General features: G+C 38.5%; 15 protein-coding genes across 19 annotated transcripts; 9 read left to right on the plus strand and 6 right to left on the minus strand.

Moving 5' to 3' along the window:
* Positions 1–1,332: 1,332 nt before the first annotated feature.
* Positions 1,333–3,650, plus strand: LOC9327939 (transcription factor MYB58). The gene is made up of 3 exons (XM_002891831.2): positions 1,333–2,530; positions 2,608–2,737; positions 2,820–3,650. Exons 1-3 carry the CDS (start codon positions 2,392–2,394, stop codon positions 3,457–3,459), a joined length of 909 nt encoding a protein of 302 aa, XP_002891877.1. The 5' UTR covers positions 1,333–2,391; the 3' UTR covers positions 3,460–3,650.
* Positions 3,651–3,662: 12 nt separating this feature from the next.
* On the plus strand, positions 3,663–5,078 carry LOC9327940 (nuclear transcription factor Y subunit C-2). The gene is made up of 2 exons (XM_021014827.1): positions 3,663–3,975; positions 4,287–5,078. Exon 2 carries the CDS (start codon positions 4,300–4,302, stop codon positions 4,894–4,896), a length of 597 nt encoding a protein of 198 aa, XP_020870486.1. The 5' UTR covers positions 3,663–3,975; positions 4,287–4,299; the 3' UTR covers positions 4,897–5,078.
* Positions 5,079–5,085: 7 nt separating this feature from the next.
* Positions 5,086–7,268, minus strand: LOC9327941. Of its 2 annotated transcripts, XM_021014825.1 has the most exons (7): positions 6,804–7,267; positions 6,630–6,689; positions 6,300–6,548; positions 6,132–6,208; positions 5,936–6,012; positions 5,718–5,850; positions 5,086–5,604 (listed from the first exon to the last, which is right to left on the minus strand). In XM_021014825.1, the coding sequence occupies exons 1-7, from the start codon at positions 7,231–7,233 to the stop codon at positions 5,449–5,451; spliced, it is 1,182 nt and encodes a 393-aa protein (XP_020870484.1). In that variant the 5' UTR covers positions 7,234–7,267; the 3' UTR covers positions 5,086–5,448. The 2 variants fall into 2 exon arrangements, with proteins under 2 accessions (XP_020870484.1, XP_020870485.1); XM_021014826.1 differs by lacking the exon at positions 5,086–5,604 and having other exon boundaries at positions 5,769–5,860; positions 6,804–7,268.
* Positions 7,269–7,443: 175 nt separating this feature from the next.
* Positions 7,444–9,896, plus strand: LOC9330626 (phosphoglycerate kinase 2, chloroplastic). The gene is made up of 6 exons (XM_021014824.1): positions 7,444–8,039; positions 8,118–8,195; positions 8,278–8,538; positions 8,849–9,166; positions 9,291–9,449; positions 9,535–9,896. Exons 1-6 carry the CDS (start codon positions 7,629–7,631, stop codon positions 9,742–9,744), a joined length of 1,437 nt encoding a protein of 478 aa, XP_020870483.1. The 5' UTR covers positions 7,444–7,628; the 3' UTR covers positions 9,745–9,896.
* A 152-nt stretch (positions 9,897–10,048) lies between these two features.
* On the plus strand, positions 10,049–11,351 carry LOC9327942. The gene is made up of 4 exons (XM_021014828.1): positions 10,049–10,166; positions 10,355–10,482; positions 10,647–10,722; positions 10,970–11,351. The coding sequence occupies exons 1-4, from the start codon at positions 10,109–10,111 to the stop codon at positions 11,161–11,163; spliced, it is 456 nt and encodes a 151-aa protein (XP_020870487.1). The 5' UTR covers positions 10,049–10,108; the 3' UTR covers positions 11,164–11,351.
* Positions 11,352–15,093: 3,742 nt separating this feature from the next.
* LOC9327944 (ribosomal RNA large subunit methyltransferase I) lies at positions 15,094–17,089 on the plus strand. Of its 2 annotated transcripts, XM_002891836.2 has the most exons (7): positions 15,094–15,223; positions 15,297–15,522; positions 15,594–15,728; positions 15,816–16,038; positions 16,148–16,334; positions 16,411–16,595; positions 16,690–17,089. In XM_002891836.2, exons 1-7 carry the CDS (start codon positions 15,133–15,135, stop codon positions 16,954–16,956), a joined length of 1,314 nt encoding a protein of 437 aa, XP_002891882.1. In that variant the 5' UTR covers positions 15,094–15,132; the 3' UTR covers positions 16,957–17,089. The 2 variants fall into 2 exon arrangements, with proteins under 2 accessions (XP_002891882.1, XP_020868070.1); XM_021012411.1 differs by lacking the exons at positions 16,411–16,595; positions 16,690–17,089 and having other exon boundaries at positions 15,098–15,223; positions 15,816–16,052; positions 16,130–16,283.
* Positions 17,061–19,384, minus strand: LOC9327945 (ALA-interacting subunit 3). The gene is made up of 8 exons (XM_002894519.2): positions 19,147–19,384; positions 18,833–18,891; positions 18,684–18,758; positions 18,488–18,601; positions 18,319–18,389; positions 17,850–18,147; positions 17,454–17,743; positions 17,061–17,274 (listed from the first exon to the last, which is right to left on the minus strand). The coding sequence occupies exons 1-8, from the start codon at positions 19,232–19,234 to the stop codon at positions 17,220–17,222; spliced, it is 1,050 nt and encodes a 349-aa protein (XP_002894565.1). The 5' UTR covers positions 19,235–19,384; the 3' UTR covers positions 17,061–17,219.
* An 838-nt stretch (positions 19,385–20,222) lies between these two features.
* Positions 20,223–21,965, minus strand: LOC9330627 (NAC domain-containing protein 86). The gene is made up of 3 exons (XM_002894520.2): positions 21,588–21,965; positions 21,157–21,425; positions 20,223–21,061 (listed from the first exon to the last, which is right to left on the minus strand). Exons 1-3 carry the CDS (start codon positions 21,742–21,744, stop codon positions 20,582–20,584), a joined length of 906 nt encoding a protein of 301 aa, XP_002894566.1. The 5' UTR covers positions 21,745–21,965; the 3' UTR covers positions 20,223–20,581.
* A 6,458-nt stretch (positions 21,966–28,423) lies between these two features.
* LOC9330628 (peroxisomal isocitrate dehydrogenase [NADP]) lies at positions 28,424–31,935 on the plus strand. Its single transcript, XM_021013772.1, has 15 exons — positions 28,424–28,636; positions 28,833–28,876; positions 28,961–29,070; positions 29,273–29,310; positions 29,396–29,473; positions 29,552–29,605; positions 29,699–29,800; positions 30,031–30,119; positions 30,221–30,324; positions 30,424–30,492; positions 30,570–30,685; positions 30,869–30,903; positions 31,007–31,149; positions 31,420–31,542; positions 31,631–31,935. Exons 1-15 carry the CDS (start codon positions 28,588–28,590, stop codon positions 31,722–31,724), a joined length of 1,248 nt encoding a protein of 415 aa, XP_020869431.1. The 5' UTR covers positions 28,424–28,587; the 3' UTR covers positions 31,725–31,935.
* A 50-nt stretch (positions 31,936–31,985) lies between these two features.
* Positions 31,986–35,779, plus strand: LOC9327946 (ABC transporter D family member 2, chloroplastic). The gene is made up of 9 exons (XM_002891838.2): positions 31,986–32,506; positions 32,628–32,695; positions 32,774–33,100; positions 33,242–33,406; positions 33,486–33,714; positions 34,305–34,546; positions 34,624–34,906; positions 35,043–35,302; positions 35,386–35,779. Exons 1-9 carry the CDS (start codon positions 32,122–32,124, stop codon positions 35,593–35,595), a joined length of 2,169 nt encoding a protein of 722 aa, XP_002891884.1. The 5' UTR covers positions 31,986–32,121; the 3' UTR covers positions 35,596–35,779.
* Positions 35,780–35,885: 106 nt separating this feature from the next.
* Positions 35,886–38,715, plus strand: LOC9327947 (transcription initiation factor TFIID subunit 6b). Of its 2 annotated transcripts, none has more exons than XM_021013771.1 (12): positions 35,886–36,100; positions 36,171–36,257; positions 36,343–36,435; positions 36,511–36,619; positions 36,697–36,752; positions 36,864–37,001; positions 37,101–37,196; positions 37,272–37,396; positions 37,630–37,762; positions 37,937–38,062; positions 38,165–38,276; positions 38,365–38,715. In XM_021013771.1, exons 1-12 carry the CDS (start codon positions 35,981–35,983, stop codon positions 38,634–38,636), a joined length of 1,467 nt encoding a protein of 488 aa, XP_020869430.1. In that variant the 5' UTR covers positions 35,886–35,980; the 3' UTR covers positions 38,637–38,715. The 2 variants fall into 2 exon arrangements, with proteins under 2 accessions (XP_020869430.1, XP_020869429.1); XM_021013770.1 differs by having other exon boundaries at positions 35,964–36,100; positions 36,697–36,773; positions 38,365–38,687.
* Positions 38,615–42,827, minus strand: LOC9327948 (sodium/hydrogen exchanger 5). Of its 2 annotated transcripts, XM_002894521.2 has the most exons (21): positions 42,536–42,826; positions 42,381–42,432; positions 42,231–42,290; positions 42,125–42,149; positions 41,961–42,046; positions 41,750–41,861; positions 41,552–41,614; positions 41,402–41,421; positions 41,222–41,319; positions 40,725–40,753; positions 40,614–40,645; positions 40,460–40,507; positions 40,314–40,374; positions 40,124–40,221; positions 39,955–40,030; positions 39,834–39,853; positions 39,630–39,727; positions 39,425–39,534; positions 39,211–39,294; positions 39,007–39,128; positions 38,615–38,922 (listed from the first exon to the last, which is right to left on the minus strand). In XM_002894521.2, the coding sequence occupies exons 1-21, from the start codon at positions 42,717–42,719 to the stop codon at positions 38,829–38,831; spliced, it is 1,572 nt and encodes a 523-aa protein (XP_002894567.1). In that variant the 5' UTR covers positions 42,720–42,826; the 3' UTR covers positions 38,615–38,828. The 2 variants fall into 2 exon arrangements, with proteins under 2 accessions (XP_002894567.1, XP_020869428.1); XM_021013769.1 differs by lacking the exons at positions 38,615–38,922; positions 39,007–39,128 and having other exon boundaries at positions 39,216–39,305; positions 42,536–42,827.
* Positions 42,828–44,072: 1,245 nt separating this feature from the next.
* LOC9330629 (proline-rich receptor-like protein kinase PERK2) lies at positions 44,073–45,357 on the plus strand. The gene has a single exon (XM_021011851.1). The coding sequence runs from the start codon at positions 44,530–44,532 to the stop codon at positions 45,184–45,186; it is 657 nt and encodes a 218-aa protein (XP_020867510.1). The 5' UTR covers positions 44,073–44,529; the 3' UTR covers positions 45,187–45,357.
* A 394-nt stretch (positions 45,358–45,751) lies between these two features.
* LOC9327949 (shikimate O-hydroxycinnamoyltransferase) lies at positions 45,752–47,793 on the minus strand. The gene is made up of 2 exons (XM_002894522.2): positions 47,157–47,793; positions 45,752–46,937 (listed from the first exon to the last, which is right to left on the minus strand). The coding sequence occupies exons 1-2, from the start codon at positions 47,562–47,564 to the stop codon at positions 46,044–46,046; spliced, it is 1,302 nt and encodes a 433-aa protein (XP_002894568.1). The 5' UTR covers positions 47,565–47,793; the 3' UTR covers positions 45,752–46,043.
* Positions 47,794–48,510: 717 nt separating this feature from the next.
* Positions 48,511–48,834, minus strand: LOC9330630 (G-box-binding factor 4). Its single transcript, XM_002894523.2, has one exon. It carries the CDS (start codon positions 48,832–48,834, stop codon positions 48,511–48,513), a length of 324 nt encoding a protein of 107 aa, XP_002894569.2.
* Between the last annotated feature and the right edge of the window lie 16,358 nt (positions 48,835–65,192).

A 65,192-nucleotide genomic window follows, 5' to 3' on the forward strand; every position in this document is an offset into this window, starting at 1 on the left:
ATTTGCATTGAAACTTGTAAAACATCTTATATAATGAAACATAATAAAAACTCCAAAACATCCTATATAATGAAACAGAGGGAGTACTATTTAGTAGATGAATGAACTTTTTGAATTTAATTTTAGTTATAATTTTAAAACATGCTGGATAAATTTGAAAACCACTTGTTATTTTTTACGTTTTATAATTCAGCACAAGTTTTTGTGAATGATATGTATTTAGGGGAATCGCGTTTTCAAAATTGTATACCATTCAATCCCATAGTGTTAGTTTTAATTAGGGGTTTGTGCAAAAAAAACCTCAAAACCACCCATTTTTGTAATTTTACCATCAACCTCTAAAAAATGCAGAATAATCATATTGTGATTATTTTTGACTTCATATGATTCAACTGCATTTTTTTGAGGTCGATGGTAAAGTTGCAAAAATTGGTAACTGTGAAGATTTTTTGCACAAAATCCTTTTAATTATGTCTCACATATTATACAGATCATTGCCTATAGTGATGATAAAATCCACACTACAATAATAAACACTTAAATCATATTTTCTATATACACTTCGTATATACACATTTATCAACATCAAAGTATATAGCACTATTCAAGAAACTTTTATCAAAAAAAAAACAAAAAACACACACACACATATTTTTTTAACAACTAATCAAAGTACACTTTATTGTCTACATTTAATTGTTCAATTACTATTTTTATTTTATTATTATATGTTTCTTGTTTTCAATAAAATTGTTGTATTGTTATTTTCATAATTAATTGAGGTTTTTCGCTATTTTGTTGTAATCTTAACTCAAGATATGCGTATATAATAGTACAATAGGTTAGTTAATGGTTTGAGTATGTTATTCTCTTTAATCTATATCTGTATAATATATCACCGAGGGTGAGGAGTAAGTAACAAGAGTTCTATCATCAAATTCTTAAGGTTTCTATAATCCTAAGTCATAACATTACCATCTATAAAATTGGTTGGTTTAGTATGCAGATTGTTACCGAATTGTGTGAGTAATACATTGTTGAGAAGATTGGTAGAAAAAAGTATTTTGACACTAAAAGTAATTATTGATACGTTAATTTCAATTGCATGAGTGAGTGATTAGAAAACTATAAATTACATTTATCAAAACATGACATTTAATAAAATAAAATATAAATTAAAAAAAAAAAAAACGCAACGTAGTACGGATATTCACCTAGTAAATTGTATATCAATAATAAAGTCAGTCAATAATATATACTAGTTTTCTCTAAATACTAATAGAAATGTGAACTTCCATTACTCTTTGTATAAAAACATCATAGCAAAAAAAAAAAGAGTAGAAAAGTGTAAACATATATAAACCTAAACTTCGATGATGATGTGAGTTGAGTTTTATAAGAAATTCTAAAAGGAGTAAATAAATTAATAAGCTAAAGAGAAGGGTTATAATATTCTTATTCTTCACTAAATGTCAAATAATAAAAGTGTCATGATTAATAAACAATAAGCCACTGATGTGACAAGTGCATCCACAATGGGATAAGTGGGAGGATGTGCGTTAGTTGTAATTTATTATTAAAATAATGTAAGAGGTTAAGTTTATAAATAAAGAAAAAGACTAACCGAAATCGTTGTCAAGCTTAAAGTTGCTGCTTTATTCATCTTTGTTTCTGAGGAAGACACGTGTAGATAACACCCGAGTGTTATCACACAGCCGGATTCAGTCTCCAAACGCACTATTCCCTTATTTTTGATTTTTTTATTACTCACACCCCTCTAAAAATTATCCCACTGTGTTTGCTCTAAGAGTAAAAGATTTTTACTCTATTTATTTCTCCAATTGGTGTTACTTTGTTTGTGGCATGCCCCTTGTGGCCTCAATTTCTACTCGCTCATATCAAAATCTACTCTAGACTCTAGTCAAAAATCATTTTGTATAAAATATTTTAATTAAAACTGAATAATCCAGAAAGGTATATTTTAAAACTGTTTAAATATTTGTGATGCTCAAACTACTATACATATTTTTCGTAACTCATCAATGAATCATGCATAATTTTTTTTCACAATAATACTTAAAGGACACTATAATCTGTACATGGACATATAATTTTTTTTTTTAAGGGTAATCACAATAATCATTGCCGTTCACTTCCGTACGTTCCATGCTTTTGGGTCTCTCTCTACGAGTGATTGAAGTGCCTCAAATAAAAGAAGAGTTTTATTGAATGGAGTGGAACATCTAATCTCTAATTAATAATTATATAACATCTGACGTAAAGGGCCAGGTTATATCTATGATATATATAGGAGCTCCTGATAATAATCAAAAACATAACAGTTGCATATATAGAGTGAAGGTATAGGGAGAAGAAAGTAGTGTATTAAGAATGGGGAAAGGAAGAGCACCATGCTGCGACAAGAACAAAGTGAAGAGAGGGCCATGGAGCCCTCAAGAAGATCTCACTCTCATCACTTTTATTCAAAAACATGGCCATCAAAACTGGAGATCTCTTCCCAAGCTTGCTGGTTAGTATTTATTCATGCATGTTTCGACAATATTAAATGGTTTTCGATAACTAAGAGAAATAATGATTGATATATAGGGTTGATGAGATGTGGGAAGAGTTGCCGACTGAGATGGATAAACTATCTGAGACCGGACGTGAAGCGAGGTAACTTTAGCAAAAAGGAGGAAGATGCCATCATTCACTACCATCAAACCCTTGGAAACAAGTTTGTACTCTACCTACTCATCTAATTTCTTTATAATAAGACAATATATAGTATGTAGAGACTAATTGATATATGTGATCAGGTGGTCAAAGATCGCGTCCTTCTTGCCCGGAAGAACGGACAACGAGATCAAGAACGTGTGGAACACTCATCTCAAGAAACGATTAATCACTCCATCTTCTTCCTCAATCTCTAGCACTCATGACCAAAGCACAAAAGCAGATCATGACAAGAACTGTGACGGGGCTCAAGAAGAAATGCATTCAGGGTTAAAAGAGAGCCAAGACTCAGCTACTTCGTCACATCCCCAAGGCGAGTGTATGCACACAAAACCAGAGCTTCATGAGGTTAATGAACTCAACGAGATCCAATTCCTGCTCGACCATGATGACTTTGATGATATAACCTCTGAGTTTCTTCAGGATAACGAAATGTTATTTCCGCTAGACTCTCTTCTTCATTACCACGAATCTCACATTTCAACCACATGCGGAGTGACTCAAGAGGTGGTAACCAAATCGCAATCATCTGATCATCCTCAACTAGGACGTATCCCATATGGATTTGAGGACACAAACGGAGAATCCAACTTGTGGAGACAGGTGGTTGAATCAACCACACATACACCTAGTCTTAACAATGAGTACGACGAGTGGTTCAACTTCATCGACAACCAAACTTACTTTGATGATTTTAATTTCGTCGGAGAAGTATGTCCATGAATGCAATGATATATACATGACCAGGGTTGTCTCCACTTTTGAATGTTGAGTATATTAATTACTATAATTTCATGGATTATACAAAGTAAAGTATAATTGAAATTGAGAAGATGCATGTTTTATGAGAGCCTGTTCGTTTTTGGCTAGATTCACCTAAACAACTCTGCTCTTCCCCGTCCTCGATTCTTCTATTTGACCCGACCCAGCCCACAAGATCCAATGGGCTTCTTCGAAAGTCGAAAGTAGGTTTGCGCAAATGTCACGTGACTTGTTCACGCGCACGTCACGTGTTCTTCGCCCAAACTTTTTCCCTCGAAACCGTCCGCTAAAGAAATTTCTGGAATAACACAACATACCCAATGAAAAGCGTACAGATGGCAATAACCTCCAAACTTCTACTTTCTCGACACGTGTCGACTGGGCGGAAGATACCACCATCCTCAGAAACGCTTGATAAAAAGCTAACCATCTCCAAACCCATTTTTCTTAGGGTTTCGCGAGATCTCACTCTCACTGGTATGTCTCTGTTTTTTCTTCTTCCATTTTCTGTTTCTATGTAACCTTCTCTCTCGAATTTCTTTTTCTTCAAATTTTGCTTCTTTGATCCTTTAGCTTTGACAAAACCAAAGTAACAAAAGTTATCCTGTTTGGTCTCTGTTGTGAATCGTGCTCTGCTTTGTTTGTGACTCCAAAATGCGGATTTGAAACCAGAATATCTGAGCTGAATTCGGGCATGCATGCGCTTCTTTTATCTGGAATTTTTAAGACTTTGGTTCTAAATCCCCCAACTTTGGGTTAACTGTCAATCTACAATTTTATATTAACAGAGTTAGCTTAGCAATGGAGCCGTCAGAAGAGGGTCAACAGCAGCAGGGAATGATGGATTATGTACCTCCTCATGCTTATCAGAGTGGGCCAGTAAATGCTGCGTCTCATATGCCATTCCAACAAGCTCACCACTTCCACCACCACCACCATCAGCAACAACAGCAGCAGCAGCTTCAGATGTTCTGGGCTAACCAAATGCAAGAGATCGAGCATACCACTGATTTCAAGAACCACACCCTTCCGCTGGCCCGCATCAAGAAGATCATGAAAGCTGATGAAGATGTGAGGATGATCTCTGCGGAGGCTCCTGTGATTTTTGCCAAGGCCTGTGAGATGTTCATTTTGGAGCTCACTCTACGTGCTTGGATCCACACCGAGGAGAACAAGAGGAGGACCTTGCAAAAGAACGACATAGCCGCTGCCATTTCCAGGACCGACGTGTTTGATTTCCTCGTGGACATAATCCCGAGGGACGAGCTGAAAGAAGAAGGTTTAGGGGTGACGAAAGGGGCCATACCATCCGTGGTGGGTTCTCCGTCATACTATTACATGCAGCAACAGGGGATGATGCAACACTGGCCCCAGGAGCAACACCATGATGAGTCTTGAAACTTTTCTCCTTTCGTTTGTTTGGTTGTATCGTAGTAAGGTAGCTCTGCTCTGCTGGGAAACATTTCTATTGTGTTCTGTAATGACATGTTAGTCACCAGATGATCTACAGTCTATATCTATGTCAATGTAGTTCCTGTTCTCATCAGTATCAAATAATAACAAAGAATGTTAGAAAGCAACTACTAGTCTACTATAATACCCAAAACTTTACTTCGCAGGAATTCAACTATACAGCTTTCATGTGATTGCTACTTTACAACCATTTTCTTTAAGCTATTATAAGCTTGGTTCTTATTCCTTTACACCTTGAAACACAGATGATGAATAAGGCAAGAGAGCTACTATCTCCTCAACATCTCCCTTAGTGGATAAAAACCTTACCTTACTTGAACATGGATCCAAAGATACAAGTCCCTTCTCGCCATTCCAGTTGCAGTCAAGTGGTTTATATATCGAGAGCGTATCTGCTTCCATCTCCATACATTCCAAATGAGGTTTTTATGGGTTGCCCGTATTAGTAATAAATTACAGAAAACGCTGATACTTCAGTCATCTGCTTGAAGACATAGCTTCCTCAATCCTTCTAATCACAATGCTAAGAGGACTTCCCACTTGGAGAGCTTCAACAGCGGCCCTATGTGCCGCCTTGTGCCACTTGAGTAGATTGTAAGATTGTAGAACAGACCACCTGGCTTGATTCGACATCTGTATGATCAAATGCACAGATTCGCAATGCTTAACAATCAGTAAACTTGTGCAAGAAAAGTGGAAGCACATAGACTAGTAACATCAGATATATAATTTTCATTAGTCCTGACCTGAGCCACGGATAACGGTGGTTCCAGAAGGACTGAGATGCTCCTGAACAGATTTTCATCATTCTCCCCACCCTCAGCCTCACCATAAATTAGCGCTTCAGCTGCAATACCAGCAAATAGTACCATGCTATACCTAAGAGAAACTGAACCACCATTAGGGTTGTGAATGAGACAAAATTCACAGCAAAAGAAGAAGACCTTGACTAATTAATAGTCACCTATCAAATGAGCTACCGCTAAGTCGTCCCTCAGCAATCTCACTCTCCATCTTTTGATCCCAGAATTGGGTTCCAGCCTACAGGAAACACATGACAATCCAGTTCAGTACTCGGTTTTATATGTAGCTAAAAGGAGCATAGAATCACAGCACGACAAGATAGAATAGTATAATACTACAATGCATCTGAATAATACCTGGCCTTGAACCCCCATTTGCATGGCAACAATCGGATCCAATATCACACCACGGATTGGGCAGCCCATGAGGTATGCTGCACGACAAAGAAACTGCAATTGTTAGCCACAAAACGACCAAGAAATTTCATAAAAATACCAATTACGTGATGATCACAAATTTCTTACCAACAAGAAGATGACCCGCTTCGTGAACTACGATTCTACGCTTATGTGGAGGCCAGTAGCATGATACTTGGGCTAAACAGGTACCGCCAAGAAAAACAGAATCCATATAAGCTAGACCCAAAATGACAGCAAGGTTTGGCCGCACATCAATCTCCTGAGAAAGAAGATAGGAGACTCCACCCAGAAAAGCAGCCAGAGCAATGCTAGAGCCACCAGAAAGTCCCCACTTCTTTGGTGAAAGTTTAGTCACTAATCAATAAAGAAACTTCAATAAGTTTCCAACGCCACACACTGAGTAATCAATTGAAGAGAGAAATTTGATCTACCGACCTTCCAAGCCAGTTGCAGACTTCAGAACAGTAGGTGTTACCTCTCTTGTTCCCTCCAAAACTGCAGCACAGTGATACAGAAAGAGATAAGCAGAACTCATTGATCAAACTTATGCTTGCACACATAGCTAAACATTACTTATGTACATCTATCTAAACAGAGAAAACAGAGTACCAATACTGCTGAATTTGCCGAAGTTTGCCAATAGACCTCTCTCCTTAAGAAACCTAAATGCACTTCCAACAAGTCTCATATCATCTGCATTCAAACACGCATCTAAAACTTGCCAATCCCTCTCCAATTCAAGACCTCCCAAACCGCTTAACTTAGCCGTTCTCGGAGCCGCGACAATGGATTCAACCGCATCACGCTCTTCATCATTTTCGATAGATTTTAGGAATCTCAGAGCCCCAGCGAGATCTTTTCTCCTCACAGCATCTTCGTACTCCCGCCATTCCCTGAGCGCGCTCGGCCTCCGCAGCTCATGCCTCCGTACGCTACCAAAGGCTAGAGACTGTACGCGTGGAACAAGGAAGCCACCAATTCGGCGAGAAAAAGGCGAAAGAGATCTGAGACATGGAGGAGACGACGGAGATAAAGCCATTAGAGGTGGTTCTCGCCGGAATGTCCAAAATAAAAATATCCAAAACGTATTTATTCGGAAGGCCAGAAATTGATTGGGCCTAAAGCCCATTTAGCTATCTAAATATTGCAAATGAGTCATTTAATTTAATCATATTTATTATTAGAGTCAATACTTACTTCTCTTTACCATATATGGAAGTAAACTTTTGTTTTGATCAAAAGACATGATCTTTGTGAATGTGGCCCAGATTGTATGCAGAGGAAGGTGAAAGAATTATGATAACCTCTCATCAACGATAAGACAAAATCCAGAAACTTGTAATATCATCCAATCCTCTCACTCTTCTTCCTTATTCTCTCACTTTCACTTTCACTTTCACTATCTCTCTCCCTCTCTCTACCCGTCGACTTCACATGGCTTCCACCGCAGCAACTGCAGCTCTTTCGATCATCAAATCCACCGGTGGCGCCGCCGTTACCCGCTCCTCCCGCGCCTCCTTCTTACCCATTCCATCCACCGCTGTCTCCGCACGTCGCCTCGGCTTCTCCGCCTTCGTTGACTCGCGTTTCTCCGTCCACGTGGCCTCCAAGGTCCAGTCCGTGCGCGGAAAGGGCACCAGGGGAGTGATTACGATGGCGAAGAAGAGTGTTGGAGATCTGACTTCTGCTGATTTGAAGGGGAAGAAGGTGTTTGTTAGAGCTGATCTCAATGTACCTCTCGATGACAATCAAAATATCACTGACGACACTAGAATCAGAGCCGCCATTCCCACCATTAAGTTTTTGATTGAGAATGGTGCTAAGGTCATCCTCTCCACTCATTTGGTATGTCCCACACTTTACCCATCTCTCTTAATCAACTCAAATCCATAAAGTCTTTACATTTCGATTTGCATCTTTCAGGGAAGGCCAAAGGGTGTCACTCCAAAGTTCAGCTTGGCTCCTCTTGTTCCCAGATTGTCAGAGCTCCTTGGTATTGAGGTACCACCATGATTTTCAATGGATCTGAATCTATCATCTTGTTGTGGCAATATCTTGAGGCTTTTGATGTGTAAATCTGCAGGTCGTGAAAGCTGATGATTGTATTGGTCCACAAGTGGAAAGCTTGGTGGCTTCCCTTCCTGAAGGAGGAGTTTTGCTTCTTGAGAACGTGAGGTTTTACAAGGAGGAAGAGAAGAACGAACCTGAGTTTGCTAAGAAGCTTGCTTCTCTAGCTGACCTTTATGTCAATGATGCTTTCGGGACTGCTCACAGAGCCCATGCTTCAACAGAGGGAGTCACTAAGTTCTTGAAGCCATCAGTTGCTGGTTTCCTTTTGCAAAAGGTGACATTTTGATACAAGATTCTTTCTTTAAATTGATAATTGAGAATTTAGAAGCACCACTGCTACCAATGCCACCAGACCCTTGATCATGAAATAATTGATTGCTTGTTCATCATTGTCTTTCCATGAGAGAGGTCTGAACTCAATGGTCAATAGTTTTCTCAACTGCTGTTTGGAGGAGTCCGTTGGCTTGAATTGAGTTATGAATTTAATAGTTAGGTTTTCCGAAATCAAATCCACGTTTTCTTCTACCAAAAGTTGGTAATTGAAATTTATCTAAGCCGGTGAGCTTGCCTTATATTTTTCACAGGAGTTGGACTACCTTGTGGGTGCGGTTTCAAACCCAAAGAGACCATTTGCTGCCATTGTGGGAGGTTCAAAGGTCTCATCTAAGATTGGAGTTATCGAATCTCTTCTTGAGAAATGTGACATTCTTCTGCTTGGTGGTGGAATGATCTTTACATTCTACAAGGCGCAAGGTCTTTCTGTTGGCTCTTCCCTTGTTGAAGAAGACAAGCTTGAATTGGCTACATCACTCCTTGCTAAGGCTAAGGCCAGAGGAGTCTCTCTGTTGTTACCAACAGATGTTGTGATTGCTGACAAGTTTGCTCCTGATGCCAACAGCAAGGTCCGTCTTCAATAATTACTGCTAAAAGCTTGGCATTCTTGGTTGACAAAAAGATCGAAAAATGGTTGGTTTCTTAAGACTGGACTTGACGTCGTCTATGTTGTGTGTAATGTGATTGTTGTAGATTGTGCCAGCTTCAGCCATTCCTGATGGGTGGATGGGATTGGACATCGGTCCAGACTCGGTGAAAACTTTCAACGAAGCTCTGGATACCACACAGACAGTCATTTGGAATGGACCAATGGGGGTTTTCGAGTTTGAAAAGTTTGCACAAGGAACTGAGGTAAGAAGAAGCATATAATTTTCTGACTCTTATATACTGTTAGTTGACTGTTAGAAGTAATATGTAGCATGGTTGAATGGCGCAGGCGGTAGCGAATAAACTAGCAGAGCTAAGTAAAAAGGGAGTGACAACGATAATAGGAGGAGGAGATTCGGTGGCAGCAGTGGAGAAAGTGGGAGTAGCAGGAGTCATGAGTCACATCTCCACAGGTGGTGGAGCCAGTTTGGAGCTCTTGGAAGGCAAAGTGCTTCCCGGTGTGGTCGTGCTTGATGAAGCAACGCCAGTCACCGTTTAACAAAATTCTCTTTATTATTATTACACCTGAAGGGACCTAAATGAGTTTCTTCTTTTTCTGTTGTAAATCTGTTATTGTTGTACCACCAATCCATAGAGAGAGGAGAGACTCTTTTTGTCTCAAATAAAATTAAAATCCAATGACTTTCGTTATTTTGGTCCTTTTAACCTTGGAATAGTTTGTTCCTCAAAATAAACTCTAAAGAAAGTACGAGTACTCGAAACGAAAAATGATGGAAATATTCCCACGTGGCGTTTCGTTATTGGCTGCAAGTTGACAAAAAAACTATACGCGTAGTTGAAATGATAATCTCTATCTAGTTCCTCCTCCTTCTCCTTCCTCTCCCGTGAAGCTCGCTTTAGCCATGGCTATGGCGGCGTCTATTATCCAATCTTCTCCGCTCTCCTTCAATAGTAACAACGGTACGCTTTCTTTCTCACTCTAATACCTCGCCTTCATGTCTCTTATCATCTGGCTCTGGGTTACGTTTTTATCCCTAGGGATTTAACCTATGAGGTATCAAAATTCGGTGTTGATTGAGACCGATTATATGTACCGATTTCGTCAATTATGGGTCCAAGAGTGTAAACCTAGCTTTTGTTTGATATAGAAAAGCTGCGGATTCATAGTTCAGGATCGCTCGGCGGAATCAAATTGCAAAATAGAGTCTCTCCATTGGGATTGAGCTCAGGCCTTGGAAGTAGAAGGCAATCTCTTTTGATATGTCACTCAGCCATTGTAAGTCATCTTGAACTCACATGTCTCTCTGGATTGAGCTTTGCTTCATTGATTATATTTAATCTATAATTGCAAAATGGTTTGAAGAGTAAAACATGAGAGGTTGTGAGGAATGTTTATCATGGATTTGATCATTTTGTTCTCCTTTGTTAACTCTCTTGCAGAACGCGAAATGCAGCGAAGGACAAACACAGACCGTCACTCGGGAGTCACCGACAATAACTCAGGCTCCTGTCCACTGTAAGCTCTCATTTTGCTTTCTTTTGATGAATGGCTGCTAGATTTAGATTTAGGGATAGGAAGAGCTTTCCAAATGTGTATCTAAAACTATGAATTGAGATTTCCCACAATTTACGAAAAGGGTTTAGCTACAAGTCAGGATAGGTGTTAGTCAATTGCATACTCCTAGAGAACTTCTTAGGTGTTTTATCTTGACTGAACTAGTTTAGAGGTGGTCTAAGAGGAATCCTGGTGTGTTGGTTTTCAGCTAAGGAGAAATCACCAAGCCTAGACGATGGAGGAGACGGGTTCCCACCACGAGATGATGGAGATGGAGGTGGTGGAGGAGGGGGTGGAGGCAACTGGTCAGGTGGGTTCTTCTTCTTTGGTTTTCTGGCCTTCTTGGGTCTATTGAAGGATAAAGAGGGCGAGGAAGATTACCGAGGGAGCAGAAGGCGATAGAAAATATGAGTCATGGGATTAGTTTTGGTTGAGAATCACATTTGGTTAATCTTATTACAGCTACAAGTCTCATTTTGTATCTGTTTCGTTGAGTGGGGGATGACTACATATGATATGCGTTGTGTTGTATTCAAGAGAAGAGACTGTTGATTTCAACAAAGTTGTTACTTATATGATAACTCTTGAAATCTGGGGGAAATAAAACACAGGAAAACTATTCTTAGTTTTAACCCAAAGTAAAAAAAAAAAAGTAATCTTAACAAAAAAGGAAAATACATCAAATCTAATAAATCTTCCATTTTGGCGATACTTATCATCATTTTAAGAAAATTATATTAATCTTTTAAGAAAAATTAGTATTTCTTGAGGCAGAAGAAAGTTAATTAAACCTAATAGGCAAGAGAGAACAATATATGAAGTTTTCTATGTTCACATAATATCTTTACTTAATATCTACAGTATTCTAAGGATCTTCACGTTCAAATCTTCCATTATGTAAAAAGATTTGTTTCGTGATATTTATCATCATTTTAAGAAAATGAAATCTACCTATATCTAAGAAACCCTAGTACATACTACATATGGACTCATGAGGCATAAGCTATTTAAGAAACACTAGTACCCGCTAAACCTAATAGCCGAACGAGAACAAGAAATGAAGCGAACTGTGTTCTCTTCTAAGGCGATGAGAGGTGAGCATAAACCAGAAGACAAACTCATAGTCTCTGACACTGAAAGTGAGACTAGTGAAGACTCGACTAGCTCTGAAGAGTCGGGTGAGGTACAATCTAGCACAAAAGAGTTGAACACAGATAAAACCGGCTCTGAAAGTTTTCAGAACAAGGGTCTTTCAAAAGAGTCGGACGAGGACTCTTCTGGTTCAGAAGAAGAGTCGAGTAGTGATGATGAAGGCGCTAAGATTACGTCTCAGCCTGTTTCTCTGAAGATGGATTCAAAACCAGAGATGATTCCGAAGAAAACCGGTTCAGATAGTTGTCAAAACAAGGCTGGTTCCGTTTCAGCTTCAAAGTCTCCAAAAGATAGGTCTCAGGCTCTTGCAGTGAATCCGAAGGAAACAGTCTCGGAAACTTGTCGGAACAAGGTTGGTTCCGGTTCACCACCAGAGCCTAGAACAGAGGTTCCTGATGTGAAACCAAACGTTCCTGTGAAGCGTCTGTTTGAGGAGATAGGCCAAGATAACTCTGAAACAAAGAGAAAGCCTCGGTTAGGTAAAGAAGTGGCCTCCCTCATGAAGACAGATACAGGCTATCGTTGTGGATTAGACGAACTTACTTTGTCTCAAATCTGGGATACGGAAGTAGAGATAGAGAAGAGAAGAGAGTTGGAGGTGAAGTTGATGAAAGTTAGAGAAACCCAGTTCACAGTGTATTTGGAACAGGCTCAGTTCGTGGCTGAAGCAACCAAACTCATCGTGGATGCATTGAGGAAGCGACAATGATTCTATCTTTTTTAGGGCTTTTTCATTATGTGTTACTTTTATGAACTTTCATCACCTATGTTTCTCTTTTTCTAGTTTTGTTTTTTGAATTCAACAGTTTGATATTGCTTGAGCTTGTCTCCCTGTTTTGGTAATTTAAACCGAATAATCAATTAAATCTACTCTAAGAAATATCATGTTTTTTTTTTTCATAAACATCTCTAGTATAATTACTCATTCAAGTACTTGATTATACCATTGGGACTATTCAAATGATGGAGGCAGGAAAAACGGTCTATTTCCCCACGAGAAGTATGACATCATAACAGATAGAGCCCAAACTTTAACCCCGATCTATATGTCTCTAAAATGATACTTCTCGATCTATATATTCCCGAATCGATAGTTTAAGGAGGGGTTATTGGTTCATAGATTTATATGGAATTAGAAATCCAAACAAAAATCATTTGTTATTCAATCATTGATTTTAAAATCCTAATTAAATTCATGTGTTATTGGTTCTATGATTTATAAATACTAGTTAAAATCTTATGTTATTCGTTTAGTCATTTGTTTTTGGATTTGAGAATCCAAATTATGTTTTAAATGGAATTGAATAGAATTGAAAGAGAAAAATAGAAGGATTCAAATCCATGGGTAAACACATGTTATTTCAAAATCCATATATCTTGATTTCATAATTAATAGAAATTTTCAAATTCTATATGGATTTACAAATTAACAAACTAATAACACCCCCTAAATCTTATATCTCCCTAAAATAATAGTTCTCATCTAATTATCCATAGCTATTGGTTTTGTTCGGTTTAATGTCTACTAAACCAATTTACAAAAATAATAAACCGGATTAAACCTAATCCAAACCCGATTACAATTGATTCTCTAATAACCCGACTATAAACCGATTCTCTAATAAACCCGATTTCAAACCCTTTTCGGTGAATGATCATCATCTTCGTCATCCTACATCAGAGATGAAACAGATCATCTCGTTTTACCAATCTTCCTCCAATGATTAAAATCTCTTTCTGATTTTAGACCCATCATTTTCTACTCTCTCCATTATGAAACAAAATCAATTGTTGGTGTTCTTCAACCTCACAGGTTCACAGTACCCAAAATCGAGACCAATGACTATCCAATTCCACAGCGGAGCAATTCCACGGCGGAGCCACCACCACCGACGTTCGTCGTCGTCATCCCAACACATGACTTGATGAAACAAAATAATCGGAGCTGAAGCAGATCCCTAATCTGAGACGAACTTCTTCGTCTTCCTCTTCGCTTCAACAACAGTGTCTAATTTTACTTATACTTGTGCTTTAAACTTTTCTGAGTCCTCTTTTAATTTTGTCATTGATTCTTCATCTTCTTCCTCTGAGTTTGTTTTTTTTCTCCGATCCCTTTGAGTGAAATTAAGGATAATTAGATTGAGATTTTTGCCATTGATTAATATGAGATCGTTTGTTATTACTTGAATTGTTCTTGAACTTGTTCGATTGTTTGTCTTGATTTCTCATTTTGCCTAATGAATCTAAAATAAATATGTTCCATTGTTGTTACTTCTCCAATGTTCCCGTCATTGTTGTACCCATTGGGAAAGAGATCAACTTGCAAAACTGAGAAAGAGGTCAAATTGAGAAATTTTAACAAATGGGTAACAAATTTGGAGATCATGGATGCGTACCTAGTGGCTAGATTAGAGTAAACCGATGGCCCCGAAGAGCACATTGACGTTAAAGAAGAAGAGAATGTTTGCTAGCTTCGGTGATTCAAACACCATGAATGAATAGAAGAGAACTCTTAATCGGAGGCTGGAGAGTAATTACGGAGAAAGGTGAGGTAGAAAAATTGTTATGATATCATCCCCATCCAAATCGTGAAGCCATTAAAATGGTTTGGTGAAGAAGAAGAAGAAATTGGGTGACAAATGGTCGGGTTTTTGAAATGGGTCGGGTTTTAATTTTGGTTATATTGAATTTGTGTGGTTTTCTATCGGGTTTAGTTCGTAAACCGATTAAATCCAGTTTTGTGGGGTTTTAGCTCTAAAACTATTGATTCGGAGACATTAAGCAATAGAACTTTCAATTTGGGGGGGAAATAGGGATAAAACTTTTATTTTATGGACATATAAACCGGGTTTAAAGTTTGGGCTCTATCTGTTATGATGTCATAGTTCTCGTGGGAAAATAGACCGTTTTCCCGATGGAGGCAACATCCTTTAGTTTCCTTGCATGAGACACAATATAACTATGCTTAAACTAATCATTTGTAGCTTAGGGTAGACTACATAAACACACTTTGTCTCCTACTTTTATCATCCCACCATACCTTTTATCGATTTACAGAGCTAAAAAAAACTCTTGGTTTGCGATGTTTTTGGAAGTGAATTTGTGGACCTAAAGTATGGGCTAAAGTAGAGAAAATTGAGCCCAATAAAAAATATTATGGCCCATTAGCGGGTTTATGTGCTATCCACCCAAAGCGCTGTAGCCAAGAAATGCGCGACGATGGTGATGCTCGGTGTGCTCCAGCTTCCCTGCCGCCTCCGTCACTCTCTCTTTATCTCTTCTTCCCAAATCGCTTCTTCTCGCCCTCAAGGTCAATATCTCTCTGTCTCTTCAGTTTCTGCGTGTAATCATCTCTCTATTTACTTGAGAATTGAAAATTTCAGGTGTTGCTAAAGTGGTTCTTAAAAAGGGCAAGACACAGCTCTTCAAAGACGGAAGTCCAATGGTGTACAGTGGAGCTGTAGACAGGATCATTGGAAAACCTCCTCCTCAGACCGGAGATGTTGTCATTGTCGCTGATGGCACTGAGACTCCCATTGGTTGGGGTTTGTATAACTCTGTTTCTATGTTCTGTGTTCGCCTTATGCAGCTTCAACACGAATCCTCCAGGTTTCCATTTCTACACTTCTTGTTTGATTCTTTTGTATCTTTGATTGATGGATCTTCTTGGCTTGTGGTAGAGATCCTTCTTGTGCATTGAACATTGAGAAGCTTCTCCAAACTAGAATCTCTGAAGCACTTCAGTTGCGAAAGAGTTTGGCACTTCCCTCTGCTAATACTAATGCTTATCGTCTTGTCAACAGTGAAGGAGATAGGTATTTCACTGCCTGATCTCGTTACTTTTTTTTGTCTTCCTCATTTTCTTGCATCATCTCTGGTCCTGTCTTATTGCTCTGCTTCAGATTGTCTGGATTGATTGTGGATGTGTTTGGAGATATAGCTGTGGTAGCATCCTCTGCTGCTTGGCTTGAAAAGTACAGGATTGAAGTAGAGAGTTGCTTAAGGTCAATTGACGGAATTAATCATATAAACTGGAGACCATCTCTTGATGTTCTTAAAGAAGATGGTTTTGATATCTCAAGTCTGAAACAAACACAATCATCTACTCTCCCACAGAGATCAATGGTACGGTGGGTGGTGCCTTAATCAGGTCTTTCTCTCTTCTTCACATATCTTCATGAATATGGCAACAAACACTAGAGGGGTGAGAGCTGAGTGATCTTTCTCATGGCAGGTTGTGGAAAATGGGATCTCCTACGCAATTTCGCTAGAGGGACAGAAGACAGGGTTCTACACAGATCAGCGCGAAAACCGTCACTTCATATCAACCATCTCTGCTGGTAAAAGTGTTCTTGATCTTTGCTGCTATAGTGGTGGATTTGCACTAAATGCAGCGAGAGGAGGTGCTACCAGTGTTATCGGTACATTTTATCTCTCTCCTCCTCCTGATCCACCTTATGCACTTTCTTGTGAATCGTCTGATCAAAAGACTGTCAGGAATTGATTCATCTTTACCTGCTTTGGAGCTCGCCAGAGAGAATGTCATCCTCAACAATATGGATCCAGAGAAGGTTGTTTTCTTTAAACAAGATTCAACAGAATTCATGAAGGGTGCTCTGTCAAGAGAAGAGACATGGGACATCGTGATCCTAGACCCTCCTAAGCTAGCTCCGCGGAAAAAGGTGGTCTAGAGTACCTTTCTTTCGTACCTTAAAAATATAGTGGATGTCATAGTTTGTTGTTACATAAATGAGATTGCATCAATTTGGATGCCAGGTTTTGCACAACGCAGCAGGAATGTACAGAAATCTCAACTCGTTGGCAATGCGATTGACAACGAGTGGCGGTCTTATGATGACATGCTCATGTTCAGGGGCTATGACACAGAGTGGGAAGTTCTTGGGGATTCTTCAGAGCGCTGCAGCAATGGCGGGAAGGAAGATCACAGTGGTGAGGGAGGCAGGAGCTGCGTCTGACCACCCACTCGACCCATCTTACCCTCAAGGCCAATATCTCTCCAATCTTCTGCTTCGGGTGCTTTGAGCACTCGGAAGTTTGGCTTCTGTTAGTTCAATTTTTTAACCCGTAGTTTGTAACAACTCGGTTATACATAGAAAACTTATAAAAGGCAGATTTGGGGACAAAAGTAATATACGTAACTGGTTTGGAACAACAACAACAACAAAGTATTATGTGGAGTTTAAGCTCTCACCGAAGAAACCATTTTGCAAGCAAGGATTACATCGTATGTATACATGAATGGATAAGATTTACACACGCAGATTAGAGCTCCCTCTCCAAGCTTGTTACCGACCTCCGGGATTTCTATTCCATGACAAGTAGGATGGATCTCCAAGTCGCCTGAAACAAAGTACACATTTGTTACTCAGCATAACACACTGCTGTATGCACAAGAATACTTTATTATTATTATCGGTATATATAAGATGGTCCAACAACCAGGGTTTAGCAGAAATTCAAGCCATGCATAAAAGGATACCATCACGACAACAACAACTACATTTGAAGGATGCGCGTACCTGGGTTTCACAAGGTACATGATGGTAAATGCGAGGGCCAAAAAGAAACAGATCCCGCCAACTGTCAGGTAAGCAATGCCGAGGAAATCGTTCTTCCCACCCAGCCAACTAGTGGTTGACAAAACAAGCTTCTTCTTCCCATTGAAACTGTAAGTGTTGTAGTTGTTCTTCAGCGTAACGTGTATGATGTCACCCATCTCGAGGTCAGACTCTATCTTTCCGTAAAGTTTTCTAAATGTTGGCAATGCTGCGGTTCTCATCCACACAATGAGATCTTCTTGTTCACTAAGCTGCACACATGAAAAGAGGAAGAAAGATGTCAGAGGTCAATTTGCTAAGCAGCATCATGTGAAATCAATGGCAAAATGAATTGATCTCCAGTATTTAATGGTTTACCGGTATTCTTGGATCTAAAGTAGCACCACCTGTGATATTCCCCTTTTGAAAATTCTTGGGGAAGACCTTGTTCCCAAACTTGTGTTCCTTGTCGCTCTTCCATGCAATGCCTTTTTTGTTTACAGCTAGGCTTACATTGTTTCTTGATAAGGCGTATGTGTCATTAAAAAGACTCCAAGCAATTAGACCACACGGCACAATCGGCTGCCCACCAACATCATCCTCAGGCTTGCATGCGCTTATTTGATTCTCGGATTTTGGACTTCTCAACTGTGAATCACTTCGGCTTTTTACATACCTGTTTCAACGACACCATCGATGCATTAGAGCTACAAAAATCTTGACTAATCTAAGTTAGATTATATACACATGAGAACCCACATCTTCCATTATAGGTCTAACACTTAGTCCCATACCAATGCGAAAATTATATCATGCTACGGCATAGTTGCTAACAGGTGTTATATACCTTCGGTGATTCTGGTAGAAGTTCTCAAGCTGGTAATAAACATAGACAGGCTGCTTCATACGCTTTGTCACCTAAGAATGCCAGTGGAGCAAAGAGAAAGTAAACAACAAATGCAAAAATCTATCAAATCTCAAAGAACAAAATAAACATGGCGGCATAAGGAACTCACTTTAAGATCCCGGGTACAAACTTTATCTCCATCTCCTTGAATATATGCAATCTTGTTAGTCCTAGCAGGTTCCGGAATGCATTCAGTATCATACCGATCAACGATCTCCACAACCTAAACATCGGGAATGAAACAAGTGAGATATGGAAGAGAATCTGATGAGTACCACTAGCAGCAATGCGTTAGTCACACTTACATCCTGGGAAGCGAAGAGGGAGATAACTCCAAGGGGAATAAAGATAACACTGACAATCAAAAATGTCGAAATGACCTGTAAAAAAAGGAGCTTTAGTTGCCGCTTCTACAGAAATCAGAACATCAATAGAGATTACAAAGAAATCTAACCCAACCAGGGGTGAGAATTGGCTTGCAAGCTGGAAGCTCCTGCTGTGTGAACTTCGAATCTGCAAAAGATATTTGCCAACAAAATCACGCCTTTTAGCCATAGCTTTGACGATGGTTGCTTGATAACAAATTGCGATTGAAGAATGTCTCTTTCAAGGATCGTTATTTAAAATTAAACAGCGATCACAATAAACGACCAACGTATACGATTAAAACGAGCGAGAAATTGATCCAATTCGAATAAGACACAAGAGTCAACGATAAGGCAGAATGAATAACTGGAAGAAGATCGAGAAGGGAGGAGGAAAAAGTACACTTGGGTCGCTTCGAATTCTTCCTGGCGGCGGAAGAATCTCCCGATCCGGCTGCCCCCGCGCTGGACGACGCCGTATTGGAACTCATGGACGACGATTACTAAAGCCAAGCCTTGTGGGGATTATTCCGGAATCTAGGAAGAGCGAGATCGGAGGAAAAGGGTGAATCGGAGAGCGAGAAATCGGGAAGAGGAAGTAAAATGAAGAGGAAGAAGACGAAGGAGGAGAGGACAGAAAGACCCATATTGTATATTATTATTCCAATATTGACGTCAAATGAAAGGCCCATTTTGTAGGGCTTTATAATGGGCTTTAATCTATTTTGTTGAGTTGAAGCCCACTATCGCCCTTAGCATCTTAAAATTTTTGAAGTTTTGACAAATTTCTTGATTTGGGATAGTTTACACTTTACAAGATTATGACCTGTGTTAATTGGTGAATACAACTGCAATTTTATGCATATATTATGTTGAATTTCAATTGAAAAAATTATCAATCTTATTATATGTTTGGATTTGAAACCATTTTCAATATTCATTTATAATAAGATTGTTTTAGTATAATGCGATGATTAAATAATTTTTTGTTTGAGATGAATCAAAATTATGACGACTCCTCCTCAAATGAAAGCTACTAAACCATTATCATCACTTGGTTAAATTCAATTAAAATATCAAACCTTTATCAATTTTTATATGATAATGTTGCTTGTATATTCCAAATCAATCGCAAACTACTAGAGTACTACTGTCACTAGGCTAAATTAAAGTAAAACTAAATATTAAAATATTTTTATTGTTTTTAGAACCTTTGTCAATTTCTTCATGACAATGTTGTTTGTATCTTTCAAATCAATCGCAAAATGGTATCATAAACTCAGATGTTTTTAAACTTTGTCTTGTAATTCTCATCTCTTTTTTATAAAGATTTTGCCCTGTTTCTGTTTGTAGTGAATTTGTCTCGATTGTTCTCTCTTCTTTGTTTTCAGAATTTTTTTCTTTGTTCATAGAGATTTAAAACTTTTGTTTCATATTCATAAGTCATAAACCCATATAGTGTACATATATAATCCGAAAAGTTTTCCAAATTCGCTTGCCATGCCAGATTTAAAGTTTTAAACACTGGACTACAGTCTACAGATATGCAAACCAATAAGTGATGTCGATTACATAAGTGTTCCTACCGCTTCCCCTCCTATACCATGCATACCCTTAAGATAAAAATTAAGATACAATAATGCAATTTTTTTTTTTTTGTGGTAGAAAAAATAACTCCACAAATCTCCACCCTTTGTCATCAGTCAAACCAATTCATAAGCTAAAAAAAAAGAAAAAAAAAAAGAAAAAAAAAAAGAAAAAACTATATGAAGTAGCCCGAATATAATTAAATAAGTTGAGAAAAGAAGTACTGGATGATAGTATGAGATATGGATTTATCAAAGGGAAGCGGGGAAAGTGGCGGAAGAAGAAAAGATTTCGTCAAGTGTCCCGTTCATAGAGTCTCTGCATTGAAAGTCTTGTTGGATTGACATAATCTCGGCTTCGTTCATAGAAAGTTGAGGGAAATCTTGGAGTTGAAGAGGAGGATGATATGGAAGCTGATGAGAATAGTTTGAGAAAAGATGATCATGATCGTCCAGAAGAGAAGATGAGAAATGAAGAGCAAATATGGATGAGCTGTTTGCTTCGTCTAAAAGGATCCCTTGAGTTAGCTCTGATGAAGATGTCTCCGCGGATGCTCTTTTCAAGCTCTCGTCTTCAATACAATTACCATCACATTTTCTCCACTTCTTCTCCTTTTCCTCTTCCTCCTCTTTTCCTACACAAGTGCTCTCTTCTTCTGCTTCTTCTTCTTCCCCTTTTCTCTTTGGAATTTGTATGTTCTTTTTAAACACTCGGCACAATGCATACGACTCCTGTTTAATTTAGAACATTATTATTATTAGAATAAACGAATAGATGTATATATATTTTAATAAGATTAACCTATCGTAAATGGGAAATAATTTACCTTCAAGGAGGAGGAAGGAGCGTGCGTGAGACGATATTCATGCATCACCCAATTAGTACGAAGGCCATGAGGAGCCCTTCCTCTATAATAAACCAGTGTCTTCTTCATTCCCATCTTCATCTTCTTCGATTCTACTATACGATCTTTCCCTGTGGCCTTCCAGTAACCCGCTCGGGTCGCACGGTTTGTCCTCGACCCGTTTGGATACTTCTTATCCCTTGTGCTGTAAAAGTACCATTCCATGTCGTTCCCCGGCAAAAATGACTTTTCTGTTCCGCGTATTATCCAATAAAATAAGAGATAAGTTGTATATTAGTATGTATGAATGCATCATGTCCAATATATGTAATCTATAACGTCAGATTGTCATTAACAATCTGAACCATATATATTTGGAGCGAGAGAGAGAGAGAAAAAGAGTTGGAACGTACCAGGCAAGTCCCATGGCTCGCATTTATAGAGATCAACTTCTGGGATGATCTCGAGCTCAATGGCTCGGCCGTTGACCTTCCGATCCAGATAGTAAGCCACCAGCTCTTCATCAGTGGGATGAAACCTGAATCCTGGAGGCAAACTCATGGGCGCCATTCAAAAGTGTATGTGGTAGAAAACGAGAGATTATAGTGAGTAGGGTGTTGGTACGACATATGAATGAAACTATATATAATTAAAAAGAGGAGACACTGTAGGAGATATGATATGGGAATGTGTAAAAGTACTATGCCATGGGATTGGCATCTTCTGAGATTAATATTTTGTCTTACTTTGGGTTGCTTTTTGGTCAGTGTTTGTCATGTACTCATCACACATATTTTTGAACCAATATATATATATATATATATATATATATATATATATTTTTAACAAAAACTGAACTCTGGCTTTTGAAGATTCTGCAAGTGTGAAAACCCTAGTAGGAGAGACGGAAAAAGCTTAGCAAGAAGGCCCCATTTCACAAATTCTCACATATGTATGTATACGCTTATATATATATATAATTCCGGTGAGACCTTAACGTGGGTCATGATTGATGGATTTTTGAAATATAGTTATAAGATACTTTAACCCAAAAATGAAGGCTTTTAATGATTCAACAGTTTAGGGACCCATCTCTTCTTCTCAAAACCAAATCTACCTGGCGACACCTAAACACTCGTCTTTTTTTCTTTTCTTTTTTTTTGGTTTGACAGTTTGTTATATTATTTTATATTGTTATAATTAGAAATCGAATTTACATATATAATAGAAAATTGGGGGAATGAAAAAGCAGGAGGCATCCAAGTCGACTTTGGCTTTAGTGTTGGAGGCTTCTTTAGTCCCTTTTACATATGGATTAAAGACGTTGTTCGCCTCTTTTACATCATTACTCCCACACAATCTTTGACTCTCTTTCTCTCGGCCCTTCAATTTTACTAACTCCCGGTCAAATCTCTTTTGCCTCGACTCTCGGCCTCGATCCAAAAGATAAATTAAAAAACTCTTATTAATATTTAAAAGAAAAGATTTACAAACGAACTAGACGTGGACGCGAAGGTCCAACACTTCCTCTCGCATAATCGAGTCAACAATTAACGAAATCGTACTTGAAGCATGAAACCCTAAAGGTACAAAAAACTTTCATGTACATATATTAGATAGATGTCTCATTTACATGTTTTGTCTTGTTTCCTATTTGTTATATATTCCGTTTATTTCTCAAATATTTGCCAAAAAGTGTCTATTTCCCAAATATTCTCTATATATAATTCACATGTATACGAAAAACATTGTAAACAGAATTTAACTGAATGAAGTAATCAAACGGTTCATGCAAGGATTATTAATCCACAAGTTGCAACATAAACTCTTCCATAAATAGAATATAATGTTATAATTTCCGTATAAAGTATAATTCAAACTTCAAGTAAGTAACTCTTCCTTTTCCGTGACAAAAAAAAAATAACAATAACATTTTACGTAAGCTTTAAGATGTGGTCACCAATAACTTAGGGAGAGAGAGAGAGAGAAAAAAAAAACAAAGGAGAGAAACTGAAAGATATTTTGGCTAAAGATGCTTTAACAGTTTAACTTATACTATATAAGACTAGATAAGTAACCCGCACTTTGTGCGGGGAAAAATAATTAGTAAATAAATTTAACATTGGGGTTAACTATATAATCTATTGTAATGGCCAAAATGTGTAATGACTTTAGATTTTATATGGAAATATGAATCGTCTATAAAATAATGATTATTTTGATATTATAACTTATTATTCATAGGATAAATAATTCACTTAAAATTAGAATTACGATGTTTATGTATTGTTTGTGAATTTGATTGTGTTTTGATTCAGAAACAAAGTATATGTGATTGTGATTTTTTGAATTATTGTGGATGAAGATGATATTGGCACTCTATTTATAGGAAAATATGGTTTTGGAATTTTTTTTTTTTTTTTTTTGATTTTTTACAGATTTAATGTTGTGGTTGCATTTATTTAAGATTGCATTTATTTAGGATTTTGTTTTGAAAACAGATTAATTTTAAAACCAAAATGAATATATTTATTGATTGTTAATTTCGTTTTGAAAACAAATTAATTGGAAGAACAATACATATAAATGAATTATATACTTATATTATATGATGTGCTTATGGCTCGTTCGGTGTTAATAATATTACAATAATCTCAACAACTATTTTTTAACGTGGATATACGGAATAGATCTAAGATTAAAACCATAATAGCATTGAAAACACAGATCTTCTGTTAGGATTTATTTATTTAAAATTAATAAATCAGATTAAGCACTGAATTCGAACCTTAGTGCTAGTGTAAACAAATCCAAGAAGTATTCTAGTTTAAATTAAACCTAATGTTTTTTTTTAAAACACATAAATGATTATTTTAATAATAATGAGTTTTACTTAAAACAAATTACTTACAAGTTACAACATAGTACCCTTATACATATATATATATATAAATATCTTCAAATACAAAAATATACTATACTATATAGTGTTTTAGTTAATTTGAAAACGAAAATAACAGTAGTTTATTTGAATATTTATATGAAGTTGTACTATTATTTTCTTAATACACTAATAATCACTTATGACCAATATTAAATACAAAAAAATGTTAAATAGTGTTTTAATTAATTTGGAAAACAAACAAAAATAAATTAGTTTATTTGAAATAATAATTATGTAAAGATTAATTGCTTACTTATTTGCTTTTTCTATTAGAATTTTGTTTTTTTTACTTTGTGTGATATATGTAATGTATGAGACTAATGACAAATTCTGTAAATAATCTAATAGAAGTTGGGTAATTATTTAAATAAGAGCCAAATCATTGTGAGAGAGACACATCACCGTGACAATCTTGTTAATAATACATCATGGTAAGGTTTACTTTTTAGAGTGTTTATCTATTAATATAGGGAGACTCACAAAAATGCCCCTTTTTTAATACCCCTTTTTAAAAATGCCCCCTTTGGCTGTCCATTTTTAAAAATACCCCTTTTTATGTACAAAATGACTAAATTACCCTTCTTTTAATAAAAGATATCACAAATATATAAGGAAATATAACAAAATTAGGTCCACAAAATACAAAATATTTTTTGGCGGGAAAAGTGATCCCGCAATTTTTCCCGCCAAAACTCTTGTAAAAACTTGTAAAACCTTTAAAATACCTTGTAAAATTTTCCCGTAAAACTTTTTCCCGCCAAAAAATTTTCCCGCCAAAAAATTTTTTTTGTGGGAAAAGTGATTCCGCAATTTTTTTGGCGTTAAATTTTTGGCGGGAAAATTTTTCCCGCCAAAAATTTACAAGGTATTTTAAAGGTTTTTTACAAGGTATTTATAAGGTTTTACAATGTATTTTAAAAGGTTTTACAACGCATTTACAAGTTATTTATAAGATATTATAAGATTTTACAAGCTATTTTATAAGGTTTTTACAAGTTATAAGGTTTTACAAGTTTTTTATAAGGTTTTACAAGTTATAAATACCTTATAAAACCTTATAAGTACCTTGTAAAACCTTTTAAAATACATTGTAAAACCTTACAAAACACTTGTAAATACTCTGTAAAACCTTTAAAATACCTTGTAAATTTTTCCCGCCAAAAATTTTCCCGCCAAAAAAATTTCGCAAAAAAAAATTGCGGAATCACTTTTCCCGCAAAAAATTTTTTTGGCGGGAAAAATTTTTACGGGAAAATTTTACAAGGTTTTTTAAAGGTTTTTACAAGTGTTTTGGCGGGAAAATTGCGGGATCACTTTTCCCGCCAAAAAATATTTTGTATTTTGTGGACCTAATTTTGTTTCAAATAAGGGTAAAATGGTCATTAAAAATTAAAAGAGGGCAAACTTAAAAATGGACTCTTAAAAGGGGCATTTTTGAAAAGGGGTATTGAAAAAGGGGCATTTTTAACAATTTCTCATTAATATATAGGGGATATCAGAAAAAAAAACTTATACTTTTTTTTTTGTGAAAGGGTTTTCTTATATAACTTAAACATAATAATTATGTAAAGATTAATTGCTTACTTATTTGCTTTTTCTATTAGAATTTTTTTTTTTAATTTGTGTGCTATATGTAATGTATGAGACTAATGGCAAATTCTGTAAATAATCTAATAGAAGTTGGGTAATTATTTAAATAGGAGCCAAATCATTGTGAGAGCGACACATCAGCGTAACAATCTTGTTAATAATACATTATGGTAAGGTTTATTTTTTAGAGTGTTTTTTTATTAATATATAGGGGATATCAGAAAAAAAAAACTTATACTTTTTTTTTGTGAAAGGGTTTTCTTATATAACTTAAACATAAAAAGTTTACAAAGAAACAAATAAGAAGCAAGAACCAAAACTAGAACTAGATTTGGGAAATAAACCAATAAAAGGTACGTAACAAAAGAAGGTATTAAAACCAATATCCTGATAATGATGTATAAGTAGAGAATTCAGCTCAATTTTCAGTACCCTCATTTACCGTGTGCGCATCCAGCATTGAAGAATAGGTAAAACACTTTTTGATCCAAGCTGGTGCAAAGCAGTACATTTGTTTTCTATGGTGGAAATGACAAGCTTTGCAACTGTAGATGGAAGTAAGGTGAGACCATCATGATAACGTCGATTCCTTTCACGCCATAATTCATAAATTACACCCTGCCACCCGTGTAGAACCGCCAATTTGCTATACTTAGTTGGTAGAGTATTTGGAAGCCATAGGAGTACCTGATCCCAAATAGTAGGAGGAGATAAAATTCCCAGCTTTTGTGTTATTAAACTCCATACCTGAGCCGAGAAAGAACATTCAAAAAACAGATGATTCCGAGTTTCCTGAGCTACACCACAAAGAAGGCAATCTTTTTCAATATCATAGCCCCAAGAAGCCATACGATCCAAAGATGGATTGCGATTTAGAATAAAAATCCTTGTAGTAGTTGCATGTTTTGGTATAACCGCTTTATGCCAGACAAGAGGTGCCCAATAACACAAATATCTTGAAACTCTAATTGAATTCCACACATCTTTTGAAGAAAAAGATCGAAATGGTAGTCCATTTACCGTCCACATGGCCTTGTCACTGGAGGAGGAGAAAGTAACAGTGGAAATGAAAGCGTATAAAAGGACTTGTCTCTCAGTTCTAGCGTTGGGAAGAGACCAACCATCGACATTCCATACTTCTGCCACAATAGATAACAGAGAGATCCTTAAACGAGAAGGTCCATCTGCACCAAAGAATTGATAAAGCGATCCATAAGGGGTCCATGGATCCCACCAAAAGAAAGTGGAATCACCATTTCCAAAAAAACTTATACGATATCAATTGTCATGCCCCAATTGTTTCACCAATTTTTTTTCTTGGTCAGAAATCGAGTCGTCTATATGAACAACTAATGTGAATATATATATATATATATATATATGAATGATGTATATATATAGATAGTTTGCATATGGAAAAGGACTGTGGATTAATTAATTAACAAAGTAGGGCAAGTCCGGAGTTGAGGGTGAAATCCCCGAACCCGGGTTCGATCTTCCTCCCTCGCTGTTATCAACACTTTGTTGGAAAGTCTGTGCTTGGGCTTCGGCCCAGGCAGTTTACCTGGTAGTCTGGTAACAGGCGATCCAGCTACCCCCGGACAATAGTCGGAAAGCATTCCAAACTCGGTTCAGGCAGTGTGGTAGCCCATCCTTCGGGGTGGTAGTGAGTCCACTCTGTAGCACTCCGGTGCGTTCCTACCGAGACTGACCGGATCAGCCGATCGGGTATATCAAAAAAAAAAAAAAATTAATTAACAAAGACAACGAGGAAGCTAACATGCAAGCCTAACTAAAGACATGCAACCTTTGATACGATCTAAGGGGAAACGAATAAAGCTCTATTAAGATCTAAGCATCTTATCAACCCTTTATATTTTCATTTCACATGTATCAAGTACGCAGTTTCTTAAAAAAAAAAAAAAAAAAAAGTACACAGTTTCTAAAATGTTTTTCAAGCTTATAGAATTGATATCTAGAGTAGCAAATAAACATTAATTAATTAGACGTAACACAATTGTGACATTTTTTAAAAAATAGTAAAAAAAACTTTACGAATTACGTGTATATCCATGAAGAAATTGGTAAAGGTGGGACTCTATGGGGGAATCATGATAATACATACGATACATTATACATACATCATCTCCACCATCAACATCAATCACAATTCTTCTAAAAGAGAAGAAGAAGAGTCCTGGTCATGAGAAAAAGTAGCATCTGATTCCCTACATGTCGGTTTCCAAATCATCTTTTTTCATCCCATTTTAGTTTGTGCTAAACAAACTGATCCAAGGAAAAAAGAAAAGCCTTTAAATAATACAAGTTGGAATCCCTGTGTCTCTAGAGATTCTTGCTTTCATGTTTTTCACGCATCTCAATTATCGCAGAACAATGACACTGTCCAAAAACATTGCGTTGGCTTTTGCTTTTCTCCATGCATTAAATCTCGTTTTTACCCTTGTTAAAGTGGTCACACTCATTACTCTTTTTAATATACTAATTCAACAGGACCACCTCGTGATTGTTATTCACTTGAGAGGTTGATTAATTATTCAATTAGCCAAAGCAGATCTTCTTCAATTGTCAGATTTTGATGATTATTGTTAAAGCTGACTACTATTAAATTTAATCACTGCGAGCAAGATCAATACTATACTAAAAATTGGGCTACAATACTATACTATACTACAATAACAATACTATACTAAGAATCAGGCCCACATATAGAAGTGGGCTTAATTATTTGGGCTTTTGAAAGAGTGTGACCCAACAGAGAGAGAGAAAGAGCTGTTATTTTATCGTCTTTCATGGCGGAGCAGAGGTGATCGTTTCACTAATTCAATTTCACTCGTCGATCATAACCTCTGCGGGCGAAGATGGAATTCGAGAAGATCAAGGTGATCAATCCCGTTGTTGAAATGGATGGTAAGTGTTCGAACATTGAATTAGCTCAAATCTATGATCGCGATTATGGATTTCTCGTTAATCTGATTGATTGATTTGCTTAGATTGGAGTATATGTGATCGGCTCTGTTCCGGGTTGTTTAGTATCGAGTGTGTGTTTGTTTTATGAAATAAATTCAGAAACTTGAATCTTTATTTATTCTCTGTGCACATTCAGGAGACGAAATGACTCGAGTTATCTGGAAATTCATCAAAGACAAGGTAAAAATCTAAACTTTTTTTTTTTTAAATCTTTAAAAGCACAGATTCAAATCGTTTTCTAACTAACCTCTGAGAAATTTACAGCTTATTTTCCCTTTCCTCGAGTTGGATATCAAATACTTTGATCTTGGACTGCCTAACCGCGATCTCACTGATGATAAGGTTACTATAGAGAGTGCTGAAGCTACTTTAAAGTATGTCTGCTTTACATTTATACTTATTATCATATTCTCCATGCTTTCTTCTTCTAGTGTTGAGGTTGTTCCTGTGTCTAAGCTTGTTCATGACTATTGTCTCTGCCTTATGGTTTTAGCTCGGAAAGTTTGGAAGTCGCACCACTTATTGTTGTGTTTTCTTCATCTTATAGTTGTCTTTTTTTCTTTTTCTCATGTGAAGGTATAACGTGGCTATTAAGTGTGCGACGATTACTCCAGGTATGTATCCTTGAACCTTTGCAAATTTTAATTTAAAAGTGTGCTTCTTTGACTTACTAGCAACAGTTTTTGCTTTCAACAACAGATGAAGCTCGTGTTAAGGAGTTCGGCTTAAAGAAAATGTGGAGGAGTCCTAATGGAACTATAAGGAACATTTTAAACGGTCAGTTTATTCTCCTAAAACGGGGGCAATTCGTTCTTCAATTTACTAAGCTCTAAGATCATCTTGTTATTTTTGCAGGCACAGTTTTCAGGGAACCTATCATTTGCAGAAACATCCCTCGTATTGTTCCAGGTTTGTCAATGGCTGCTCTTTTATATGAGTTAGCCATTTTCTGTACCTGTAACATGTAGAGCAAAACAAATCCCTCTGCTTTCTTTTCTTCAGGATGGACGAAGCCAATCTGTATTGGAAGGCATGCTTTTGGTGATCAGTATAGAGCCACTGATATCATTGTCAATGAACCAGGAAAACTGAAACTAGTTTTTGGTAAATCTCCTCCTCCCGTTATTTGATATCGTAACTGAAAGCATGAAAGGTGAATACGTACCTTTTTAGTTAAAGACAAATCTGAGCACCGTCTATCCATAAATCTGGATCTGACTAACCCATCAATTCAATTGTTCATTGAAGAAAATAATGGGGGATCATTGTCATTGAATTTACCTACCTGTAGAAGTTTATTTATTCGCGTTAAAAATCATATCTTACGTATGCAGAGCCAAGTGGATCTTCTCAGAAAACAGAATTTGAAGTCTTCAATTTCACTGGTGGAGGTGTTGCTTTAGCCATGTATAACACTGATGAGGTAGATATTATTGAAAGAGTCCTCTCCTTCATGTCTGTACTACCTGAATACACTTACAGAGTATCTAGTTGATTTGGTGGTCCTATTTCATTATTGAACAGTCTATTCGTGCATTTGCTGAGTCCTCGATGTACACAGCTTACCAGAAAAAGTGGCCACTTTACCTCTCCACAAAAAACACCATCCTGAAAACATATGATGGAAGGTGTGAATTCACTCCCCTTTATTTTTTCTTGTTAGAGTTCCACCGAAATCATTTTGCCATTTAGTCAACCCTGACATTACCTTTTCAAATTGTTTTCAGATTCAAGGATATATTCCAAGAAGTTTATGAAGCTAATTGGAGATCCAAGTATGAAGCTGCAGGGATATGGTGAGATGTGCATGTTATTAGTTACATTCTATTACAGTACACCATGCAAACTTGTAAACAAAGTTAATGAACTCCAGGTATGAGCATCGTTTGATAGATGATATGGTTGCATATGCCATGAAAAGTGAGGGCGGTTATGTCTGGGCATGCAAGAATTACGATGGAGATGTACAGAGCGATTTCTTAGCCCAAGGTTTTTCCCCTTAAATTTGAGATCTGTCGAGGGACTGAAACCTTAATCTTTTTGCTTCCTTCTAACCAAATGCATTATTGGTCTTGTATCATGATTCTTTTCTTATAACTTATGATCTGAATGGGGACAGAAACTTCAATCTTATTTCTCCTTACGAAACAAAGTTTCTGATCTCCCCTGCAGGATATGGATCTCTGGGAATGATGACGTCGGTGTTGGTATGTTTATTTATCGTGTTAGCCAAAGTTTTTGGTCTTTATCGTGTTAACATGTTTCCTGCACATCTTCCTGCTTTCTGAATGTTTATTTGAGATATTATAGGTTTGTCCTGATGGAAAAACCATTGAAGCAGAAGCAGCTCATGGCACAGTTACTCGCCACTACAGAGTTCACCAAAAAGGTGGTGAAACAAGCACCAACAGCATAGCCTCCATTTTTGCTTGGTCCAGAGGCCTTGCCCACAGGTAGCGATTTCCACTATGTTTGAATATTTTCACACATGGTATTGCTTGTTGCGACTCTTGGAGAAAATCCAATCCCTTTCTTGGAAGTGACAACAAGTAATGAGTTAGTCTATCAGGGATTGTTTGTAGTAAGAGTTGTCATTACTTGTTGCTTTATGATAGGTTCATTGAAATATAAACTGTTAGGTTTTCTGCCTTAAATTGAGTTCAACGTCTCTGAAAACTGGTTGAGTTCATCTTAATAAGATGTTTGGTATGTGATGTTACCAGGGCAAAGCTGGACAGCAATGCCGCACTCTTGAGCTATACTGAGAAACTAGAAGCAGCTTGCATGGGGACGGTGGAGTCTGGCAAAATGACCAAGGATCTAGCTCTTCTGATCCACGGACCCAAGTAAGACTAAAACCACAGAGAAAGTTGTGGTTGATTGACCTAGTAAAAATGTGATAGATAAGTTTTGCCTACATTGTAATTTGAACAGGGTTAGGAGGGATCAGTATGTGAATACAGAAGAGTTCATTGATGCGGTGGCATGGGAGTTAAGAAGAAGATTGTTAGGCAACTCCAGGTTGTGAGAAGAAGAATGGAAATCTGAAAAGCAAAGAGTCGCAGCAGCGCGATGTCAGTATCACTTGTAGTAACATAACATATGTGTAGAACTTAAGCCTAGAAAAGGGGCAATTGCATAAATAAAAGGGGTAATCTCCCCAGGAACTCAGATTTCCCAAAGCCGAGACGACTCACTCCTCATTCAAACGTTCAAATTTGAATCTTTCTTTCTCTGTATAATCTCTGTTGTAAAAGCTACCAACCAAGCAACAGAAATGGCTACGTTCACTTTGTCATTATGTTATCTGGTAAAGAAATGAATGGTTGAGCTTTAGTGATAATGCCTGAAGTTGCTGCTATCTGTTAAGAGAGATGGCTATGTGGGATAGATAAAGAAGACGACGGAGGAAATCTTCTTAGACGATGATTTTGATGATAACAGCTCCCGTTTTCACCACTTGTCCTCCTCACCTTCTCCTCCGCCATTCTTTCCCCTGCGATCACTCTTCTTCTTCTTCTTCGCTTCGCCATGAATCAATCGGAAACTTTCATCGGAAGAAAACTCCACGTGTCAGAACCGTATCCTCTTCTTCTTTGTTGCCGCAACCGTCTGTTCGTCCGGATAAGGCATCGGAGTTGAAGACTCTGTGGAAGAAATTCTACAAAGTCGCGTCGCCTTATTGGTTTTCCGAGGACAAAGACCAAGCCAGGCTTCGTCTCGCCGCCGTCTTCGCCCTAACTCTCGCCACCACTGGCATTAGCGTCGGCTTCAATTTCCTCGGCCGTGATTTCTACAATTCTCTCGCCAGTACGATTCTTCAACTCTCTCTCTCTCTCTCTCTCTCTCTCTCTCTCTCTCTCTCAGTTCTCACTTTTCAAATTTCCACTGATAATCTTTTCTCTGTGCTCAATATCTCTCTATTCAAAAGACAAAGACCAAGAGCAATTCACGAAGCAGTTGTTTTATTACCTCTGTGCTTTCGCCGGCGGAATTCCGGTGAGTTTTCCTCAGAGAGATCCTTTAAACGTTAAAAGCCAATCCCAATGATGTTGTTCTCTTCTCCTGGATTTGCAGTTCTTTGTGCTAAGAGATTATACAAAAGAGACTTTATCACTGAGATGGAGATCATGGATGACCAAATATTACCTGCAGCGCTATCTGAAAGATCAAACCTTTTACAAGATCCAGTCTCAGTCTATGATTGACAATCCAGATCAGCGCATTGTTGACGATTTGAGTTCCTTCACTGGAACTGCCTTGTCTTTCTCTTTGACGCTTGTCAATGCCACCATTGACCTCATCTCTTTTAGCAACATCCTCTTCACCATTTATCCTCCTCTCTTTCTCGTTCTCTTGCTCTACTCCTTTGGCGGAACAGCCATCAGTGTCTTTCTTGGCAAGGTAAACTTGCTTTTCCCCCCTATCCATACAATGTTTCTCCATTGCCTAGTTAAGCAGTGATTGTTTCATTTCTGTCCGGCTTCAGATTTTGTCTTTGTTGCAATCATGTTGAGTTCCATTAACATTCCCTCTTGAGTTCAGGGACTAGTCAATCTCAACTTTCTACAAGAGAAGAAAGAGGCTGACTTTCGTTACAGCCTTGTACGAGTGAGGGAAAATGCTGAATCGATAGCTTTCTATGGAGGCGAACAGAATGAAATGCAGCTTCTGCTTCAGCGTTTCAGAAGCGCTTTTGATAATTTAACTGTAAAATTACTTTTCCCTCAGTGATTCTCGAGCTTTCTTATACATATAGATTGCAGTTCATTCATTTTTTCACCTGCAGGAATTGCTGATAGCATCCAGAAACCTAGAATTCTTCACCGACGGATATCGCTACCTCATTCAGATTCTTCCAGTTGCTGTTGTTGCCCCAATGTATTTCTCCGGGAAGATTGAGTTTGGTGTCATTAACCAGTCAGTATCAGCATTCAATCATATCCTAGGAGACTTCTCGCTCGTCGTTTATCAGTTTCAAGCTATCAGCTCTTTTTCTGCTGTCATTGATCGACTAGGTATATTAATTATGTAGTCTGCACTCTCTTATAATGTTCTATATTTATACTACTTGTTGCATACAGATCTCACGAGACCTTAGATCGATACAGAACATTAGACGCAGAATATGCACATCACCATAATTTCTGTTACCTGATGGTGAGAAAAAGATAGTTTAGTAGTAGGATATTGTTTATAATATTGAAGAGTAGAAGTTTAAATGTGTCGTTGTTGTGAGTTATTTTCTTCTATGTTATAACAATATAGACTGTGTAGTAGTAGGATTTTGATAATAATATCTAGTGACAGTATAGATAATAGTATAGACAGTATAATAGTAGGATCTTGTTTATAATATCTAAGAGTGAATACCCGGAAAACAATGCGTCTGCTACAGTTGAGAGTGTGATGGGCAGATATAAAGATCGAGACAGCTATTCTCTGTCCTGCTTAAAATTGGGTCTAAATCATGTCTTATGTACAACGTATTCACAAAATTCCATTATTTCTGCAATCAACTTCTACGGCTAAATGAAAAACTGCATTTGCTGTAGGTTGGGATTCTCCTTTTACGCATCTAATAATATCAAGACTTCTTACAACACAGGTGAATTTGATGATCTTTTGGATAACAGCATCTTCAGAGATCCCTCTGGCACTGCGGACGAGATTGAGCTAACGTATCAGAGTGAGATGAACTCTTCACTGCTGGACACCAATGGTTCAATCAAGTCCCAACTGAACCAAAAGCGTCTGGAGATCGAGGAGCTTACTCTTCAAACACCAACAAATGGAACCACATTGGTTCACAACTTATCTGTGGATATATATGACAAGGATCATCTACTGGTTAGTTCACTCTGACTACTTGTGTTTAAAGCATGTGACTGGTAGATGGGAAGTTCCTTACAAATGCCATTTAACAGATAATGGGTCCTAGTGGGAGCGGTAAAACTTCGCTGCTAAGAGCAATGGCTGGTCTTTGGAGGTCAGGGAAAGGAAAAATCACGTTCTACCTCGATTCTGAGGATGATCTTACACAGGAGGCATCTAATACTCAGGAAAATTCAGAGAAAAGAAGTTCGGGAGACGTATTGTTCCTTCCACAAAGGCCTTATATGGTTCTGGGATCGTTGCGTCAGCAATTGCTTTATCCTACCTGGAGTGCAACTGTGGAGGAGGCGACACCTGGTGGCAGTAATATAGACGGTACTCAGTTTAAATTTGTGGCTAGTAACACCGCTTCTTTCAAATCTTGCATTTAAGTTAATGCAAGCAGATTATGTAACCCAAAAGCAAATCGAGTGGCTCAAACTTTTAAGAAAAAATGCGTTGATTTTGTTAGGTTCACCACCTCTCCTGATCAGAGACGACGGAAATGAAAAGTGTAATAAGCCGACAACAGATGATCTGATGCGGACTCTAGAGAAGGTTTGTCTTGGACATATAGCGGATCGCTTTGGTGGTCTTGATTCGATACACGAGTGGTCCAGTGTTCTTTCACTTGGTGAGCAGCAGCGCCTCGCCTTTGCACGGTTATTGCTTTCTCAGCCAAAGCTGGCGCTCCTGGATGAATCCACCAGTGCGTTGGATGAAGCTAATGAGGTACTTGTTGATTCTCCTCTCATCTATCATTTAGAATATCATGTAACTGTAGCGTTGAGGCATTAATTACTCTTGATGCCCAGGCGCTCCTGTACCAGCAAATCCAGTCGGCTGGCATTACATATATAAGCATTGGCCACCGCCGAACTTTAAAGAAATTCCATAACAAGATCTTACAAATCTCAACGGCAGACCCGAAGAGCAAGGAAAGTAACTGGCGAATAGAGGACGTGGATGCCCAAGATTGTTTGTATGGTCGATTGAATCAAGAGGAGGTGCCAAGTGAAAGCTGATTGATTACATAGAGACAGAAGAAGAAAGTAAATCTGCAACGGGTGTCATGGGCCCGTTCTTGAAACATATAAGAAACATGTTGGTGTCCGAAACAACACCCAGTTTGTATATAATCTACCAGTCTTGACTCTTGACGTTGAGTCAAAAACGAGCGAAAGATGCAAGTGAATAGAGATTGATACAGATTACACAAGGTCTGACCATCAAAGCCTGATTGAAAATAACACACGAGTGTAGATGAGCTAAAAATTCAAAACCAGAAGAGTATCATAAGACCCGGACAAGTGGTGGGCTGATGGGCCCATTTGAGAAAGCCCGAAAGAGTGAACGACTGACTCGACTCGGTCGTTCAAAGTCGAGAGTCGGAGTCGAAAGAGCGCAAAGATGGTGACGAAGGAATCCATTGAAGTGATAGCTCAGAGCATTGGACTCTCCAGTCTTTCTCCGGAAGTCTCAGCGGCTCTTGCTCCCGATGTCGAGTATCGTGTCCTAGAGGTGATGCAGGTATATCATCAACTTCACCTTCACTTTTGCCCTCTAATCCCCTCTTTTAACTTGTCGCCGCTATCTGCAGGAAGCTATCAAATGCATGCGCCATGCTCGCCGCACCACTTTAATGGCTCATGATGTCGATTCTGCTCTCCATTTCAGGAATTTGGAGGTTTCCTCTTCCTCTCTTCTCCTGGTTTCATACCGTTGACTCTGATTTTGACTTTTTTTTTTTTTTTTTTTTTTTTTTTTTTTAGCCTACCTCCGGCTCCAAAAGTATGCGGTTCAAGAGAGCTCCTGAGAACAGAGATCTCTACTTCTTGGATGACAAAGATGTCGAGCTCAAGAATGTGAGTTTCATTGATGTTGGCCATGAAGAAAGAAGATCATGAAATGTTTGTTTATTTTTATGGTCTCTTGTGCAGGTTATCGAAGCTCCTCTACCAAATGCACCTCCTGATGCATCTATCTTCTCTCATTGGTTGGCAATTGATGGTATTCAACCTTCCATTCCACAGAATTCTCATCTCCAAGGTATCTTCTTCTTCTTTTGTGGAAGAATTTGCATCACCTACTTCTCCTTCTAATCCCTCTTCCCTCACAATTTGTAGCCATATCTGACCTTAAACGATCGGAATATAAGGACGATGGCTTGGCTGCTAGACAGGTGCTCTCTAAGGACCTTCAGGTTTATTTTACTTTGTTTGATGCTCAAACTCCTCTCTTTTTTTTTTACCTCGCTCTTTGAGGCTATAATCCTTGCTTGCTCTCGATGCAGATTTACTTTGACAAAGTCACTGAGTGGGCTTTGACTCAATCTGGCTCCACCCTCTTTAGACAAGCACTCTCCAGCTTGGAAACTGACCCTGGACTCCACCCTTTAGTTCCCTTTTTCACTTCTTTCATCGCTGAAGAGGTTGCGTTTGTAATCAAACATTTCAAGTCTTGAGTTTTATCCTAACTTGAGAGTCCTTCTACCACATTTTGACTACTTTTCGGCTTGCAATTTCTCCAGATTGTCAGGAACATGGATAATTACCCAATCTTGTTGGCTTTGATGCGTCTTGCTAGAAGCCTCCTTCATAACCCTCATGTACATATTGAACCATATGTAAGTTTTTTGCGCCCGCTGTTTTTTGTTTTTCTTCTCCTTCTGTTGACTTTTAACTTGTTGTATTCTGTTCAGCTGCATCAATTTATGCCGTCTATTATCACTTGCCTCATTGCCAAGAGCTTAGGAAGAAAGTCATCTGATAATCACTGGCACTTGAGAAACTTCACTGCCAGTACAGTTGCTTCAACGTGCAAAAGGTTAATGTTACATTCTTGCTTTTTGATTTCATGCATCTTGTAGAGCCATATTACTGCTGTGCCATCAAGAGCCTTTTCTTGATTGTCATTATTGAGGATTTATTTGGCAAATTTCATTATTGGGAATTGGGATATACTTACTGTTAACTTACGATATACATTAGAAAGCACAAAAATGATTGTCATCTAATATAATATAGATTACCTGCAATCACATTAGTGAACCTTTACAGGTATGGACATGTTTATCACAACTTGTTGCCACGTGTTACGAGATCACTGCTTCATACCTTTTTGGACCCAACCAAGGCACTTCCACAGCACTATGGGGCAATTCAAGGGATGGTAGCCCTTGGGCTTAATATGGTACTTTTTCTTGATACTTGATTATCATAAGGAAGATTAGCACTTTAGGATTTGCGTCTAGAATTTCCCATAAGAAAGCATAAGTTTAAAATAAGTTTAGAGAGTACTCTCTTACCCTAGGATATATTTCTTGGTCGTCCGTAAGTATTTTTATTGCTTTATCCCTTTGTCTAGGTTCGCTTTCTTGTTCTCCCAAACCTAGGGCCGTATTTGCTGCTTCTTTTACCTGAAATGGAACCTGAGAAGCAGAAGGACGAAGCGAAGAGGCACGGGGCTTGGCTCGTTTATGGAGCGTTGATGGTGAGTATGCTTTCTAGTTTGATACATAAATTAGACAACTTGTTTGCTTTCAATCTCGTGTGGGAAAACAGGCAGGAGATATAAACATTTAACTGTCCATAGGTGGCAGCTGGTCGATGCCTATATGAGAGGCTTAAATCATCTGAGACACTGCTGTCTCCTCCAAATAGCTCTGTCTGGAAGACAAATGGAAAGCTTACCAGTCCCAGGCAAAGTATAAAATCTGGTCTCTTTTTTTTTTTTTTTGAGATCCAAACATGGAGATACATGGGCTTTCTTGAATAATTTTTCTTTGGGCCAAGGTAAACGCAAGGCAAGTAGTGACAACTTAACTCATCAACCACCACTGAAGAAGATAGCAGTAGGGGGAATTATACAAATGAGCTCCGCACAGATGCAGATGCACGGAACCACAACAGTCCCTCAACAGTCGCTAGTTGGAAGGGACATTGCTCGGAGGACTTCAGCTGCTCTGGGCACTGACGTGGACAACTATCTCTTTCCTCTTTTTGAATATTTTGGTGAGAGCATGCTTATGTTCACCCCCAAACATGAGCTCAGTTTCTTCTTGTAATAGATTATTTACATGCAAGTCTTTGTACCACAATGAATACATATATAATCATTCGAGATATCTCGTAGATTGTCAAATTTATAGCGGGCATTCTGTGAGAGGTAAAATTAACCCGTGGTAATCTTACATAGGCATTTGCGTGTGAATACTAATTAAAACTTGGCCTTGATCACAAATATACACCTTTCCACGCTACTCTCCATTCCCATCTCCATCTCCATCTCCACTGTTAGTTGTGAAGAACGGTGTCAGAAAGTTTTTGTCCAACGCGGTGAATGATGTAGTGCTGCAAAGTTTTGTTAAGTGAGTCCCAAAAAATGCAAATATCACTTTTTAAAACATACTAAGCCAATCATTCTCTTTTTCTTACGTTTTGTGAAACTCTTTCAGCTTCATCTTGAACCTGCTTCCTGACGATGATGTATCCTCGTCAGAAGAAGCTCCAATGCTAAAAGGAGGAGGGACATACCGATGATCGCTCTCTTCAAAGCCCTGACCACGTATCTGGGTGCGTTAGAAAAAGTACATACACAAATTTACTTCAAAGGTATTAGATTAGATGTCGAGAGTTTACTTCAGACATGGAGTCATCAAGATCATCACCTACAACTTCCAAAGCTTCCAACATTTTACCTGTCGAACCTCCTATTAGTAAAACCTGAAATATTACTGCAATGGATAAGAAACGAAGCCTATGTATTATTCTCCAACTCTAGCAGATTCTTACGTATACTACCGCTGGAAATGAAGAACATAGATGCTTTTCATGGAGAGAATACAAAACTTACCGTGACAACAACAATGGTTGTGGTTGCAGTAAAGATGATTTGGCCGTGACCCTCTGGTAGGTCATGAAGTGATTGAAGTGCAAGCGCAAATGCCATTGCCCCTCGAAGTCCTATCGATGTGCCAATATGTGTACAAGTTTTAATAGTGTGTAGATATAAAAATGGGCATCAGGAGACAAGAACAAAAGCTATTAACTCATCTCACCACTATACCAAAGGGCTTTTTGGTGCTTCATAGGTATCTTCTGGTTCTCCTGTCTAAATAGGTTGACCAAATATGCACACCCAAATACATTGACAGCCCTGCGTGAGAAAAACATATAGGTAAATCTGAATGGAAAACCATGGTGATAAATGATAATGAAGCAATCAGCCAGGATAAAAAAGCATTCGTAAGGGATTTAGTCACCTAGCCACGCCAATAAACAACTGATGTCAGTCATGAAAAGCAGAAGCAAAAGGTAAAGTCAAGGATTATCAACACTGGCTAACACTGCATACAATCACTGACGATCAGCAAATGAGGATACAATAGAGAAAAGGATAAACCCAACATGGGACCAGCTATGCTGCTCCATGGCAATATCAAATCCCATGTAAATGAACCTAGAAAAGCATGAAACAAATCAATATCAACCCAAAAGTGCTTTAAGCGTAGAAATTATTATCCAACAATGGATGCTATTGCTCTGGACTCACGTGAAAGTTTCCGCCAGCGAGGATATCAAGTGAAAAAAAGAAGATACGAAACTCTGTGAAGCTTCTGAGAGATTTGAGAAAGTGTAGCGCTTCATAACCTACAGTAGCACTGTATTAGGCTGCCTAAATATGTCTTTTCAAGATATTAGGATCAACTAAGAAATTAAAATTACAATGACTCGGCTATTACAATTCCTGTGAAGAGTATAGACACAATGCCGGAGAGACCAACACCTTCTGCAAGCATGTATCTGACAGAATAACCAAAATTCATTAGGGGAAGAAGTGTTGTCATAAATACGAAGAGACAGGAGGAGAGTGGTTTTCTCTACTTACGAAAAATACGGGAAAAGCACAAAGAGACAACACTCCAAGTTCTGAAGACTGAGGTAGAGAAAAGAAAAAGCAAATACATTACAATATGTTCAAAGAGTATTAACAATAAAAATACAACAGTATAGAAAGAGTTAAGAAAAGATGTGGCACTTACTTCTCAGTATCCAATCCTGCATACTTAAAGAGGTGTTCTGAGTTAAGATTTTACAATACATTTGGCCATGTGACATCTAATAAGCAAAAAAGAGGAATCGAGGAAGGATATTAAAGCTGAAGTGAATCCAACCCCAACCCCTGCAGAATAATATTAAGACAGTTAGTATGTTTAAGCAATATATGAGGTCAATGGACTCGGTTAGAAGCTACTGTCTTACACCATTGGAACTATTTTTCTGGGAGAAAAGTAAAAAAAAGAAAATAACAGATTATATTCTGATTCATGTAAAAGAAAGGGGGAAAACAGGTCTTATATATATTGAGAAAAATCAGGCCTTACATATGTAGATGTATACGTGATTGTTAAGGACTTTAAAAGAAAGAGATTCCCTGATTCAAGGGGTAAATAATACGACCGTTTCAGTTCAAGTTATTGCTTATTTTGGTTGTATCAATCTTCACAAAGATACCTACTCTACTAGTCTTTTGTTCATTGTTTAACAAATAGTGCGTCTAGTTTCGTAGGAGGGACTTTTATGAGTTGATGAGCCAAATATTGTTATAAAAACTGTGACGAAGGATCAAAAGGAGTAAGAGCAAACAGACCTGCAGACATTGAGCCAGCAAAAGTCTCAAGAAACCTGATCACCACCATGAGAAAATGTTCCCCAGACGAGGACTGGCGGTTTACTAAGGACATTGTTCTGCATCGAAAGTTTTTCTATAGTACTTTAATACTTTTTTTAAAAGGTATCTAAAATGAAAAAATTCATGTCATTTACAGACCTGTACAATGATATTGCCATCTACGAGCCAAACCACATACAGGAAACGCGAAAACCCATTTGATGGAGTTAGTGAGTGTTCTGGGTTATTTCGTTTGCATATATACCTAAAAGGAAGAGCCCAATATCGCAGCAGATAATAAACACTCACAGCATCATTCAAAACTGATTCTCCAAAGACCAAAGCATACAAGTTGACATCGGTGCCCACATCCTGCCATCAGATTTTACAAATAAAAGGCATCATTTTAGGGGAAAGGCATGCTGTGTTTTACTTGTATCCTCTGGTGGCATCATCATATATTGCACTTAGGGATAAAACTGATAGTAAAAGGGAAAGCAGAAGCACCTGGAATATAGACAGTACAGTGACAGGGTCCGTAGCTGATATAAGTGCACCAAACATAAGACACTCAACAAATGGAAGTTTATACATGAGATACATAGAGCCGCCAAGATAACTGCAAAAAAGCGGGAAAACCAGATAAGGGGTAGAAGCAAAATTGAATCAAACACAGAAGCTATTAAAAACTAAGAAAGAAGAGGGTCATGATCCCTACACCAGACCACCAGTGACAACTGAAGCGACAAAAGTTCCGATGATAGCAAAGGTAACAATGGCTCCAAAGTTAGAAAAGAATGGTTTCTGCATCCAGAGATTTTTTTTTATCTTAGCCATTGTTCAAGTCAGGTTATTGTGGAAGAAAGAAAGATAAGCACTTACAGGTTGAAGACTGAAACCTGACTGGGTTCAAACAAATGAATGATGTCAAGGAAAATGACATAATATATAGCAGCAAATTTGAAGGATCAAATGAAGCAAAGGATATAATATGATGGGAGGCAACAGAAACAAGAAGAAGAACTCCTCGTGGAAATTAAACCACGTCCTGATACAGAGGCAGAAAGAACAAACCAGTAAGTAAGCGAGGAAACGATAAAAGGAAAACTCAGGAAACTTTGGTGGAGGAGGGCAAAACCTAATGCTAGTCTCAGTATCGGAGATATTAGCAAGTACACCGACGATTAAACCTGAAAATTACGACGGAAGAAGAAGCTAGGGATGAGAGAAATCAAAGAGAGAGAGAGAGAGAGAGAGAGAGAGAGAGCAAAAGGAAAAGAGAAAGGGATTTACCAATGAGAAGCGAACCGCTGGCTTCAGGAAGATAGTGGAATCGATGACGGCGGAGGACATGGCCGAGAACGAAGGAAAGGACGAGCATCATTATCTGAAGCAGTATACCAACGCCGGCGGCTTGCTGCTGCTTAACCTGGCCCTGAGGGTCGTGGTCCACCGGAGAAATCACCAGTTCCTCCATTTGCGATTTGAGATTGGACGACTTTGGGGAGAAAGAATGTCGAGCCTTTTAGACGAACATGAGTCAAATCGCTAAAACGCCGTCGTTTCATCGTCACCCACCATGTCTCTCTCTCTGTCTCTTTTAAATATGCAACTAGATAAATTTCCAGCACATGACAATTAAAGAAGTGCATTGTAGTTTTAGTTATAAAAATTATTGTATTATTATTCGGAATCCAATATCTGTTAGTGTATTATAAAACATGTTAAAAAAAAGTTTTATATTTCAATCATCGATTTTTCGTATCGGAATTCGTTTTACCCGTAAAATAATTAAAGACGAAAATTTCTTTTCTAACGTAACTTAAATAACAAACACATATACATCTTTGTAAAAGAGTTGATGAAGATTTACAAAATTTAGATTGCTCGAAAACTAAGAAGATGTATGTTTGGTAAATTTGAGAGGATGAAGATGATATCAGGGAATATATTTTTAGAGAAATATTTTTGTAGGGTTCCGTTTAATTTTTGAAATTTGGATTGCCTTCAAAATTTGAAAAATTAATTTATTGTTGATTTTATGATAGATTTAGTTTTGAGAATTAATTTTATAAATGTAGTTTGGATTTATGAACCTAGGAAAATTTGTACTTACAAAAGTTATAAAAATATATTCTAATATATTAATTTACATGAATTATACGCTTACATGTTTGAGTTGTTATATATATATATATATATATATATATATATATATATATGTTAGTCTGGATTTAAAAATATAGACCTTAGATCAATTTAATATATATACATATACACAAATTCTGTATGTATAGATAAAGATATGATGTTTGTATTATTGATGTTTAATATTAATTAACGAAATAATTAGAATATCATGGCACCTTTGTAACTAATCTAGTAATATATAGACCATTAGTTTGCTCGATTTATGAAATAAAAAATGTCTGTTTGATTTTAAGTTTAAGCTTGGACGTAGCATGTCTTAAATTTTAATATTAGATAATACAGATTTGTTATTTGTTATGCATATATAGAAAAAATGTAACATTTGTTATGTGTTTGCTAATATAGAAATAATAAAGTTTGTCTCGTATACATTGTGTTTTTTTTTTTAATTTTTAATTAGAAATTCGTTTTTGATTAGTGGGATATATGGATATATGAGACTAATGGCAAATTCTGTAAATAGTCTAATAAATCTTGGGTAATTATCTAAATAGAAGTCAAATCATTGTAAGAGCGACACATCAGCGTGGCAATCTTGTTAATAACACATGATGGTAAGTTTTTTTTTAAAAAATGTTTCTCTATTAATATATAGGGGATTTTCAAAATGTCTCTTTGAATAAAAGACAGTTGTCTCTTGTCATTCATTTTATGATCTTGTCCTACATCTCCTGCTAAGTCAATATCATTAAGGGGTTTTATGGAGAAGATGGTAGGTACCGTAGGCCGATTAGCGGTTATTTACTTTTTGTTTTTGGCATCAATCAGTTTTGTATATGGTGTGATCCCTATTCAGTGGGACTTAGATATATCAATAAGATGAAAAAAGAAGAAGAAGAAGAGGTTCACATAATGAAGACCAAAAGCAATCCCATTATCGCTTTAACATCCCAATTACGCATTTTACTTATTAGAATAGCAAGTGGAATGAATGGAGTAGAAACAATCAAGAACGTCCAAATAAATGCAAAGCTTAGCATGAGAGTCAAGCAAGTACATGCTTAGAAGCACATCATATCTCACGTCACCAATCCAACCTTTATACTACTACAAATAGGCTTCATAATTAGACAAATATGAAACACCTCACTTCACCTTTGCAACAACATACACCCAAAATGGCTGCCTCTGTTGACTTCTTCCCCTTTTACCCACCACCGTCCCATCAACATCCTCTCCCGTCTCCGTTCCCAGCCCCACCGCATCATCCGCCCCCTCCTTCCCACATTGTCCCTCCATCGCCCCCATCTTCTCGTCCCCATTACCCACCGCCACCTCCTTCCCTCTTTGGTCCTCCTCCACCACCTCTTCCCCATTCCCCACCTCCACCATATCCTCGTCCCCATCAGCCACCGCCTCCACCTCACGTTCTTCCACCACCACCACCACCACCGGGGCATCATGTTATCATTGTGGTTGTTATCTCTCTTGGTAGTTTGTTTCTTCTTGCATTCCTCGCTGCTGCTCTCTTCTGCTATCTCAAGAAAAGAAGAATGTCTTCTACAAAGACTGAGATTATCAAGTTTGATGAACACCTCAAAGTCCAAGAAGTCATAGTGCCAGGACCCCATGGCGAACCAACTAGAGTGGTAATGCTTGAAGAAGACATTCATTTGGAAGAGGATATTCACAAGACTGAAAAGCTTAGCAGAGCTAACCATCTCAGTTCAACTGGAGGACATGCGATTGATATATCAGATCCCAATCACCACTTTATTGAGAACAAGGCCTAGATCAAAAGCTATGCGATAGGCCAAAATGTAATCAGTCATTTATTCTCACTGTTTAACTAATAAATAAGGTACCAAATCTTGCAATCCAAAACTTGATAACTGTGCTTTTCTCCCCGATATTGGTTCCAAAAAGAGGCACATGTCCTTTCAATTAAAACAAATTCCATGCCACTATAGCACATACAAATATATACTCTACACTGTTTATGCCGTATTTTTCCCTTTCCTCCTTCCTTCACCTAACTTCATGATTTCTACTTTGACCAATCAATTGACAATATATGTAACCTTATAGATTTATGATCATTGATTTCATTTGCTCGCTTTTTTAATGTGGATTCTTAGTGTACCCTGTTTGGTTTCTCAATAACATTATTCCATTTAACTTCAGATGTTTCTATCAATAAGTTATGAAAATCAGACCTTTTTTTCAGTCTTGGGAGCAGCCCTGATTTCTCCCACAAATTCACAAGTATAAAGTCAACTCTTACGAGCCCATATAACCATTGACTATCGTAAAACCAACACAGCGACTGCATATAGAACGTTAGAAACATAGTTATTACAGGAAAACTGAAAACCTGGCAGCATCGTGGATCAACATAACCAATCACAATCAGACAGCAAAAAACAATCACGGCATGTGTCATACACTTATCATCAGTATTAACATAAAGCAAAAGTTCCTATATGACATAGTCCAAATGTTACAGACCATAAACACAATTTATGATTTGTTGTACCCTCTAAAAGACCGGATGATGAATCTGCGACAAGAAGCAACATGCCCAATTTAGCTCAGGAGGAGTTTCCTAAGTGGGGGAAAACAAGGGATTTTCTTCAGCCGCTTATCTCTCTCATATCTCGTACAAAAACTTCTCAAACAGTTTCATGTGTTCAGATTGGAGGGCAATGGCCACGGATAAGCTGCCATCATTTGTAGGACTTGGTAGCACAAACGACAAACCCTCGTAGGGAATTCCACCAGGTCCCATAAATATGGGACGACCCCAACCAAAGTCTGCATCATAAATGGGTAATCTGACCCAGCTTGTGATTCCCAAATTTGGGCACTTGTAGGTATGTGCACCGCGGACAAGGGCTGACAGATCAGGCTGCATCTCCAGGTAGTCAAGAGCTGACCTCAGATAGTTATCGTCCATGCGAACCAAAACATCATGAATAAGTCCTGCAGCATACCATGTTGGCTTTGATAGCAGATCCCCTGCAACGGCCAATGGTGTCGCGGTGAATATAACATTGCCAAAGTAACCAGGGGGAAGCTGCGGGCGCAGTCTGGACCTTCCATCAGTTGCAATATACAATTTGGTCTCTTGGTCGTCTGGAAGTCCGCGCGCCTTGCCCACTGATCTCCACACGTGGCCTGCCAACATCTCGTATGAGCTGTAACTTACAATGTTCCCATCCTCCTTGGATTTAGCCTTGAGAGCAACAAGCTGGTCGCGTGATAATTTGAAAATAGAGACGGTGGTATTGTCAGGGCCTGATTTGGACGGATCAAGAGGGATCCTCATACTGGGGGCAGGCTGATATTCAACATGATGAAAAGCAGGCTGAGGCGGGTCCCGAGCGCGGAGGAGGGTTCGATCAATGAAGGGTGGAATGGTAAGGTCAAGACCACGGGCCATATCAGACCATGTGTTGATAAAGTGGAGACCAGAGAAACCATCTGCAGCGTGGTGTTGCATACCAACCCCAAGGGAAGCTCCCCCACATTTAAAGAAGGTCACCTACAAATACATCAAGGAATATTTATTACATATATGAGTAAATCCGTGTGGGGATATTATTAGATCAAGAATCAAGCTAGAGACAAAACTAGAAACTGAAAACACAAGCACCAACCAGTATTATTAAATAACTAACTCTATTTCTTTTGCCCAACTAGTATTAAATAACTAACTCTATCTGGGAAATGTTTCTCCCAGGTTCCAATGAAAAAAGCGGACCTGCAAAACGAGAAGCGGGAAAGAGTGGATGCCGGCGGAGTGATCAACATCGGGAATAAGCTGGCGGAGATTGAGGGTAGGAGCGAAGTCACCAAAATCATCGATGACAGAGGGAGTATCGGCAACGACGAAGAGAACACCGGCGCCGTTGCAATCGATCTCGATACGACCATCATCGTCTCTCTTCAAGCGACCGGCCATGGGGTAAAAGGGGACGAGGGCCTTGGAGAGAGCGTCCTTCATGATCTGAGGGTCGAAGAAATTGGAGGCACCGGTGGGTCTGTAGAAGTAGACACTGGGGGTGTGGAATCTGGGGATAACAAGGTCAACGTTGGAGTTCCAAAGATTAGTGATAGGCGTCTCGGCGGCAGGCCGGACCATGGTGGAATCTCGGATGTTAATTTTCATACTTGGTTTTGGTTGGATCAAACAAAAAACGAAAGGATATGTTTTGAATTTGATCTGAGAAATGGTGTTAGAAGGGAGGAGGGGTAGATATAAGTGGGTGTGAGCCAAAAAAAAAAAAAAAAAAAAAAAATGCCAAAGGTCGTAATCCTTCACCTACCGTCCTCGCCCCCGCCTACTCCATCTGTCGACCAACTCTCTCGGCAGCTCTATCATTGGTCCATCTCATCACCGGGTCCTACTCATCTTTGCGGGGGTTGGTAAGAGCATCTCCAATGGTGAGAGTCCCCCATGGGCTCTCACCAATTGTTTAAACATATTTTTTTTTGAAATTTTTAGATGAGAACTTGGGGTTTTTTTTTTTAATTTTCATAGTCTAATGGTAGTTTCTCTTGTGGGGTTCTTAAAATTTTTTTTTTTTGAAAATATTTTGATTTTGATGTAATATGATGTTTGGTTTTGATGTAATTTGATGAATTAGGACAAAGTAATTGGTGTAATTAGTGTTTGGTGTTTCAAGAGTTCATAATCACATCAAAAACTTGTCAAATGCAAAAAATAGATTCATGATCTACACATATTAAACTTGTCAAATGCAAAACAGAGATTCATGATCTACACATATTTTGATTTGAGTGTCTTGTCTCCTACTTGGCCTATACAAGACAGATTTGGTGTCTTCTACATCAAAAACACATTCAAAACAAAGCACGTTCAAATTTCATAGCATAGACAATTCACAAGCAACATTGAACTTGCCTTCTCCACTGCCTTTCTCCTCTTGGCTTCTCCATTTGCAGTTCTCCATTTATACTCAACAAAAACAGAGAGAAATAAAGCACATTAGCATAAACAATTCACATTCAAAAACTATATATTGATTCAACAACCTAATCAAACACAACCAACCACACTTTCTAATTTCTCAACAACCAACAAAATTGTTAGGCTACAAACGTTTAGAAAACGGAATCAAAACGTCCATGAGCTTCTTGTATCTCTCTTTAGTGCTCTCTTCAATCTCCTTCAAAAGCTTCTCATTCCCTTCCTCTAATTTCGCAGCCAAAGTCTCTAACTCAACTTGATAAGCTTGTTTCCTCTCTCGAGACCTAGCAGCGGATTCACGGTTCTTGATCATCCTCTTCTGTCTTTGAGCTGCAGCTTTATCCATTGCCTTCGTCATCACTCTCCCTCTCTTTCCTCTCATTCCTCCTCCTCCAACCATTGATCCTTCAATCATCTGAAACGAACTTTGTTGCTGCGGCTGAGACATTATCGGAAAATCGAATGTATAGCTACCGTCGTTGCCTCCGTCATCACTCTCCCTCTCTTTCCGTTGTTAACGTTGTTCCGATCCTTTGTACCAAAACGTGAAGCTTGAAGTTGGTTGTTCTCAGGGCAGACCATAGGAGTTTAACCTAGCATTGCCAAACCTGTTATTTAGATTAGTGGATTAGTGGAGTTCACAATTAAGAAACTGATTCCAAACAGAAATAAAGACCTTAATTCAAGAGCAGCAACATCATTAAACTCAGTATATGCTTCTAAGGTTAATAAACTGAATCAAATACACCTAGAACATTACAATCAAGTACTTATCATACAACTAGGCAAGTTATCGTATCTCTGCTTCTAAGTTAGTTTCCACGTTTTACCACAATGTTTTATACATAGGTTCATACATATAAAGCTCTCATGATTTAGAATCAAACAAAAACTACCTTTCGATTACTCCATCAAGGCATGATCTTCTTCCCAAGAAGCAAGATGCACACACTCACACTATCACCCACTTAAAGATCTTGTTCAACACTAGAAAGTAACTTTTCTTTTGACTACTTCAGAAGCAGCCGAAAGATATGATTACAACAACAAAACCCAGCGTTTTTCCAGCAAATTCTAAAATGATGGAACACCCAAGAGAGAAAAAATAGCATCTTGCGTGATGATATCAAAGAGTATCATCTCCAAACTAGTTTGAGCTAGTTTCAAAAATCAGTTTGATCATCTTCAACCTAAGCTACACAAGATCAATTTGCAAATAGTAAACTTAAAATTCCCACCTCACAAACATATCTACACACAAAAATTCCATGAAACCTTAAAGAACCCCAGAAACAACAAAACGAAAACCCTAATTATGACAACTAATTGCGCAAATCTACACACACAAAATTGGAGGATTAACGCAGACAACAAAACACCACCCGAAGCAAGTTTTCCAATTTCATGGAGAAAAAGATAGTGGCGAAAGCTTTAATCTAAACCTAATTTATTGTTTGATGATCGAGACGGCGGATGATGATGATCGAGACATGATCACAAATCTCCTCTGTTTTTGCAGTGGGAGAGAAAGAGAGGAGGAAGAGAGAGAGAAAACACGAACGTCGTTTTTTTGTTTCCTTTCATATTAAACGCATTGACTCACACGCCGATGCGTCAGCGGCTCTCTCTGATTCTCAAATGTCTCTCAAGAGAATCGGTTCTTTGATTATTTAGTAGTTTTGATTTATTTTAATTGCAATTAAACAAGAGAACCCCACAATTTTTACTTGAAAACCTTCCTTTGGAGATGCTCTAAACCCTTCCTCAGTTTTTTTTTTTTTTTGTCTCGCTAAAGTCTAAATAGCAATGGGCTCCAATTATTATATTTTGATCTTCTGGGCCTTTCTGCACCAGCAACGAAAATAGAATAAACCTAGCATTATGGCCCGCATAGCACGTACTACTCATTCATTTTTTTTTTTATAGAAAACTAAAATATTTGTTGCCATCAAACATTTTTGGTATAAACGAAATATTTTTTAACACTTGGAGAATTTTATCAAATACTTTGTTAGAGAATATGTATTTTTCAGACTTTAAAAAAAAAAAAAAAAAAGACAAAATCATTGATCGGTTGAACTGTAGCTGGAGATGATTTGCCGTAGTTATGAGATTTTTATTTTCACTAGCTCTACTGGTTTTACCTATAAATTTTGTTGTTGTAAGTTTTTTTAGTTACAGGTTTTTATGACAAAAATGATTGATAAAAATAATATTAAATTTGTGTTAAATATTTTAAATTAAAAAACTGGTTCATTTCATATCATTTGTTTTTATTATCTTGCTGATTATTTTCTGATTTTTAAAATTTATTTATTGTTGTTGTTTTAAAAAATATATTTACCATATTTTTTAATTTAATAGTAATGTGAATATTATTAGTCTACACATTTTACAGCAAAAAATAAGGCTCTAGGATTTTTACTTGCTACAACAAAAGATTTTTTTTTGTGGGCAATAACTTTCTTATTGGAACAAACTAGGTATACGTAGCCACGCATAGCGTGGCTTATTGTTGTTTTGTATAGATTTTTGTAGTAGTGTAACCAATCAAATAATCTGACTAAATTTAATTATAAATAGCAATAAAATTAATATATATATATATATATATATATATATATATATATATATATATATTAATATGGTATTTAAACTTTTTGTTCGTTTGTTCATGTAAAACACGTTTGATTTTCAATAATAAAAATTCAAATAATTTTTGAGAAAAACTATATATATAAATAAATATTTGGAGAATAATTTTAAACTATTTTTCCTCTTTCTCATTATTCCACGCAATTCAAGTTATATTAATAAACTTTATTTTAAATATTTAACTTTAATAAAAATTTTACTACTAATTAAGATTGTAGAACCGTTTTAATTAATATTAAAAAAATAATAATATTATTAACCACAAACCATGAATAAATAAACAATATATACATGAGTTCAAAAAAACAATATATATATATATAATAGATCATTATTCATATATTGAAATTTTGAGATATTGGTAGAAAGAAAGACTATTTGTAGGATGATGAGTACTAGTGAAGGTTATTTTTAGAAAATAAATACATTTAGGGAGTTACATTTTTTTAAAAAATTAGTAGGAAAACCATTCAAATTAAAAATTATAGTCAATATTATTTTAGTCAAGTAGTAAATGTATTTTAGTGGGGTTGTGATGTTCTTATAATTATTTTTTTAACCCATACAACAACAACAATCAAAATAAAGAAATTAAAAAAAACACAAAACAATCATTAATAAAAAAAGATTTGAGATATAGTGGAAGAGGATGAGAGAATGAGAGAACTAGAAAATGAGAAAATGAGTATTTATAGGATGAGAAGTGATAGGACTTACAATTCAAAATAAATAAATATGGGAGTTACAATTCTAATTCTAATTGATTGTGTTGAATAAAATTGAGTGGAGAATGTAGTTAATGCATAATTTATATGATTTCAGTTTTATATTAAACTGTGAGTTAAATGTATATAATTAAATGTGTTTTATTTGTGGTTTAATAGAATATCTAGAGAATCGATCTCCACCCTTAGATCGAATTAATCCACACCGTCCACTATGGAGGTGAACTTGTATATAACGGGTAGAATCTCTCATTTGTAAATCATCCAAGCATTTTAAGCATTTTTCTAAACATTTTACTTTCCCTCTCTAAGTTCCTAGTTCGATTTCCGGGTGTGAGGCTTACTTAGCATTCACAAGGGGTGATTAACGGGCCTTAACACTTTATAAACCCAGAGTTGCACATTGGTCAGGCCTATGAGTACCGGGGTCGAGAAGACTCAGGGAAGTCAGCAAGCATCGAGGATGTGTTATATGACTGGCCATAAGCTAAAAATTCAATAGGAACCACAGCTCGAGGCTCCTGCGAATCCTATTAAGAAAATTGGCAGTGACCTCGTGGAAGCAGCTGTAATAGTCGATGAGTATCCGGATCAGCTTGTGAACATTGGTGCGAGCTTAAGTGAAGAATTTCGAAGTAAGCTGATTCATTCCTCAAGAAAAACCGAAAAATCTTTGCTTGGAAAGTTGAGGAAATGAACAGAACCAGCACAAAGGTGATTTCACACGAGCTTAATGTTGATCTTACCTTCAAGCCGGTAAAACAAAAGCGCAGGAAACTCGGCCCAGATCGACCTGAAGCCGTTAACGCCGAAGTGAAAAGACTGCTAGATGCGGGCCGGATTCGCAAAGTCAAGTACCCTGATCCAGTTGTAAATCCAGTTGTAGTTAAAAAGAAGAATGGAAAATGGCGGGTTTATGTGGATTTCACCGACCAGAACAAAGCCTGTCCTAAGGATAGTTTCCTGGCCATGAGTCTCTCGCGTCTAAGCCGATCCCTTCCCACGATCGCCATCTTTTCCTAAAAACAAAGGCTCGTAAGTAATCTCGATCAGAAACCGTTCTCTTAAGAGGCGCCTCTTAGGCATATAACTGCTCGTTTGGTAACTGTTCCCCCTAACCGCCCAACCGCTCCCCCTAACCGCCAAACCACTCCCTTTAACCGCCCAACCGCCCAACCATCAGACAGTCACCCGAGCTTAGCTGAGCTACTTGGCAACTGGTCGAGCTTAGCTGAGCTACTCGGCAGCTGGTCGAGCTTAGCTGAGCTCACGGTAGCTGGTTTAGCTACTTAGCGTGCTTAAGTCCCCTACTTTGACCTGATGGGCAGCTCCTTCCTTGACTCATCCAAGTTTCTCCTCCTTTTATTGGACCAAGTCTCACCGACGACCCTATTAAGGATCGCGGGCATTACAAGTCTCCCCCGCTTGAATGGGATTCATCCTTGAATCCAACTCAAGTTGATCTTCACCCATCTCTTTAAACTACTTAGAAAAATCGGCCTTCATCTTATTCTCGGTTTCCTAATTAGCTTCTTTGCGGCCACCGCAATTCTACAACACCTTTATCATGTTAATATTTTTCATCTGTGTCCCCTTCTCTATTCGATCAATGATCCGAATTGGTTTTGCTTCTACCGTTAAGTTCTCTTTCAATTTTGAAGGAACATCTTCCACACGTTCCTCGTGTTCACTTAGGCATTTCCTTTGTTGTTAGATCTCTAGGGTTTCTATTTTTTCGTTCTAGTTCATAACTACGAAAGGCAAATGAACGAGTTATCCTAGGTTATAAAATAAGCCGGCAAATCTCCCTATACTTCGTTGCTCAACTGACACAGGAAACGACGCATAGATCGACGCATTAGGGTTGGATTCGCTAAGTACTCTAAGTGATGTGTTCATGGAAAGCACAAAGGACTTGGAACTTGATAAAGAGCTTGTACCGGAGGAAGCACCACACGAATCCGAGGAGCAGCTTGTACCGAAGGAAGTACTAATCGTCCCGGCGGGTCCTATAACTCGATCAAGATCCAAAATATTCAATCAAGCAATCAACGGACTACTTAGAGAGCTAGAAAAGAAGCAAGAAGACGTGGCCCAAATCTCCCTTATGATGATCACGGCCCAAAGTGCTCGGTAAAGGGATAAGTGTTGCTTACGCACTCTTTTTCCCTTGTCAAGTTTTGTCCCAATGGGTTTTCTTGACAAGGTTTTTAATGAGGCCTAAGTAACACTTTCAAGCCTCCCTTTATCAGCCCAATTCGTGGTCCAAGGCCCATCACTTTGCCTTGGCCCATTATCTTATTTTTATGTTCAAACTTTGCATTTAATGCCTTTGTAATTTTCTAGATACTTTGCATGAGCTTGCATGAGTGTGGACTTGTGCATGCTCGTGCATGTTCTCCTTCTCCTCTCTTCTCCTTCATTCTCCTCTTCTTTATATTCTCTTTGTAGCTCTCATTTGCAAACCATCAAACATTTTATCAAAAATCTCTCTTTTACTTGTTTGATCCGAGAAGTGCGTAATATCTTCTCAACTTGTTTCCTTCTTAGTGTGTAATATCTAAGTTGTATTCAAGCTCGTAGTCTAAGAGATTTCCACCTCTCTTGGAAGTACAAAACGTTCCACCTTTCAATCCGCTGCAACAGTTCATCCGTTTGTCCGTTCATCTTCCACCTACGATCTCGCTCTTCTTCCATTCCGCTGCATCCTTCATGTTCAAAACCAACAAAGTGTGTTCTTGGGAATAGATCCTCATCTAGGAGTCTATCACTAAGTCCTGTTACTCAACTTACGCAAGCAACAACATGAAGGATTGGTAACACTATGTCCGAGATTAGGTTTACCTAGTTAGAGCTCCTAACCTCTTGGATCAGTGTTTGGTGATAAATCCAAACACATGCATTAAGTAAAAGATGTCCCAAAAGAATCTAAGTATGACCGAAATAACAGATCTATTAAACCTAATATGATTTGAACCATGAATCCCCTTTGAATCACCCCATAAAACCCAACAAAGAAAACTACTCGCTCATGATGCTAAGAAACGACATGGAGATGAAGTAGAAAAGCATAATAAACGAATTCAATAAAATAAAGGGGGTTCAAAGAAGACTTTTCTAGTGTCATAGAAGATACTTATCTCCCCAAAAGTCTTGAAAGAAAGAGTAGAAGAGAAAACTAAGAAGAACAAAGGAGAGAGCTTCAAAGGACGACTTCTTCGATGGCAAAGGAGCTTCGACGAGGTGGAGCTAGGAGAGCTAAGAATCTCATCGGTGTGGCTGCTGGAGGCTGTCGAGATTGTTGGGGTCGGATCCCACACATCTTCGGTAGGATCCACTTGGATCTGTCCACGTCATTATTACATAATAATCCTCTTGGAATTAAAGATATTTTATTATAAGAATCGAGCTTAACCAGTCGGGAGTTCGGTTCAGTCTAATAGAAGAGCTCGATCCTTGCCAGTATGGAGTTCGCTCTTATTCGACAGACAGTTCGCATTGAGTAGAGGTGTCAGACGGGCCGGCCCGCGCCCATCTAGCCCGCCCCGCCGTGGGCTTTTATTTTTTTGGACCGCCGCGGGCCGGCCCGTTTAGGCCCGCGGGCAAAATACCTATGTCCAAGCCCGCCCCGCAAAGCCCCGCGGGTAAACGGGCTGGCCCGCGGGCTTTATGTGCACTCTTAAATTTTTTGAAATTTGTTTACTACATTCCATTCATTTTGAAGCTGAATTGTTCTTCTTCATGTAAGACTTTATGAAACGTGAAATACTGAAACTAAAACATGAAAATAAGTGTGATTAAAATTTATGATTTAGTATGATTATATGCTTAGTAATCGGATTAGTGATCAAGTGTTAATTTGTGACTTGTAAGCAGACAAAACATAAGTGAAGACAAGTGGAGATAGAAATAGAACAATAAAAAAAAAACCCTGCAAGTCTTCAAGTACAATCATGAAACAGAACCAAAAATCAAATAAAACTCAAATGAAACCTATAACTAAAGCTAAGAAGAGAAACATAACTAGAGAATCTCAAAAACTGAACTCAAGCTAAGAAGAGAAACCAAACTGAACTGAACTCAAACTAAACTCAAACTTAAACTTAACTCACACTGAATTGAATCTCAAAAACTGAACTAGAAACATAAGTGAAGACAGAAATAGAACAATAAAAAAAACCCTGCAACTTCAAGTACAATCATGAAAGTATGAAACAGAACCTAACTGAAAATGAACTTAAGTCAAAGAGAACAACATACAGTCATTAAAAACTTGCAACATCTTAAACCTGCAAGGCTGCAACATACAGTCACCTTAAAAACTTGCAAACCCGAAAACTGAACTTAAGTCTAAAACTCTAACAGAAACCTGAACTTAAACTCAAATCCAAACATGAATACCAAACTTAAAATAAAATCTGCAACTCAATATCCATCTGCATCATCCACAAGCGATTCGAAGGAAGGTAGAGTCTCATCTTCACCATCAAATTTTTCATCTCCCTCTACAAATATCACAGAATCTAACAATGTTAAATTATAGACTATGATTGTGTGACTATAAAACTTATGAAAAAACAACTTACTTACCATTTTCATAAGATTGAAAACCTTTTAACCAATTGCGACTGCATATTAATGCTTGAACATTTCTCGGTAAAAGACGGCTTCTATACTTGCTTAGAACTCTAGTTCCAATGCTAAAAGATGATTCAGCCGCAACTGTTGTGATAGGAATGCTTAGGATGTCACAAGCCATGGAAGCCAATTTTCCAAATCGTGGAGCATTATCTTTCCAATATTTGAGAATATCTAAACTCTCAAAACCTTTTACGTTCATTGCCGGTTCATCCAAATATATATCCAATGCCGACTTTCCATTGGCAGCAACATTTGCTTTGGGAAAGCAAAGAAATCCTATAACATAAGGATTCAAAAAATAACTGAACATAAATAAGATATCCTTTATTTGCAAATTAATTAGAGCAACGGAGACGTCACTCTGTGTCTAGTAAAAATCTGCAAAACTAGCTAACCAATAACCTCACACTTGCCATTTAAAATCTACAAACTAAATAACCAAAAAATCTACGAACTAACTAACCAAAACAGCATATCAACAAATCAAACCAGCAGTCTAAAACCTGAAAACTAACCAAAGACTGCAAATTAACTAGCCAAAAACTTACTTAGTAACTAACACGAACATGGGTATTAACTAATAACAATCTATAGAACTTACATTGTAATTGCTAAAATTTCCTCTGTCAGCTTCATCATTTTGTGTAACATCTTCACACGCCTTTGCTGTAGGTGATGCCACATTAGACTTTTTCTCATAGACTTCAAACAGTTTACGTAGTTGAGCACACAAATGTTCCATTCTTCCCTGACAAGTAGTGATGTCTAGTTTTGTAAAACAATATTCTGCAAGTGTTAGCTTCAATCTCGGATCAAATACCGTAGCCATTGCGAAGACATCACTTACTTCTGCCCAATACTTATCAAACCTCTCTTTCATTGGGACAATCATGTCTCTGATAACTTCATCTTGGTTAGATTCATTCACTGTTAACCAGTTTTGGATCTTCCAAACTTGCATAAAATACAAATTCGAAGTTGGATATGTAGAACCTGATATAAGATTAGTGATTTCATCAAACGGCTCTAAGAAGTCACTTAGTTGCTGTAGTCTATGCCATTCAGCTTCTGTAGGATGAAACTTGTAGTTTTTGGCATCAATGACTTTGAGTTTATCAAATGCAGCACGATACTTCAGAGCCCTATCAAGCATCTTGAATGTTGAATTCCACCTTGTTGCCACATCCAATAACAAACCAGCCTTCAGATTAATACCAACATTTTCAACACACTTTGCAAATAAGATCTCACGATGTTCAGATCCTTTTACGTACTTGATACTCTCACTAATCTTCTCCAATGAATCACCAACAGCTTTGAGCCCTATTTGAACAATGATATTAAGAACGTGAGCTGCGCATCTAACATGAAAAAACTCTCCCCAACACAACAAATCATCTCGGATCACGAGCTGAGATTTCACAATCTCTTGCATTGTGTCATTGTTACCAGCGTTGTCTACCGTGATAGAGAAAACTTTCTTCTCAATTCCCCAATCCTTCAATTTCTCAAGTATCTCCATCGCTAAATGTGTTCCCGTATGCGGAGGAGGTAAACCACAAAAAACTAGGATCTTGTTATTTAGCTTCCAATTTCTATCGATATAATGTGCTGTGAGACACATATATCCTTCATGAGTGATCGCACTCCACAAATCCGTACTAAAGCTAATCCTTCCCGGAAGTTGAGCTAACTCTCTCTTTAGTTTATCTGTCTCACTCTCATAAAACTTATAGACATCTGCTGCGGCTGTGTTTCGACAAAAAAACTTGACATCCGCATTTAAATACCTCCAAGTCTCTCTAACTCTCTCATACTCCACATAAGAAAATGGAAGATCATGCTGGATAATTGTCTTAGCTACCAATTCCCGGAAGACAGACTGATCAAACTATTTAGCTTGCAATTGTGCTTCCGCATTCACCATCATCTGGCCAATATCACCGTTTCTAGGCACGAGCTTACATGTTTGCAAATGACGTCTGTATGTGTTCGTACCATTTTTGTGTGCATTGTATGCATAATCCGTCCTACAATGCTTGCACATTGCTCTTTCTTCACTTATTCCCAAACGGTTAAGCTTATTAATCACTGTGAAATCTTTCCACACATTTGAGTATTGTCTTCTCTGCTTTGGTTTCGATGACTCCCCATTGTCATCATCATCATGAACATCATCATCATCTTCATCTTCTTCATCATCACTAACCTCAAACACCTTTTTCAGCTTTTTAGATGCTTCTGCTTCATCACCCTTTTTCCTTCTTTGGGTTTTAGATGCTTCTGCTTCATCACTCTTTTTCCTTCTTTGGGTTTTAGATGCTTCTGCTTCATAATCCTTTTTCCTTCTTTGGGTTTTAGATGCTTCTGGTTCACACATTTTTTCCTCTGCGTCTTAGGTGTTCCTGCTTCATCTCTTTTTCTTTTCAGCTTTTTAAATCCCTCTAGTTCATCATTAAGTCGTCGTTCTTCTCTGGCATTTTCCTCATCAATAACTCTCTGAGTTTCCAGATCTATTGATCTCAAATCCTCAGATTCAAACGAATCCTATCAATATAACAAAATACAAAACTCTAGTCACGACTCACGACTAGAGAATCAATCAAACAAAAGTAAAACATCTAAATAACTTACCATTACAAGTGTGTAGTTCTCAGTTGCTCTTTTTTGACTTGAAATCTGAAGCTTCGACGATCTAAATTTTTTGGATGTGGTCGTAAAAAAGAAACTTGAAGAGATAGAGAATGACTCTTCAGTTTCCTTGTTAAGCAATTGATCGTGAAGTCACTTTGATTAATGATTAGGGTTTTTGAATTGCACAAGAAACTCTAACAGAGACAAAAGGTTTGAAATAGAGGTTTGAAACTCAAACTTTGAAAGACTCTACGAGAAACAAAAGGTTTTAAAAGAGTTGGTTTCTCTTTTGCGGGCAACCCGCAAACCCGCAATCCGCAACGAGCTTACCCGCTTGAATCTGCGATCCGCAATGGGCCTGTCCGCTAGGCCCGCTAATCTATGGACAAAACATTTAATGTCCAAGCCCGCCCCGCCATGGGCTACTTGGACGAAGCCCGCAGGCTATTGGCCCGCTTGATACCTCTAGCATTGAGAAAGGCCGAAGCGAGGAGAATATTGTTCGAGGCTCGCGGTAGCGTCAAAACGCGGGAGTTCGGAGTCAGCAAGAAAGAGTTTGGAAGATCCATGCGAAGCCCAAGATAGTTCAAATTCAAGCCGTTTCGGTCAAGTTGTAACCTACATGATTAATGCGGATCAATGCGATTATGAGCAGTAAATGACCGCATTGATCATGTTTTCTCTATAAAAACAACCTCAAACGCATGTGTTTGGAAAAGGAATCACTTTACTGATTACTCCAAGTAATACAATATACTTTCTCTCTTTATTACTTTCGCAAGGCATTTTGTACTTCGTTCTTGTCAAATTTCTTTATTTCTTTTCTTGGTTATTTTCCCTTTCGAATTCTTATATTCATTTTGCTGATTTTACAAGAGTTTTTCTCCACTGAAATACTTAAAGACAATCGAGTGTGAATCCTACATCCACATTTTGGCGCCGTCTGTGGGGATCTAGCACAAAACTCTTTGATCTCAAAATCTTTCTTTCCCAAACCAAGAAACTATGGCTGAGCAGCAAACATTGAGCGATGCAATCGCCTTGCTTACTCAAACAACCACCGATCTGACCAATCAGATGGGTACATTTGTTGGTGCCAACACCACTTTTGGTGAAAGGTTGAACTCAATCGAGCAAACTTTAACGAGTGTTCAAACCACCCGGACAAATTTGTCAAACGCGCAGAACGTTGTTTCAAGCCGTTAGATAATTTATCCTCAGTGCGAACAACAACGCGTCAGCGCAGGTTATTCGCGACTCCCGGGATTACTCAAACTCCTCCAATAGGCCAGCTAGCTAGTACTAGCAATCAGGCAGTCGCAGGGGGTGGGACTAACCCAATCGAGGAAGAAATTCCCCAGGGTCAGGGAAATCTTCCTATTGACGACGGACTCCTTATGGAAGATCCTGATGTCACCCTATCAGATGATTTCATCAAAGTTCGCCAAGAGCTTAATGAGATGAAGTCGAAATTTCATTAGGCTACCAGTTCGGCGCCTGAGATCGATCGAGTAATCGAAGAAACTCGTCGAACACCCTTTACCTCGAGAATCTTGAACCTTCGGATCAAAGATCCTCAAAAGGTTAAGTTACCAACTTATGACGGTAAAGGAGATCCTAAAAATCACCTCGCTGCTTTTCAGATCGCCGTAGGCAGAATTGATCTAGAACCAGGCAAGGAAGATGCCGGATTTTGCAAACTATTTTCCGAGAATCTATCCGGACCGGCTCTGCTATGGTTCACCCAATTAGAACCAGAAACTATTGATAGTTTTAAGGAATTTTCCTCTGCATTCCTAAAACAATATTCCATGTTCATGGAAAAGGCAACTTCTGATGCAGATCTTTTTAATCTAACCCAAGGGAATGAGCCACTTCGAAAATATATCGCTAAATTCAAAGAAGTGATAGCCAAAATTCCTGGGGTATCGCATACAGCTGCCCTATCCGCTTTAAGGAATGGACTCTGGCACGAATCCCAATTTCGGGAAGAACTCATTGTCAATCGTCCAAGCACCATTCAGGATGCTCTCTTACGAGCTAACAATTGGATGGAGGCGGAGGAAGAAAAACTTAGTCTTGCTAAGAAGCATTAGCCAGCTAAATTAGTCGTTGCAAATCCAACAAAAAAGTTCGAACCTAAAGATAAAAAAGGTTCGGAGTTAATCCTGCAACTAATGCTGTAGGGAAACTGTAGCGTCCAAGATCCTTAATAGGATCGCCGGATAAGACTTAGTCCTAGAAAGAAGTAGGAATCTCGGACAAGTCTAGAAAGGAGCTGCCCATCAGCTTGGGAAGGTCAAATCGGAGTATATTTAGCTGGAACGAACGAGCTACCCAGCTGGAGCGGTTACTCGGTAGCTCAGGTCAGCTGGACCAGCTACTCGGAAGCTCAGCTTGACGGAACGGAGTGAAGGTCAGCTTATAGAGTGACTACTAGCTGAGTGGGTGCCGAGGGTGACAGTTACCACACGTGATCGAATGGGTGTCAAGGAATGGTCATAAGCGAAGAGGCGCCTTAGGGAAAAACGGTTGGAAACGGTTTTCCACCAAAAACTCTATAAATACGAGTCCTTGGGGCGCATTTTTGACACACACGGAAACACAGAAAAATACCGAATAATCTCCAGGCCATCTTGGAGAGAAACACGATCGTAAGAAGTTTCCGATTCGAGAATTGAGATTCATCGGAGGTAGGCTATCCGTAGGATAATGCCGGTTTGGTGATCTCCGACCGTATGGATGTTATGGGTCGTTAGGGGCTTATGGGTTACACATAGTTCTACATAACGGTTCATAAGCATACTCATACTCGGTGCATAACTTGGTCCGGAGCGACGGATTAGCTGAGACGGGGATGCGGCTTGGCAAGGAAACGGCGGATCCGCATGGATCTACCGGTTCTAGGCCAAACTGATGCACTTACTTCCTCTCTCTAGTCCGTTTCCCGAACTAAGTGATTATCGGAACTTAGGGTGCATTGCATGGACTTGCATTCGTAGAGTATATCCGATTACTTACGCCCCTTTGTTTTCAGGAAAAGATGGTGATCGTGGGAAGGGATTGGCTTAGGCGCGAGAGACTCAAGGCCGGGAAGATGGGTGGTGATAAAGTCCGGGTAGATAGGATCGATTGTACGACTTGTAATAGCCTATATGCAAACTCATAAGTTGTACCGAATCTTTTACTTATTAATAAAGTATCCAGATTATTTGTTTACTTTACGATCGCATATAGACTCTAATCATTACACATAGACTCTAAGTAACGAATCATGGAATGAGACTTAAAAAAACGAATGTTATAAGGAATGGACCCTAAAAATCGGATTAAGGATCAGATCAAGTAGTGATCGGTTCTAGGGAACCTCTCCGGACTTAACTTAGTCAAGGACGGGACCTTACAAGTTGGTATCAGAGCGATTACGGTTCTAGGACTATGAGTTTTGGGTTTGCGGATCACCACTCATCGGCTTAATGAGATCTCGCGGTAGATGTTCTTTCTCTCTAAACGATTACTTTGAGTTATTCGACTAACTTGTGAGTTTTTGCAGATGGGTAAGAGCAACAAAATGGGAAAGAGTAAGAAGGATAAGGGTAAGGACGTCGTAGAGGAGACGTTGGTTACCGAGGAGACACAAGTTACCAAGGAAACAAGTGTCGAAGCAACGCTTAATGGGACAAATCCGGCCAGACCTGTGGCTGGACAAAAGTCTCCAGTTCATCAAACTCCGGAGAATAGTTGTGCAACGGATGGGAAGGAGAATCTGAACGCACTTCCATCGGCCCAAGAACAATGGGAAACGATGAAGGCTATGATGGTACAAATGGCCGCATTGACTAAGGCACTTGTACATGATCCTGTGGTGCAAGTGAAGGAGAACAAAATGGACGCGGATGCGGACTTTGAGGAAGAATTCAACAAGAAGTTCTTTCCACCGGAGGCTTGGGACAGACTTGAATGCGCTTACTTGGATTTGGTTCAAGGGAACCGAACGGTGCGCGATCAAATTCAATCCTTCGTGGACTTTGAGGAAGAATTCAACAAGAAGTTCTTTCCACCGGAGGCTTGGGACAGACTTGAATGCGCTTACTTGGATTTGGTTCAAGGGAACCGAACGGTGCGCGAGTATGATGAAGAGTTCAATCGCCTTAGGCGATATGTTGGAAGAGATTTCGAGGATGAGCAAGCACAAGTGCGGCGTTTCATCCGTGGACTAAGGGTCGAGATCCGTAACCATTGCTTGACTCGTACCTTTACTTCGGTTTCGGAATTGGTTGAGAGGGCAACCATGATCGAAATTGGGCTGGAGGAGGAAAAACGCATGAAACCGGAGAAATTTTCACCGCGTCCTCCACAGCAATGAAACCCATGGACAAGAAGAGGAAATTTGACAAGGTGGAGGACACCAAGTCGGATGCTAAGCGTAATGAATGCGCTACTTGCGGGAAAAACCATAGCGGTACTTGCTGGAAGGCCGTTGGTGCATGCGGGCATTGCGGGAGTAGGGACCATGGGATCCAAAACTGTCCAAGGGGTGGACAAGGGAATCCGAAAGAAAACGCTAATGAGCAAAGGACATGATTCTACTGTGGGAAAGCGGGGCACTTTAAGAGAGAGTGTCCAAAGCTGGAAGTAGAAAGACAAGCCGGGCAAAGGGTGAATCATAGCGGAAATGGACTACCGCCTCTGCCCAAGAGGCAAGCTATAGCACCGCGTGTTTACAAAATTTCGGAGGAAGCTAACAATGCGGAAAACTTCAGGGCGATCACTGGTAAGCCTTTGTGCTTTTTATGTTAATACGTGCATTGCATTGCATCGTGCATAAACGGATAGGGTACTCAGCATTCTAGGGGAATGTGTAGGGACCTTATGTATAGGGGGTGTAAAAACAAACACCTTGTTTGATTCCGGGGCTACTGAAAGACCCCAACCCGGACTCCCTAAGCCCGGAGAGGTTCTTCCCGAACGGATCACTAAGTGGTCCGATCCTTAGCCAAATTTTAGTGTTCATTCCTTAAGACAATCCGTTTCATATTATTCCGTGATTCATTATTTAGAGTCATTATGCAACCTTAGAGTAAAACAAACAATCGGATACTTTATTAGATAAGTAAAGGATTCGATACAACTTATGAGTTTGCATATAAGCTATTACAAGTCATATAATCGATCCTATTCTACCCGATTCACCACCACCCATCTTCCCGGCCATGAGTCTCTCGCGCCTAAGCCAAATCCTTCCCACGATCACCATCCTTTCCTGAAACCAACAAGGTATAAGTACTCGTCTTTTACTTAGTGGATACAAGTCCATGCAATGCACTATATGTTCTTATAATCCTTTGGTCCGGAAAACGGATCGGAGAGAGGAAGTAAGCGCATCAGTTCGGCCTAAAACCGGTAGATCCTCGCAGATCCGCCGATTCCTTGCCGAGCCGCCTCCCCGTCTCAACCAAACCGTTACTCCTCACAAAGTATGCACGATATGAATATGCTCATGAATGACTAGGCCGATCAACGAACTAATCAAACAATCCACAATATTCTAGCCCTTATACCATCCGCACGTCCGGAGATCGTAATTTCCGAGGCATTACCACGGCTTTACACCCACCTTGACTACACGGATTCGATCGGTGAATGATCCGTGTTGCCTCTCTCGATCGCCGATAGAACGCTCGGCTCCGCAAACTCTCCTTTTAACCGTATTCCTCTCGGCAGATGCCTTAGAGTTTTCTCTGGATTTTAGGTGTTTGCGCGTGTGTGAAAAATGAAGGAATCGCCTTCTATTTATAGTTTTTACGGATAAAACCGTTTTTCCCCAAAGGTGCCCGTTCGGTGGAAACGCTTGTTCGCAATCGTTCGTCCGTGTCTGTTCGGCCAACGTACGTAACCGTCAACCCAACCGCCTTACTACCTTCCCACCCGACCAGCTGACCTAGCTAGACTGTCACTCGACCAGCTGACCTTCACTCCGTCCAGCTTAGGTGAGCTACCAATTAGCCGGTCCAGCTAGTCGAGCTGGTTAGCTCAACACTTCTAGCTCGTTTCAGCTTGTTTAAGCACTTCGGAAGCCACTCTATCCGCTTCCCTTAGACTTAGCCCGAGGTTTCCACACTTCCCTCGAACCAAGTCTTCCTCGGCGATC

The sequence above is a fragment of the Arabidopsis lyrata genome (genome assembly GCF_000004255.2).
Source record: "Arabidopsis lyrata subsp. lyrata unplaced genomic scaffold ARALYscaffold_1, whole genome shotgun sequence".
Lineage (NCBI taxonomy): Eukaryota > Viridiplantae > Streptophyta > Magnoliopsida > Brassicales > Brassicaceae > Arabidopsis > Arabidopsis lyrata.

Excerpts from the sequence above, each read along its gene's own strand:
- LOC9327940 (XM_021014827.1), top strand. The coding sequence starts at position 4,300 with ATGGAGCCGTCAGAAGAGGGTCAACAGCAGCAGGGAATGATGGATTAT.
- LOC9330627 (XM_002894520.2), bottom strand. The coding sequence starts at position 21,744 with ATGGCGCCCATGAGTTTGCCTCCAGGATTCAGGTTTCATCCCACTGAT. Across the intron at positions 21,426-21,587 it reads CGAGCCATGGGACTTGCCTG|AAAAGTCATTTTTGCCGGGG; the intron begins GTACGTTCCAAC and ends TACGCGGAACAG. Across the intron at positions 21,062-21,156 it reads CTCCTTCCTCCTCCTTGAAG|GAGTCGTATGCATTGTGCCG; the intron begins GTAAATTATTTC and ends TAAATTAAACAG.
- LOC9327944 (XM_002891836.2), top strand. The coding sequence starts at position 15,133 with ATGGTGATGCTCGGTGTGCTCCAGCTTCCCTGCCGCCTCCGTCACTCT. Across the intron at positions 15,729-15,815 it reads GTCAACAGTGAAGGAGATAG|ATTGTCTGGATTGATTGTGG; the intron begins GTATTTCACTGC and ends GCTCTGCTTCAG. Across the intron at positions 16,335-16,410 it reads AGGTGCTACCAGTGTTATCG|GAATTGATTCATCTTTACCT; the intron begins GTACATTTTATC and ends AAAGACTGTCAG.
- LOC9327939 (XM_002891831.2), top strand. The coding sequence starts at position 2,392 with ATGGGGAAAGGAAGAGCACCATGCTGCGACAAGAACAAAGTGAAGAGA. Across the intron at positions 2,531-2,607 it reads ATCTCTTCCCAAGCTTGCTG|GGTTGATGAGATGTGGGAAG; the intron begins GTTAGTATTTAT and ends ATTGATATATAG. Across the intron at positions 2,738-2,819 it reads CATCAAACCCTTGGAAACAA|GTGGTCAAAGATCGCGTCCT; the intron begins GTTTGTACTCTA and ends ATATGTGATCAG.
- LOC9330628 (XM_021013772.1), top strand. The coding sequence starts at position 28,588 with ATGGAATTCGAGAAGATCAAGGTGATCAATCCCGTTGTTGAAATGGAT. Across the intron at positions 29,606-29,698 it reads CATCCCTCGTATTGTTCCAG|GATGGACGAAGCCAATCTGT; the intron begins GTTTGTCAATGG and ends TCTTTTCTTCAG. Across the intron at positions 30,904-31,006 it reads GAATGATGACGTCGGTGTTG|GTTTGTCCTGATGGAAAAAC; the intron begins GTATGTTTATTT and ends GAGATATTATAG.
- LOC9327948 (XM_002894521.2), bottom strand. The coding sequence starts at position 42,719 with ATGGAGGAACTGGTGATTTCTCCGGTGGACCACGACCCTCAGGGCCAG. Across the intron at positions 42,291-42,380 it reads GATACTGAGACTAGCATTAG|GACGTGGTTTAATTTCCACG; the intron begins GTTTTGCCCTCC and ends CCTCTGTATCAG. Across the intron at positions 40,375-40,459 it reads GTGCTTTTCCCGTATTTTTC|ATACATGCTTGCAGAAGGTG; the intron begins GTAAGTAGAGAA and ends TTATTCTGTCAG.
- LOC9327949 (XM_002894522.2), bottom strand. The coding sequence starts at position 47,564 with ATGAAAATTAACATCCGAGATTCCACCATGGTCCGGCCTGCCGCCGAG. Across the intron at positions 46,938-47,156 it reads TCCCGCTTCTCGTTTTGCAG|GTGACCTTCTTTAAATGTGG; the intron begins GTCCGCTTTTTT and ends ATGTATTTGTAG.
- LOC9330629 (XM_021011851.1), top strand. The coding sequence starts at position 44,530 with ATGAAACACCTCACTTCACCTTTGCAACAACATACACCCAAAATGGCT.
- LOC9327941 (XM_021014825.1), bottom strand. The coding sequence starts at position 7,233 with ATGGCTTTATCTCCGTCGTCTCCTCCATGTCTCAGATCTCTTTCGCCT. Across the intron at positions 6,209-6,299 it reads AGCGGGTCATCTTCTTGTTG|CATACCTCATGGGCTGCCCA; the intron begins GTAAGAAATTTG and ends TTTGTCGTGCAG. Across the intron at positions 5,851-5,935 it reads AGCGGTAGCTCATTTGATAG|GTATAGCATGGTACTATTTG; the intron begins GTGACTATTAAT and ends AGTTTCTCTTAG.
- LOC9327947 (XM_021013770.1), top strand. The coding sequence starts at position 35,981 with ATGGTGACGAAGGAATCCATTGAAGTGATAGCTCAGAGCATTGGACTC. Across the intron at positions 36,101-36,170 it reads GTGTCCTAGAGGTGATGCAG|GAAGCTATCAAATGCATGCG; the intron begins GTATATCATCAA and ends CGCTATCTGCAG. Across the intron at positions 37,397-37,629 it reads GTTGCTTCAACGTGCAAAAG|GTATGGACATGTTTATCACA; the intron begins GTTAATGTTACA and ends GAACCTTTACAG.
- LOC9327946 (XM_002891838.2), top strand. The coding sequence starts at position 32,122 with ATGATTTTGATGATAACAGCTCCCGTTTTCACCACTTGTCCTCCTCAC. Across the intron at positions 32,696-32,773 it reads CTTTCGCCGGCGGAATTCCG|TTCTTTGTGCTAAGAGATTA; the intron begins GTGAGTTTTCCT and ends CTGGATTTGCAG. Across the intron at positions 33,715-34,304 it reads TGCTGTCATTGATCGACTAG|GTGAATTTGATGATCTTTTG; the intron begins GTATATTAATTA and ends CTTACAACACAG.
- LOC9330626 (XM_021014824.1), top strand. The coding sequence starts at position 7,629 with ATGGCTTCCACCGCAGCAACTGCAGCTCTTTCGATCATCAAATCCACC. Across the intron at positions 8,040-8,117 it reads TCATCCTCTCCACTCATTTG|GGAAGGCCAAAGGGTGTCAC; the intron begins GTATGTCCCACA and ends TGCATCTTTCAG. Across the intron at positions 8,539-8,848 it reads CTGGTTTCCTTTTGCAAAAG|GAGTTGGACTACCTTGTGGG; the intron begins GTGACATTTTGA and ends TATTTTTCACAG.
- LOC9330630 (XM_002894523.2), bottom strand. The coding sequence starts at position 48,834 with ATGTCTCAGCCGCAGCAACAAAGTTCGTTTCAGATGATTGAAGGATCA.
- LOC9327945 (XM_002894519.2), bottom strand. The coding sequence starts at position 19,234 with ATGAGTTCCAATACGGCGTCGTCCAGCGCGGGGGCAGCCGGATCGGGA. Across the intron at positions 18,390-18,487 it reads TTTGTACCCGGGATCTTAAA|GTGACAAAGCGTATGAAGCA; the intron begins GTGAGTTCCTTA and ends TGGCATTCTTAG. Across the intron at positions 17,744-17,849 it reads CTTTAGATCCAAGAATACCG|CTTAGTGAACAAGAAGATCT; the intron begins GTAAACCATTAA and ends TCATGTGTGCAG.
- LOC9327942 (XM_021014828.1), top strand. The coding sequence starts at position 10,109 with ATGGCTATGGCGGCGTCTATTATCCAATCTTCTCCGCTCTCCTTCAAT. Across the intron at positions 10,483-10,646 it reads TGATATGTCACTCAGCCATT|AACGCGAAATGCAGCGAAGG; the intron begins GTAAGTCATCTT and ends ACTCTCTTGCAG. Across the intron at positions 10,723-10,969 it reads AACTCAGGCTCCTGTCCACT|CTAAGGAGAAATCACCAAGC; the intron begins GTAAGCTCTCAT and ends GTTGGTTTTCAG.